A 66848-nucleotide genomic window follows, 5' to 3' on the forward strand; every position below is an offset into this window, starting at 1 on the left:
CCTCCCTGGGACATCTGTGCAGTGTTCCAGCATCCTCCCTGTAACACTTGTCCAGCTCCTATCATCTGGTTTAAATCTCCTCTCTGTTAGCTGCAAGCCATCACCCCTTGCCCTGCCGCAGCATCCCCTGCCGGCAAGCCTCTTCCCGCCCCGGGCAGGCCACAAGGAGGGCTCCTGGGAGCTTTGGCTCCTCCAGGCTGAGCAGCCCCAGCGCTCTCGGCCGCTCCCTCGCAGCCCTTTCATCGCTTTCGTGCCCTCCTCTGGCCCCGCTCCAACAGTGCCACGTCCTTGCGCTGGGGCTCCGCAGCGGGACGCAGCACTGCAGGTGGGGCTGTGCCTCTCCGTCCGTCAGAGTGTCTGCCAGTCGCCGGCGGACACCCGACCGAGGGAGGGACCGAGGGAGGGACCGAGGGAGGGGACCGAGGGAGGGACCGAGGGAGGGACCGCGACAGCCACCCGCTCCGCGCCGCGGCCGGGCGGTCCGGCCCCGCCCCTGCCCTGCCCTCACCAAAGATGGCGGCCGAGGGCAGGGCAGGGGCGGCGCCGAGCTGCGGCTGAAGCCACTTCCGCCCGGCAGCGCCCGTCACATGACGGCCGCGGGCTGCCGCTGCCCGGCGCCGGCGGGGCCGAGCAGAGCCGAGCGGAGCAGCGCGGAACGGAGCGGGGGGCACCGCGGAGGGCTCCGCTGCCGTCCTCTCAGCGCTGACGGGCGGCGCTCTAGGCCTGGGCGCGCTGCGCAGTCCGGGGCGGCAGCGAGATGGAGACCGAGGAGGGAGAGGACCGCACCCCGCTGCTGAAGGAGTCCGAGCCCGGCACCGGTGAGAGCAGCGAGGGGGCTTCCGCCTCGCCGCGGTCCTGCCGGCCCCGGAGTCGTGCTGGGGGTGGCCGGGACGGGCTGCGGAGCATCCCCGGCGCCGCGTTGCCATGGAGCAGCGATGCCCTGCAGCGGCGGGGTCCGGGGCGCAGCGCCCGCGTCGGGCAATCGGGGGCCAGCCGCTCGCCTGCCGCTGCCGTCGGGGTAACCGGCTGCCCGGGGCTGCTGAATCCCCCGGGGGGGACCTGCCCTTGGCGGGGTGTCTGCTCAGGGAGGACAGGCGGCGGAGCCCGGGTGACGTGCTGGCGTGGCCGGTGCGTGCTGTGAGTGGCTGCTGGGCGCCCCGAGGTGAGGGCAGCCCTGCCTCCTAAGGTAGAACTGAAGCCGGACGCATTCCTGCCGGTGCAAGTGCAGAGAGCAAGGAAGGGGGCAGAAGGCATGAAGGTAATTAATTATTGGAGGGGAGCATCGTTATGAGGTCAGAACTTGACGGCTGCACTGCTGAGACCTCCCCTGCAGGGCTGGGTGCAGCTCTGCAGCCCTCAGCACAGCAAGGACCTGGAGCTGATGGAGAGGCTGCAGAGGAGGCCAGGAGAATGCTGAGGGGCTTGGAGCAGCTCTGCTGCCAGGCCAGGCTGAGGGAGCTGGGGGTGTGCAGCCTGGAGAAGAGAAGGCTGCAGGGATAATGGCCTTGCAGTAGCTGAAGGGCAAGCAGCACTAGGACAAGGGGCAGTGGTTTCACACTGGAGCAGGGCAGATTTAGACTGGAGAGCAGCAAAAAGCTCTTTACTGTGGAGATATTGGAAGCCTGGCCCAGGTTGCCCAGGGAGGTGGTTGAGGCTCCCTGCCTGGAGCTGTTGAAGGGGAGGCTGGAGAGGGCTGTCGGCAAGCTGCTGGAGTTGGGGCTGTCCCTGCTGGGTGCAGAGGCCTTGGGCTGGGTGTCTTTCAAAGGTCCCTCGACCCAGTGCATCCTATGAGTCTATTCTGTGGACAAGTTTAGGGGTGTGTGCTGGTTTGCCCCCCAGAAGATACCAAGCACAAGCAAGCATGTGAGATTGTTGCCTTCCTTCAGCATGCCCTGCAAAACACAAAGTCCTCCACCTGACTTGGGCAAGCATCTTATTGGAGCACTTTGCTTTGCTACCAAATGCTGCAGCACAGAGGAGCCTGCTCCAGAGCTGGGGCAGCAGCCTGGGTGGGGAGGGGGATGTCCCTCTCCCCTAGCCCTGCCAGGTGGTGGGAGTGCAGCTGCCTCCAGAGGGGTCCTTGTGTGCCAGGAGGACTGCAGGGTGGGCAAGCTGCTTGAGACACAGTGAGCAGCAAACAAATCATCAGCCTGCAGCAGGAGGAGCCACCAGCAGTACCACTCAGAAGTGCCAGAGAGGGGAAATCCAAGCTCAGGGGGGTGATGGTAGCAACAGAGTCTCAGGTTTGCACAAGACATCACTCCCCAGCAGTTCACCTCACCCAGAAGGGTAAATACAGCAGGGACTTCCTTTAGCCACCATGCAAGGTGCAGCACAGACCTCTGCTTGCACTTGGCAACTGCAGGTGAGGAATCTTCCTCACTTACAGCTGCAGTAGTCTAAAACATGTCCCTGAAACCAGAACTCTCTGTAGATGCAGGACCCAGGACTGCCTGTCAAGGTAAGACCTTCAACACCCTGGCCTTAACCTTTAGGGGGGTGTGAGTGTCTGTGTCTCTGGTGATGGCAATCTCCTGGAGGGGTGGGGGACTGAAATGTGTCTGGAACCTTCTCCAGTCCTCTGCTCCCTTAACCTGATCTAATATTCTGAGGCACTGCAAATGAGCTTAGTGGAAGGAGGCCAAGAAAGCCGAAGGCATCCTGGCTGGCATCAGCAATGCTGAGTCCAGCAGCAGCAGGGAGGGCTGTGAGGTGTCCCTGCCCATGGCAGGGGGGTTGGAACTAGATGATCCTTGTGGTCCCTTCCAACCCTGACTGATTCTGTGATTGTCCCCTGGCACTCAGCTCTGGGCAGCCCACACCTGGAGCCTTGTGTCCAGCTCTGGGCAGCTGAGTGCCAGAGAGCTGTGGAGGTGCTGGAGCCAGGGCAGAGGAGGGCAAGGAAGCTGGGAAGGGCCTGGAGAAGCAATGTGCTGGAGAGAGGCTGAAGGAGCTGGGGATGGTTAGTGGGCAAGAGAGGAGGCTGAGGGGAGAGCTCCTGGCTGCCTGCAGCTCCCTGCAAGGAGGCTGTGCAGAGGCTGCTGCTGCTCTCTGCTCCCAGGGCATTAGTGAGAGAAGAAGAGGGCAGAGCCTCAAGCTGCCCCTGGGGAGGTTGAGAGTGGAGCTTAGGCACAAGAGTGCTCAGGGCTTGGGATGTGCTGGGCAGGGAGGTGGTGGAGTGCCCAGGGCTGGCTGTGTTTGAAGGTGGTTTGGCTGTGGGGCTTGGGGCTGTGGTTTAGGGCTGAGCCTTGCAGAGCAGGGCTGATGGTTGGCCTTGGGGACCCTGGGGCTCTCTCCCAGCCTGGCTGCTGTGACCCTGTGAGCTGGTGGGAGCCATAAACAGCAGCCAGCATTTGAGACTTGCAGCTCTACATGGTTTAGGTTGTTTTATGCTGAACTCTTTGCAGCTTACAACAAAAACTCACCAAAAACCAACCCCCAGCACCAGTTGGTGACCTCCAGCTCCTGCACATCTGTGCCATGGAGCTTGCTCTCCAGACCAGCTGTGCAGCAGCAAGAGGCTCCCAGAGGAGGAGTGGTGAATGTTCTGTAGTGAATCTGCATTGATTGGGTCCTCTGGCAGCTTCCTGCTGCTGCTGTTGAGCTCCTGCAGATGCAGGCAGCAGAAAGCTTTCCCTGCAGGGATCATTCCTGGTCATGAAGAGTGTGGCTGCACGCTGCCTGCCAAAGGCAAATTGCTCTTCAGCCAACAGGGAAGGGAGACTGGAGCTGCCTGACCAGTTTCTGTGCACTGAGCACTTCCTGCTCTTGCTCTGCCTCTGCCTTGTTAAAGTAAACAACAGGAACACATCTTGGCTGCCCTTCAGGTCCTCCCAAAACCAGAGCAGCCTTCTCCAAGTGCTGCTGGGACAGACCTGCAGCTGCCACAGGTCTGGAAGGCACTCTGTGTGTTTGTGGAGTAGCCCTCACTTAGTGCTCCCTTGAGTCCTGTGTCCAGTTCTGGGCTCCTCAGTTCAAGAAGGACATTGAGAGACTTGAAGGTGTCCAGAGAAGGGCAACACAGCTGGGGAGGGGTCTGGAGCACAGCCCTGTGAGGAGAGGCTGAGGGAGCTGGGGTTGCTTAGCCTGGAGAGGAGGAGGCTCAGGGGAGACCTTCTTGCTCTCTCCAACTCCCTGAAGGGAGGCTGTAGCCAGGTGGGGGTTGGTCTCTTCTCCCAGGCACCCAGCAGCAGAACAAGAGGACACAGTCTCAGGCTGTGCCAGGGGAGGTTTAGACTCGAGGTGAGGAGAAAGTTCTTCACTGAGAGAGTTGTTAGCCACTGGGATGTGCTGCCCAGGGAGGTGGTGGAGTCCCCATCCCTGGAGCTGTTCCAGAGGGGATTGGATGTGGCCCTTGGTGCCATGGTCTAGCCATGAGGTCTGTGGTGCCAGGTTGGACTTGGTGATCTCTGAGGTCTCCTCCAACCTTGGTGACTCTGTGAGACTGAGACTGTGAGGCTGTGATTCTCAGTATCCAGTCCCCTGCTTCATTTACCTGTTGACTCACAGATGCCCAGGCAGTTCCTGCTCCTGTTCCCAAGAGAGAGACCAGGCTGAGGCACCAGCCCCAGGCCCACTGCCAGCTCCCCCAGGGTCTGCAGAGCTGTGAGCTGTGTCCTGCACAGAGACAGCAGCTCTTGCCCCTGGGGAGGTGGCAGCCAGGCTGCAGCTCAGCTCAGGACCTCCTGCTGCTGGGGGAACAACCTCTGGCAGGTGCTGCTGTGGAAGGGAGCCCCCTGGCTGTGCCACAGGGCCAAGGCTGATGTCTGGAGGGCAGCAGCTGACACTCAGCTTAATGCCACAGTGCAGATTTCACCCTGACTCTGAGGCTCCTTTTCCTGTGTCAGCTTCACTGCTGGACAGCTGCAGATGGGGAGAGGAAAGGGGGAACTGGGGAAGCTCTCTGCCATGCCCCTTCCTGCTGGGTCTCACTCTTGGGCAGCAAGGGCATGTTCCTTTAGAACCAAGCTGAGGGAAGGAAAACTTGTCCTAGAGAACAGCCTGGGCCCTCCATGGCTTGTTCTGCAGCACTGCTTGAAGAGCCTCTGTGCCCTGGAGCAGTGCTGGGGCTGGGTGGGTTGGGGTTTGGCAGAGTGAAGTTCCACTTGGAATAAATATTACTGTAGTTTGGAGAGGCCTTTTGAAGCCCTGTGTTAAATCTGTACCTGCAGACCACACACAACACCTCCAGCACAGCTCCTGCACTCCAGTGGGTAGCTGCCAGCTGGCTGGAGCAGAACCTGGGGAGCAGGGAAGGGGGAAAAGGACCCGGGGGTGCTGGGGGGTGGGAGGTTGACCAGGAGGCAGCAATGAGCTCTGGGGGGCAAGAAGGCCAAGGGCAGCCTGGGGGGGATCAGCAGGGCTGTGGTCAGGAGGTCAGAGAGGTTCTCCTGCCCCTCTGCTCTGCCCTGCTGAGGCCACAGCTGGAATCTGGTGTCCAGCTCTGGGCCCCTCAGGGCAGGAAGGAGCTGAGGGAAGTGCTGGAGAGAGTCCATGGCAGAGGCACAAAGATGCTGCAGGCAGTGGAAGCTCTTCCTTAGGAGCAGAGGCTGAGGGAGCTGAGGGCTCTGGAGCTTGGCTTGGAGGAGCCTGAGAGGTGAGCTCCTGGCTGGGGCTAAAGCTGTGCAGGGGCAGTGGCCAGAGGCTGGAGCCAGGCTCTGCTGGGGGCTGCCCAATGGCAGCAGAAGGGGCAGGGGTGGAAGCTGAGGCAGAGGAAGTGCCATGGGAAGAGGAGGAAGAATTTGTTGGCTGTGAGGGTGAGAGAAGCCTGGCAGAGGCTGCCCAGGGGGGCTGTGGAGTCTCCCTGTGTGGAGCTCTTGCAAGGCCAGCTGGATGTGTTGCTGTGTGAGCTGCTGTGGGTGACCCTGCTGGGGCAGGGGGCTTGGGCTGGGCCCTGGGCAGGAGGGGAATGGTTCCCCTGGGTGCACCCAGGGGGCTGTGGGGAGTTTCTGTGCTGTTTATGGATGACAAATGTCTATCTCTGTGTCATACCTCTGCTGTCTGGTTGGTACACACTGGTTGCACTTCCTGTCCCTGGCTGGTCAGTAGAGCTCCCCTTGCTCCCAGACCTGCTGAGCCAGCCTGGCAATTTGGTTCTGGGGGTGGGGGAGGGGGGGGTTTCTCCCAGTGAGCTGGGGGTTGGTTTCAAGGCAGCACAGCTCCTGTGGGCTGCTTTTTGTCCCCATTTGCTGTGCTGATCATAGGGGCAGAGAATCACAGAGCTGCCAGGGCTGGCAGGGACCCCAGGGCTCAGGGCCAGGGACTGCTCACAGCACAGCAGGCTGCTCACAGCCTCCTCCAGCCTGGCTGAGCTCTGCAGCTCCCTGCCAGCCCCTGGCACTCTCTCAGTTGCATTTTGCACCCCAGGACAGAGGTGGGCAGGGGGTTGCTGGGGTTGGTTTTGCTCCCCACCCTCAGGCTCTGCCCCCGCAGGGGGCACTCAGGACAGCAGAGCCGTTGGCTGTCTCTGGCCTCTTTCGCCTCTCGCCAGGGGTTTGGAGGTGGGTACAGCTGCTGGGCAGGAGTGTGGCTGGCTCTGCACTAACAGCAGCTCCCTTTGCTCTCCTCGCAGGGCATGCCTGCTGCTCAGCTCGCTACAGCCTGGCGCTGCTGGCCTGCCTGGGCTTCTTCCTGCTCTACGCCCTGCGCGTCAACCTCAGCGTGGCCCTGGTGGCCATGGTGGAGCCCAGCGGCAGCCCGGCCCCCAACAGCACTGCCGACCTCTGCCCTGAGCGCTCCCCCGCCAGGGGCACTGCCCACAACGCCACGGTGAGGCCTGCAGCCCCTCGGACCCCCTGCCCCACCGCCAGGCTCTGCCGCTGCCAGCCAGCTGCCAGGCCCTGCCCCCCGCAGCCACCGCGGGCACAGCCCCAGGGGGGACAGAGCATCCAGGAGGGACAGAGCCCCCAGGAGGGACAGAGCCCCCAGGAGGGGGACAGAGCCCCCAGGAGGGGGGACAGAGCCCCCAGGAGGGGGACAGAGCCCCCAGGAGGGACAGAGCCCCCAGGAGGGGGACAGAGCCCCCAGGAGGGGAGCAGAGCCCCCAGGAGGGGGGACAGAGCCCCCAGGAGGGGAGGCAGAGCCCCCAGGAGGGGGGACAGAGCCCCCAGGAGGGACAGAGCCCCCAGGAGGGGGACAGAGCCCCCAGGAGGGGGGACAGAGCCCCCAGGGGGGACAGAGCATCCAGGAGGGACAGAGCCCCCAGGAGGGGGACAGAGCATCCAGGAGGGACAGAGCCCCCAGGAGGGGGACAGAGCCCCCAGGAGGGACAGAGCATCCAGGAGGGACAGAGCCCCCAGGAGGGACAGAGCCCCCAGGAGGGGGGACAGAGCCCCCAGGAGGGGAGCAGAGCCCCCAGGAGGGGGGACAGAGCCCCCAGGGGGGACAGAGCATCCAGGAGGGGGGACAGAGCCCCCAGGAGGGACAGAGCATCCAGGAGGGGAGGCAGAGCCCCCAGGAGGGACAGAGCCCCCAGGAGGGGGGGCAGAGCCCCCAGGAGGGACAGAGCCCCCAGGAGGGACAGAGCCCCCAGGAGGGGGGACAGAGCCCCCAGGAGGGACAGAGCATCCAGGAGGGACAGAGCCCCCAGGAGGGGGGACAGCCCCCAGGAGGGGAGGCAGAGCCTCCAGGAGGGTGGCTAAGAAGGCCAATGGCAGCCTGGGGGGGATCAGCAGGGCTGTGCTCAGGAGGTCAGAGAGGTTCTCCTGCCCCTCTGCTCTGCCCTGCTGAGGCCACAGCTGGAATCTGGTGTCCAGCTCTGGGCCCCTCAGGTCAGGAAGGCTCTGCACAGGCCTGGTTTTACAGCTGCCAGTTATGACTTTGCAGTCTGGCCACCTTCCTGCCTGCCTTCTCTCTGCCTCTTTAGAGGCCATTTGTTATTGATTGGAAGCAAATCTGTAACTGAGAGCTTCATGGGAAGAAGCTCCTGTCTGCCCATCTCTGTGGGATGGCCTCTGCTGGGCTGCATGCTCAGAGATTGGGCTGCTGGAAGTGATCCCAAGCTTCAGAATCCCTTTGTTGGACAGCAGCTACTGACTGACTCCACAGCTGCAGGCTCCTTACCTCGATGCCTTTGCACTGCCTGCTGTGCCTGCTGAGCTCACCTTCCCCTCTCCTGTGCTTCTCTCATTCTCCCTCCTGCCCTTGTGAATCCTCTACTTGGCTGCTCTCTTTATACCCATTTAAGCCTCTCTGTCTCCTCTCTGTCTCAGAATTAGAGTCAGCCAGCCCAAGGCCTCTGCACCCAGCAGGGACAGCCCCAACTCCAGCAGCTTGCCCACAGCCCTCTCCAGCCTCCCCTTCAACAGCTCCAGGCAGGGAGCCTCAACCACCTCCCTGGGCAACCTGGGCCAGGCTTCCACCACCCTCCTGCTGCACAACTTCTTCCTCACCTCCAAGCTCAAGCTGCTCTGCTCTGCTCTGCAGCCCTTGGCCCTGCTGCTGGCCCTGCAGGCCTTTGCCAACAGTCTCTCTGCAGCCTTCTTGCAGCCCCTTCAGCTCCTGGCAGGCTGCTCTGAGCTCTGCCTGCAGCCTTCTCTTCTCCAGGCTGCACACCCCCAGCTCCCTCAGCCTGGCCTGGCAGCAGAGCTGCTCCAAGCCCCTCAGCATTCTCCTGGCCTCCTCTGCAGCCTCTCCCTCAGCTCCAGGTCCTTGCTGTGCTGAGGGCTGCAGAGCTGCACCCAGCCCTGCAGGGGAGGTCTCAGCAGAGCCCAGTGTCAGAGTCCCCTCTCTGGCTCTGTCTGTCCATACTCTCTGCAGGGGAAACCACCTTCAGGAGCCTGCCAGGATCTCCACTCTGTGGTGGAGAGGCAGGGCTCAGAGTCCTGCAGGCTGCCTTGTCTGTACCTGAGCCACCTCCCCCAGGCTGCTGGCAGCTCAGGAAGGGAGAGCTGCCCCCAGCACTTCCATCTCTTCCCCATTGTGGTGGTTGTCATCCTTGGGCTGGGTGTGTCTGGGACCTCCTTGAATTGGCTTCCAACACCTCTTGGGTTGCAGCAGATGTGTGCAGCAGGAGGAGGCTCCAGAGAAGAGGTCAGGACTTGATGATGGAACCAGAGTTGTGTCAAGTGTGGCCTGAGGAATCCCTGCTTGGAGCTCACTGCTTTTTTTGTGTGGCCTTTTTTTGTCTCTTTCTAGGGGGAGAAGTATCCTTGGGATGCTGACACTCAGGGGTGGATCCTGGGCTCCTTTTTCTATGGCTACATCCTCACTCAGATCCCTGGAGGCTACCTGGCAAGCAAGGTCGGGGGCAAGGCACTGCTGGGCTTCGGCATCTTCGGCACCTCTGTGTTCACCTTGCTGACTCCCCTGGCTGCACACCTGGGAGTTGGCTACCTCATAGCTGTCAGAGCCTTGGAGGGGCTGGGAGAGGTAAACCTTGTCTCTGTGTAGGGAGCTTGGAAACACAGCTGAACAGTTCATGAATGACCACCAGGGAGTGGAGCCTGGGGGGCAGCGTGCTGGAGGGGTGAAGAGTTGGTTCACTTTGAGTGGCTTAGAGCTGCTTAGCTTTGGGGAGGGGATCAGGGAAACCTTTGCCATGTGTTGTAGTCTAAGCCTCTCCTGCTTCAGCCTAAGCTTTTCTATGAGCACAGGCTGAGGGAGTTGGGGTTGTGCAGGCTGGAGAGGAGAAGGCTCCCAGGAGACCTCATTGTGGCCTTCCAGGAGCTGCAGGGGGCTGCAAGAAAGCTGGGGAGGGACTTGTGAGGGTGTCAGGGAGGGATAGGACTGGAGGGGATGGAGCAGAACTAGAAGTGGGGAGATGGAGATTGGCTGTGAGGAAGAAGTTGTTGGCCAGGAGGGTGGTGAGAGCCTGGCGCAGGCTGCCCAGGGAGGTGGTGGAAGCCTCCTGCCTGGAGGTGTTTGCAGCCAGGCTGGAGGTGGCTGTGAGCAACCTGCTGTGGTGTGAGGTGTCCCTGCCCATGGCAGGGGGTTGGAGCTGGCTGAGCCTTGAGGCCCCTTCCAGCCCTGGCAGCTCTGTGATAAGGACTCCTGAGGCAGCACTGGAGTTCCCCCTCCTCGCTTGTCAGGGCCCAGGAGCTCAGAGCAGCACTGTGTCTGTTCTTGCAGCTTTTCCAGCAGATAAAGAACCAAAAGCAGCAGAAATGAATTCTGCCTCCTTCCTCTTGTGCCTTGCACACTATTTTGTAGTGGTTTCTTGCTGAACAAGAGAGAGATTGTGCTGCTGCTTTACAATGAGAGCTACCCTTTGCAACATGCAAAGGTGAGAGAGGCAGAGAGCTGCTGGGGAGAGGCCAAGGCAGAGGCAGGAGGATGCTTAGGGGACTTGAGCATCTCCCCTGGGGAGAGAGACTGAGAGCCCTGGGGCTGTTTAGCCTGGAGAGGAGAAGGCTGAGAGGGATCTGCTCAATGTCTCTCAAGAGCTGAGGGCTGGGGGTCAAGGGGAGGGGGCCAAGCTCTTGTGGGTGCTGCCCAGCAAGAAGCCAAGGAGCACTGGAGACAAACTTGAGCAGAGAAGGTTTCAGCTGCCCAGGAGGAGAAAGTTCTTTGGGGTGAGGGTGAGGGAGGCCTGGAGCAGGCTGCCCAGAGAGGTTGTGGAGTCTCCTGCTCTGGAGCCTTTCCAACCCCCCCTGGCTGCATTGCTGTGTGGCCTGCCCTGGGTGCTGCTGCCCTGGCAGGGGCTGCACTGGATGCTCTCTGCAGCTCCCTCCCAGCCTCTGCTGCTCTGTGGTGCTGTGAGAGTGTGAAGGGAGCTGTGGAGTGGTCACACCTCACCAGGACCCACTCTTCTTTTCCAGGGAGTCACCTTCCCAGCCATGCACTCCATGTGGTCTGCCTGGGCCCCCCCCCTGGAACGCAGCAAGCTCCTCAGCATTTCCTATGCAGGTGAGAGCTTCCCACGCTGGGGGTGGGTTAGCCACCTCTGCTGGGGAGAGGATTGACTTGAACCCAAGGGATTGCTGCTGGAAAGTTCACTCAGCCTTTGATCTGGGCAGTGTTACAGGGGATTAAAGCTGGCTGTGCATTCATTAGCTTCATTTATTCACAGCCCTTTATCCCCCTGGTTGAAGGCATTTGATCTGCAGCCAAGTACAAACTGCAAGCTGACTTTGGTGTGGAAGTGCTGCAGAGAGTTACTGTGGAGACACTGAACAGAAGGGAGGGTTAGGGACACTAAACAAAAGAGCCTGGGCAGAGCCACAGGGTTTGGGTTGGGTTTTCAGTTGTGTATTTGGAGCAACCCCAGGAAGAAAATATCCAAGGCCCAAGGTCTTGCTTGCAGGAGCTCCCTGTCAGAGTCCAGTGCTGCAGCTCCCCTGAGGTAGTGTGTGTGTGGAAGGTGGAAGGTTTGAGATCAGATTTACTTCTGTGCAGGGATTTGACATCACTCAAGGCTTAGTGATGCAAAGCACACTGAAAGCACAGCACAAATTCACTTAACACCTAGCCAAAGGCAGCAGCTGCAGCACACCCTGGCAGTGCTGGTGGTGTAGGTTGGATGTTAGAAGAAGGGGAGCCTGGGGGGCAGCAAGAGAAGTGTGGCCAACAGGGCTGGGGAGGTTCTGCTCCCCCTCTGCTCTGCTCTGCCCTGCTGAGAGCACAGCTGCAATCCTGGGTCCAGTTTGGGGCTCCCCAGCTGAAGAGAGACAGAGAGCTGCTGGGGAGAGCCCAAGGCAGAGGCAGGAGGATGCTTAGGGGACTTGAGCATCTCCCCTGGGAAGAGAGACTGAGAACCCTGGGGCTGTTTAGCCTGGAGAGGAGAAGGCTGAGAGGGATCTGCTCAATGTCTCTCAAGAGCTGAGGGCTGGGGGTCAAGGGGAGGGGGCCAAGCTCTTGTGGGTGCTGCACAGCAAGAAGCCAAGGAGCACTGGAGACAAACTTGAGCAGAGAAGGTTTCAGCTGCCCAGGAGGAGAAAGTTCTTTGGGGTGAGGGTGAGGGAGGCCTGGAGCAGGCTGCCCAGAGAGGTTGTGGAGTCTCCTGCTCTGGAGCCTTTCCAACCCCCCCTGGCTGCATTGCTGTGTGGCCTGCCCTGGGTGCTGCTGCTCTGGCAGGGGCTGCACTGGATGCTCTCTGCAGCTCCCTCCCAGCCTCTGCTGCTCTGTGGTGTTGTGAAAGGATTTCTCAAACACTGGAACAGGCTTCCAGTGAGGTTGGTCGAATTCCCATCCCTGGAGGTGTTTGAAAGAGGCAGAGAAGTGGTGCTAAGAGCCATGGTTCAGCAGCAGCCTTGGCAGAGGTAGAGGATGGTTGGACTTGATGGTTTTCAGGGTGTTTTCCACCTGAAACAATTCAGTGTTTGTGCTGAGCACCCCAGTGCTGGGCATCCCTGCAGGTTGCCTGGAGGGAATGTGTGGCTTTAAGGCAGCTCAAGACTGTTGCTCTTGTAGAGATTCTGTTGTGGGTTGCTTAGCTTTTTCCCTTCATGTTGGGCTGAGCCAGGCCCCCTCACACTGCTCGGGCCAGCTCAGGGAGACAGTCACACTTCCAATGAGCAAGGGGTGAGAGGTGAGATGTGGGTAAGAAGCTCAACAGGAGCCAGCAGTGAGCACTTGCAGCCCAGAGAGCCAAGCAGAGCCTGGGCTGCAGCAGGAGAAGTGTGGCCAGAGGGGAGGGAGGTGATCCTCCCCCTCTGCTCCAAGGGTGAGAGTCACAGGAGCAGAGGCAGTGGTCCCAGGCTGTGCCAGGGGAGGCTCAGGCTGGATGCTAGGAAATATTTCTGCACTGGAAGGGCTCTCAGCCATTGGAATGCTCTGCCCAGGGCAGTGCTGCAGTCCCCACCCTTGGGGGTGTCCAAGCAGCTGTGGAGCTGGAGCTCAGGGACATGGCTTAGTGCTGAGCCTGCAGTCACAGTCCTGGGTCAAGGGTTGGACTGGAAGAGCCTGGAGGTCTCCTCCAAGCAGATACATTCTGTGATTGTGTATTTACACCATCAGCTGATCCACTCAGCTCTGAATACCTCCCTATCTAAAGCAAAGGGCACCCCTGGGTCCCCTTTGTGCTGAGATAAAGCCTTTGGCTGGTTGCAGGCTTTATTGCTCAGTCACATTGCTCAGGGCAGCATTCCTGGGGGCAGGTGACAGATGTAGCTTGCTACAGAGAACCATAAGGGTTGGAAGGGACCTCAAGGTTCAGCCAGTTCACACTAGAGCAGGTTGCTCACAGCCACCTCCAGCCTGGCTGCAAACACCTCCAGGCAGGAGGCTTCCACCACCTCCCTGGGCAGCCTGGGCCAGGCTCTCACCACCCTCCTGGCCAACAACTTCTTCCTCACAGCCAATCTCAATCTCCCCACTTCTAGTTCTGCTCCATCCCCCCCAGTCCTATCCCTCCCTCACACCCTCACAAGTCCCTCCCCAGCTTTCTTGCAGCCCCCTTCAGATCCTGGAAGGCCACAATGAGGTCTCCTGGGAGCCTTCTCCTCTCCAGCCTGCACAACCCCAACTCCCTCAGCCTGTCCTCACAGCAGAGCAGCTCCAGCCCTCTGCTCCTCCTCCTGGCCCTGCTCTGGACACCTTCCAGACCCTCCAGAGCCTTCCTGGCACAGAGGCTCCAGAACTGGCCCCAGAGCTCCAGCTGTGGTCTCAGCAGAGTGGAGCAGAGGGGCAGAATCCCCTCCCTGCCCTGCTGGCCACACTTCTCCTGCTGCAGCCCAGGCTCTGCTTGGCTCTCTGGGCTGCAAGTGCTCCCTGCTGGCTCCTGCTGAGCTTCTCCTCCACCATCCCTAGTCAAACTTGGTGTTGCTTCTATGAGGATGACAAATGTGTTCACATAAGGAAATAATGGTTTGGTTTACTCACTGTAGTTAATACTGATTCTGTCTGAGTGTTCTTAATTGACCTGGGCTTCATCAAGAAGACCTCAGAAACCACAGCTGCAGTGTCTCAAGCAGCTAGCTCAGTCTAATGGCTCACTTATGCCAACAGCAATGAAGCCTTCAGATTTTCTTCCTCCCATTTCCTCACTTCCCTCCCAGTCAAGTGTCTCATTCCTCCCATCGTGCTCGTTCAGGCACTCATCAGCCCTTCCAGGAGCCTGCAACCAACCTAATGCAGCAGAAAGCTTTCTCTCTCCTTTTAAAACCACAGACCCACAGAGCTGCCAGGGCTGGAAGGGAGCTCAAGGCTCAGCCAGCTCCAACCCCCTGCCATGGGCAGGGACACCTCACACCACAGCAGGTTGCTCACAGCCACCTCCAGCCTGGCTGCAAACACCTCCAGGCAGGAGGCTTCCACCACCTCCCTGGGCAGCCTGGGCCAGGCTCTCACCACCCTCCTGGGCAGCAACTTCTTCCTCACAGCCAATCTCAATCTCCCCACTTCTAGTTCTGCTCCATCCCCCCCAGTCCTGTCCCTCCCTGACACCCTCACAAGTCCCTCCCCAGCTTTCCTGCAGCCCCCTGCAGCTCCTGGAAGGCCACAATGAGGTCTCCTGGGAGCCTTCTCCTCTCCAGCCTGCACAACCCCAACTCCCTCAGCCTGTCCCCATGGCAGAGCAGCTCCAGCCCTCTGCTCCTCTTGTGAGTGAACTCAAGCTGCTTTAGAGGAAGTCTTGGAGCGTGGCAGCCAGCACCCAGGCTGAACAAGCAGCACAGGGCTGGGATTGACTTCTGCAGTCAGCAGCTGGGAGCTGTGCTTCTGTGTCTGTGGAGCTCTCTGCTGTTGCCCTCCTGAGCAGAGGCTGTGGCCTCGAGTGGCCGTAGCCATGGGTGGATAAGGCTGAGGAGATAAGGCTGGGGAGATAAGGCTGGCTAAAGTGAGGAGAGTGTTTCCTCTGCCCCTCCTCGTCCTGGCTGGCAGCCACGGGGCTGTGGGTCAGTTAATCATGGTCATGTTGATTGGGAACAGGGTGAAGGAAAGGAGTCAGGGAGCTGTGGTCAATGGGATGGAGCCCAGATGGAAGCCTGAGGCCAGTGGAGTCCCTCAGGGGTCAGGGCTGGGACCAGAGCTGCTCAATAGATTGATCAAGGGCCTGGATGAGGGCAGAGAGAGCAAGTGGTGGTGACAAGGATGTTCTGCAGGAGCCAGGGCAGGAAAAGGAAATCAAATAGAAATGAATTATTCTTTGGATTTGTTTTTTTAAATCAAAATTAGAAGTGAAGTCAGATTAGAAGTGAAGTCAGATTAGAAGTGAAGTTAAAAGCAAATCAAAAATTGAAATCAAACCAAAATGAAAATCAAATCTAAAATCAATTAAAATGGTTTAAAATTAAAATTTAATAATGAAAATAAAAATTAAATTAAATTCTGAAATTAAATTGAAGTCGAATTAAAATGAAAATAAACATAAAATCACTTAAAATGGTTTAAAATTAAAATCTTTTAATTCAAATTAAAATAAAATGAAAATAATTGTCAAATAAAAATAATAACAATATAAATAAATAATTAGCCATAAATAAATGTAAATAATTAAAGGTAAATAATTAAAAATAAATAAATAATTATAAATAATAAAAATCTAATAGTAATAATTTTTCAACCCTAAATTTGAGGTAGAATCAAAATTTAAATCTAATCAAAATTAAATAAAACTGAAAATCAGATATAAAGTCAATTTAAATGTTTTAAAATTTAAAACTTAAATTAAAATTCAATAAAAATAATTTTAGAAAATAAAATTCACCTCGAACAGAAATTAAAATCCAAGCCAAATGAAATCGAAATCCAAAGGGAAATCAAATGGAAAATCAAAATGGTTTAAAATTAGCATTTAAAAAATAAAATTAAAATTAAAATAGAAATAATTTTATGAAATAAAATTGACTCGAAATTAAAATCTAATCCAAATTAAATCCAAAGGAAAAATCAACTCTAAAATCCATTAAAACGTTTTAAAATTGAAATTTCAAACTAAAACGAAAATGACATCAAAATCGTTGTAAAAAAATTAGCATTAAAACGGAACAGGAATTGAAATCCACTCAAAACGAAATGCAAATCCAAGCTACAATCAAGTATAAAACCAAAACGTTTTAAAAATTGACATTTAAAAACGAAAATGGAATAAAAAATGATGTTTAAAAAGCTGAAACTGAAATCGGCTCAAAATGAAAGTCCGCTCACCCTGCAAGTCGAAGCCAGAGGAGATCAGCAGGGAAAGCAAATTTCACATCAATTAAAATGTTTTCAGATAAAAAACATAAACAAGAGTGGAATCGAATCAGAAGTGGAATCGAATCACCAAGGGGAATCGACACTGTCCTGCCCCACAGCCTGGGCTCCAGGCTGCTGACACAGGGCTGTGAGGGGTGACCACTGGATGGATAAGGAGCTGGCTTGATGGCTGCACCCAGAGAGTGGCTGTCCATGGCTCCATGGCCCAGGGGAGGCCAGGGACAAGCAGAGTCCCTCAGGGATCAGTCCTGGGACCAGGCTTGTTCAACATCTCTGTGGGTGCCATGGACAGTGGCACTGAGTGCACCCTCAGCAGGTTTGCTGATGACACCAAGCTGTGTGGTGCAGCAGACAGCTGGAGGGAAGGGATCCATCCAGAGGGACCTGGGCAGGCTGGAGAGGTGGGCACAAGCCAACCTCAGGAGGTTCAACAAGAGCAAGGGCAGGGTCCCGCAGCTGGGTGGAGGCAATCCCAGGCACAAATCCAGGCTGGGCAGGGACTGGCTGGAAAGCAGCCCTGAGGACAGAGCCTTGGGGGTGCTGGGGGAGGAGAAGCTCACCAGGAGCTCTCAGTCTGCACTTGCAGCCCAGAAAGCCAACCAGAGCCTGGGCTGCATCAGGAGAAGTGTGGCCAGCAGGGCAAGGGAGGTGATCCTCCCCCTCTGCTCAGCTCTGGGGAGACCCCACCTGGAGTACTGCCTCCAGTTCTGGAGCCTCTATTGCAAGAGGGATGTGGAGGTGCTGGAAGGTGTCCAGAGCAGGGCCAGGAGGATGAGCAGAGGGCTGGAGCTGCTCTGCTGTGAGGACAGACTGAAGGAGTTGGGGCTGTTCAGTCTGCAGAAGAGAAGGCTCTGAGGTGACCTAATTGTGGCCTTCCAGGATCTGCAGGGGGCTCCAGGAAGGCTGGGGAGGGACTGCTCAGGATCTCAGGCAGTGATAGGACTAGGGGGAATGGAATGAAGCTGGAGGTGGGGAGATTGAGGCTGGAGGGGAGGAGGAAGTTCTTCCCCATGAGAGTGGTGAAGCCCTGGAATGGGTTGTGCAGGGAGGTGGTTGGGGCCCTGTCCCTGGAGGTGTTTAAGCCCAGGCTGGCTGAGGCTCTGGCCAGGCTGATCTAGTGTGGGGTGTCCCTGCCCATGGCAGGGGGTTGGAGCTGGCTGATCCATGTGGTCCCTTCCAGCCCTGACTGATACTATGACTCTGGTACTGTGAATCACCAAGTGGAATCAGATCAAATATGAAAATCGACTCAAAAATGCAAATCGAACCAGAACACAATAAGAACCAGGGGTGAAATGGAGCTACCTCTCAATGGAATTGGAAATGAATTCCAGTGGCATTAGGAATAACTTCAAACCCAGACTCAGGCTCCAATAACACCAGACAGAAATGAGCCGAAGCAGAGTGTGGAGTGTGCTGCCCGTCAGCCTGAGGGCTCTGCGAGGTCACTGATGGCTTTGCCCCCTCTGCTCTGTCTCTGGCAGGTGCTCAGCTGGGGACTGTGGTCTCCCTGCCGCTCTCTGGTCTGATCTGCTACTACCTGAGCTGGGTTTATGTGTTCTACATATTTGGTAAGTGCTTTGGCTCTGGGCTCGCTCTCAGAACTTTGTGCCCTCTACAACTGCTGCAAAGGTGTTTCAGCCCAGGCTGGAGGAGGCTCTGGGCAGCCTGATCTAGTGTGGGGTGTCCCTGCCCATGGCAGGGGGGCTGGAACTGGCTGATCCTTGTGGTCCCCTCCACCTCTGACTGATACTGTGATACTAAAGCGTCTTCAGAAGCTTAACTCTAAGCCTTCCAAGTGCGTTTGGCACCGCGAGGTTGCTGCTTCCCTAATCCCGGGAGGTGAGAGGGGTTTAGAGCTCAGCAGATTCCTCTGCCCGCGGCTCTGCTTCCAGGGAGCCACTGCTCTGAGTGGCACCGAAGCTGGGACAAGTCAAATGCTCTTAAGTGCCTTGTTTGAAGTGTGAAATGCAGTTAATCACCTTAATCCCAGCGCTAAGCTTCCACTCGGAGTGAAAGGAGATGTGGGAAGCCACTGCTGCCACATGGAAGCTGTGTGGAGACTTCTCCCTAGCAGGCACAGGAACCCTGACAGGGTGCCCAAAACGCAAGGCAGAGCACAGTGGCTGCCAGTTGGGCTCTGGAGGAGGCTCAGGCACAGAGATTCTTTTCCAAGAGCATGTCTGAGGTCTGACTTTGAGAGGTGCTTCCTGCAGGGCTGTTCAGTGAGGCTGCACCTGGAACACTGCATCCAGCTCTGGGCTCCCCAGCTCAGGAGAGAGACAGAGAGCTGCTGGGGAGAGCCCAAGGCAGAGGCAGGAGGATGCTTAGGGGACTTGAGCATCTCCCCTGGGAAGAGAGCCTGAGAGCCCTGGGGCTGTGCAGTCTGCAGAGGAGAAGGCTGAGAGGGATCTGCTCAATGTCTCTCAAGAGCTGAGGGCTGGGGGGCAGGAGGCAGGGGACAGGCTCTGCTCAGCTGCACCCTGGGATGGGACAAGGAGCAGTGGATGGAAACTGCAGCCCAGGAGGTTGCAGCTCAGCAGGAGGAGGAACTTCTGCCCTGGGAGGCTCCCAGAGCCCTGGAGCAGGCTGCCCAGAGAGGTTGTGGAGTCTCCTGCTCTGGAGCCTTCCCAGCCCTGTCTGGATGTGTTCTGTGTGCCCTGTGCTGGATTCTCTGCTCCTGCTCTGGCAGGGGGTGGTTGGACCCAAAGAGCTCCTGAAGATGTCCCTTCCAACCCCTAACATCCTCTGATCCTGTTTACCTCTCTGAGCTGTTCCATCTTCTGCATGGGGAAGGGAGAAGCTGAATCAAAGACAGGGCTTGGGCTCTTCTCAACAAAGCCTCTCCAAGTTCTGTATGACCCAAAAGGGCTCCAAGCAGAGAGTTCAGATTCCAAGCTGCAGTGTTCTCTGGAGGCAGAGTTGCTTTGGACTCTGATTCTTGAGAAGTTGCTGCTTTCCAGGGAGTGTTCTGGGCTCTGGCTTAAAGAATCATAGAATCCCAGAGCTGCCAGGGCTGGGAGGGAGCTCAAGGCTCAGCCAGCTCCAACCCCCTGCCATGGGCAGGGACACCTCACACCACAGCAGGTTGCTCACAGCCACCTCCAGCCTGGCTGCAAACACCTCCAGGCAGGAGGCTTCCACCACCTCCCTGGGCAGCCTGTGCCAGGCTCTCACCACCCTCATGGGGAACAACTTCTTCCTCACAGCCAATCTCAATCTCCCCACTTCTAGTTCTGCTCCATCCCCCCCAGTCCTATCCCTCCCTCACACCCTCACAAGTCCCTCCCCAGCTTTCCTGCAGCCCCCTGCAGCTCCTGGAAGGCCACAATGAGGTCTCCTGGGAGCCTTCTCCTCTCCAGCCTGCACAACCCCAACTCTCAGCCTGTGCACACAGCAGGGCAGCTCCCCTGCCTCACCCCACCTGGGTCAGGCTGCTCTCAGTCCCAAGCACCTCAGCAGAGGGCTGGCTCCCCAGCTGAGCTGTGTGTGGAGGCATTCCCTCTGTGCACACCAAGTGTCCTCTGTGGTCACACTGGGTGTGGGTTTGTCTTCCCCCTGGATGTTCCTCATCCTTTGTGACTGCTCCATGTGACTGATAAAAACACAGCCCCCATCTGTGTGTGCAGCTTTCTGCCTGTGGCAGGCAAGAGGAGGAACTGAAAGCAACCCCAAAGAAGCCCTCCCAGCACTTCCCTGCTTGCTCATCCTTTGTGTTTGTGATCTCCAAATGTGCTTTGCTCAGCTGCCTGGGGGAACTCTGTGTGTTAGCAGGAGGGAGAATAATATCCAGCACAAATAATATTCATTCAGATTACATTGAGAGTATTTGGAATGAGCTTCTAAAGCACCTGAGAGAGTTGTTCACTTGATGCTTAATGGTTTTGTTGCTCCCTCTCTCCACCTCCCCCAGGTGCCCTTGGTGTGTTGTGGTTCATCTTCTGGATGTGCTTGGTCAGTGATACACCAGAGAGGCACAGGAGCATTGCACATGCTGAAAGAGAATACATCCTCTCTTCCCTGAAAGATCAGGTACATCCCCTGTGACCATAGAACAAGTAGAGCTTGGTAGTCATAGAGCCACAGAAGGGTCTGGGCTGGAAGGGAGCTGCAGAGCTCAGCCCAAGGCCTCTGCACCCAGCAGGGACAGCCCCAACTCCAGCAGCTTGCCCACAGCCCTCCAAGCTCAAGCTGCTCTGCTCTGCTCTGCAGCCCTTGGCCCTGCTGCTGGCCCTGCAGGCCTTTGCCAACAGTCTCTCTGCAGCCTTCTTGCAGCCCCTTCAGCTCCTGGCAGGCTGCTCTGAGCTCTGCCTGCAGCCTTCTCTTCTCCAGGCTGCACACCCCCAGCTCCCTCAGCCTGGCCTGGCAGCAGAGCTGCTCCAAGCCCCTCAGCATTCTCCTGGCCTCCTCTGCAGCCTCTCCATCAGCTCCAGGTCCTTGCTGTGCTGAGGGCTCCAGAGGGTGTCCAGAGGTCCCTTCCCACCCCTCACACCCTGTGAGGACACTGCTATGGACTCTTTCTCTTCCCTTTTTCTAGCTTTCCACACAGAAGTCCGTTCCCTGGTGCCCCATCCTGCAGTCCCTGCCTCTCTGGGCTATAGTTGTGGCACACTTCTCTTACAACTGGACCTTCTACACCCTCCTTACACTCTTGCCCACGTACATGAAGGAGATCCTGAGGTTTGATGCACAGGAGGTGAGCACAATCCTTTTTCTTCTGAGATGAAGAGGTCAAGTAACTGTTACATGGTTTGTGTGATTGATTCAGGGTTTACAGCTTGTTTGCTGGCTCCTGAAATACTGCTTGGCCCTCCTGGCTTTACCCTCTTGCCTTTGCCCTCCTGGTTTTTGCCCTCCTGGTTTTTGCCCTCCTGGCTTTTGCCCTTCTGATTTTACCCTCCTGGCTTTGCCCTCTTGGCTTTGACCTCTTGAGTTTTGCAGAGGAGAAGGCTGAGAGGGATCTGATCAATGTCTCTCAAGAGCTGAGGGCTGGGGGGCAGGAGGCAGGGGACAGGCTCTGCTCAGCTGCACCCTGGGACAGGACAAGGAGCAGTGGATGGAAACTGCAGCCCAGGAGGTTGCAGCTCAGCAGGAGGAGGAACTTCTGCCCTGGGAGGCTCCCAGAGCCCTGGAGCAGGCTGCCCAGAGAGGTTGTGGAGTCTCCTGCTCTGGAGCCTTCCCAGCCCTGTCTGGATGTGTTCTGTGTGCCCTGTGCTGGATTCTCTGCTCCTGCTCTGGCAGGGGCTTGGACTGGATGCTCTCCAGAGGTCACTTCCACCCCTGACATCCTGTGAGCCTGTGCAAAGCTTCTCCAGCTGAAGTGAAAAGGTGCTCATGAATTCCAGGAAGCTGAATGTAGTCTCCTGGTTTAACACATGAGGCTGACTCTGCACACTGTGCAGGAAAGAGGAGATGCTAGCAGCCTGGGGAGGAAAAGATGAGGAAGCTCAAGTGTTAGAGGAGAGGGAGGCAGTAGGGGAGGCTGCAGAATGGCTGGAAAAAAAACCCCAAAGTAGATGGAGCTGCTGGTTGGGCTCCTTCCTGTGCCTCCTGAGGGGATGTCTGCATCAACTCATTTGCTCCCACAGCCCCCAGCTCCTCTCCTCTGTACAACACCTTTGCATGAAGTGCTAACAGGCTCTGCTGTGAAGTGGTTTCCCAGGACTCTGGGTGATGTTAGAGTGACTTAGGAGCTGTGGCTGCTGAGAGCACTCAGAGCCTTGCATAATGCTGTTGGGCTAACTCTGTTGCCACACAGGGAGGTGCAGATTGCATTACTCATTACAGTATTACACAGTTGCTACTGTTAGGGGCTCAGAGGCTGTCAGGGGTTGGAAGGGACCTCTGGAGAGCTGCCAGCCCAAGCCCCTGCCAGAGCAGGAGCAGAGAATCCAGCACAGGGCACACAGAACACATCCAGACAGGGCTGGGAAGGCTCCAGAGCAGGAGACTCCACAACCTCTCTGGGCAGCCTGCTCCAGGGCTCTGGGAGCCTCCCAGGGCAGAAGTTCCTCCTCCTGCTGAGCTGCAACCTCCTGGGCTGCAGTTTCCATCCATTGCTCCTTGTCCTACCCCAGGGTGCAGCTGAGCAGAGCCTGTCCCTGTCCCCTCCCTCCTGACACTTTACTGTAGCCCACCAGTTTCCCTCCCATAATAAAGAGTGTGGATAAGAACAGTCAGAGAATCACAGGATGCAGCCCAGGAGGCCATTGGCCTTCTTGGCCCCAAGGGCACTTTGCTGGTTCATGGTGAGCTTGTTGCCCATCAGCACTCCCAGCTCCTCCTCCATGGAGCTGCTCTCCAGCAGCTCAACCTCTCACCTGTCCTGCTGCAGGAAGTTATTCACAGAGGCACAGCAGCACTCAGGCTGGGAGAGACCCCCAGGGTCCCCAGGGCCAACCATCAGCCCTGCTCTGCAAGGCTCAGCCCTAAACCACAGCCCCAAGCCCCACAGCCAAACCACCTTCAAACACAGCCAGCCCTGGGCACTCCACCACCTCCCTGCCCAGCACATCCCAAGCCCTGAGCACTCTTGTGCCTAAGCTCCACTCTCAACCTCCCCAGGGGCAGCTTGAGGCTCTGCCCTCTTCTTCTCTCACTAATGCCCTGGGAGCAGAGAGCAGCAGCAGCCTCTGCACAGCCTCCTTGCAGGGAGCTGCAGGCAGCCAGGAGCTCTCCCCTCAGCCTCCTCTCTTGCCCACTAACCATCCCCAGCTCCTTCAGCCTCTCCCCAGCACATTGCTTCTCCAATGATTTCTTCCTCCCCCCTGCAAGCCTCCACATTTGCCCTTGCTGAGCTTCATGAACCTCTCCCCAACTCTCCAGCCCACCCAGTGCTGTGCCTCCTCTCCCTGGGTGTCTCTCTCCTGATGATTACAACCACATCTATTTGGATGGGTCATTTTCACACCCCTGCCTCACTGCCTCTTAATGCTGCAGCACAAATGACTTCTGTTTGGGGTTGGGCTTGGTTGTTTGGACTGGGTTTGGTTTGGATTGGTTTGGGTTTGGTTTCATTTGGTTTGGTGCTGGGTTGGGTTGAGTTTGGATTTGGTTTGGTTTGATTTGGGTTTGGTTGCATTTGAGTTTCATTTGGTTTTAGTTTGGTTTGCTTTTGGGTTGGGTTGGATTGGATTTGGGTTGGGTTTGGATAGGGTTTGATTTGAGTTTGGTTTAGTTTTGGGATGAGTTTGGATTGGCTTTGGTTTTGGTTGGTGCTGGGTTGGTCTTGATTTGGGTTTGGGGTTGGTTTGGGTTTTGTTTGGTTTTGGCTTTGGTTTTGGTTTGTATTTGGGTTGGTTTAGGGTTGGCTTGGGTTTGGTTTGGAGTTGGGTTTGGGTTGGTTTTGGTTTGGGTTTGGTTTTGGCTTTGGTTTTGGGTTGGGTTTGGGTTGGTTTTGGTTTGGGTTTGGTTTTGGGTTGGTTTTGGTTTGGCTTTGTGTTGGGGTTTTGGGTTGGGTTTGGGTTTGGGTTGGCTTTGGAGTTTGGGTTGGCTTTGGGTTGGGCTTTGTGTTGGGGGTTGGGTTGGGTTTGGTTTGGTTTGGGTTTGCTTTGTGTTGGGGTTTGGTTTTGGGTTGGCTTTGGTTGGGTTTGATTTGGTTTGGGTTGGCTTTGGTTGGGTTTGATTTGGTTTGGGTTGGCTTTGGTTGGCTTTGGGGGTTTGGGTGGTTGTTTGTTTCTTTTCCTTGCTCTTTGAGTTCCTCTCTCAATGTTTACCTGTGGGTTGTTTGTTCTGTTGTTCTGGTTTGGGTTTTTCCCTCTGCAGAACGGTTTTCTCTCTGCCCTGCCCTACTTTGGGTGCTGGCTGTGCATAATTCTCTCTGGGCAAGCTGCTGACTACCTCAGGGAGAAGCAGAACCTCTCAACTGTTTGTGTTCGGAAGTGCTTCACCCTGATAGGTAAGGCCAAGGCTCAGCTCCCTTGGGAGCAGCTCTCAGGTCCCATGTGGGGCAAAGGAAGGGCTTGGGGGAGCAGTGTGACCTTCTGCTGGGGGTAAGCAGGATGGTGCCTGGCTTGAGAGCAGCTGGAGCTCCTCTCCTACGAGGACAGGCTGAGGGAGTTGGGGCTGTGCAGGCTGGAGAGGAGAAGGCTCCCAGGAGACCTCATTGTGGCCTTCCAGGAGCTGCAGGGGGCTGCAGGAAAGCTGGGGAGGGACTTGTGAGGGTGTCAGGGAGGGACAGGACTGGGGGGGATGGAGCAGAACTAGAAGTGGGGAGATGGAGATTGGCTGTGAGGAAGAAGTTGTTGCCCAGGAGGGTGGTGAGAGCTTGCACAGGCTGCCCAGGGAGGTGGTGGAAGCCTCCTGCCTGGAGGTGTTTGCAGCCAGGCTGGAGGTGGCTGTGAGCAACCTGGTGTGGTGTGAGGTGTCCCTGCCCATGGCAGGGGGTTGGAGCTGGCTGAGCCTTGAGCTCCCTCCCAGCCCTGGCAGCTCTGGGATGATTTGTATGTTAATTGGCCAAGGGGAAATCTCTTTTCCCATTAAGAAATAAAACTCCAGAGGCTTCCTGGCTAAGAGAATGATAAGGGGTTGCCAAAAGCTTTGTTTTGAGGTCAAGATGCATCATTCTTACAGGCAGGCTGATAGAGGCTCAGGTAGCATCACCATCACAGTGTGGGTAACTGCTGGGCAGCAGGATCCATGCCAGTGACCTTCCCCAGCAGAGCTGGGATCTTGTTCTGCAGGAGCCTGTGCACAGCACCACAGAGCATCAGAGGCTGGGAGGGAGCTGCAGAGAGCATCCAGTGCAGCCCCTGCCAGAGCAGCAGCACCCAGGGCAGGCCACACAGCAATGCAGCCAGGGGGGGTTGGAAAGGCTCCAGAGCAGGAGACTCCACAACCTCTCTGGGCAGCCTGCTCCAGGGCTCTGGGAGCCTCACAGGGCAGAAGTTCCTCCTCCTGTTGATGTGGAGCCTCCTGGGTTCCAGTTTGTGCTCAGTGCTCCCTGTCCTGTCCCAGGACACCTCTGCCCAGAGACTGTTTCCATCTTCTTGCCCCCCAGCCCCTGGCTGTTTATGAGCATCCATAAGGCAGCTCTGGGCTCCCAGCTCAGGGGGAGGGGAATACACCAGAGAGTGTTCAGCAGAGGCTTATGAGGATGCTGAGGGGACTGCAACCTCTGTCTGGGGAGGAGAGGCTGAGAGCCCTGGGGCTGTTTGGTCTGGCAAGGAGAAGGCTGAGAGGGATCTGATCAATGGTTGTAAGGGTTGGTGCCAAGAGGAAGGGGCCAGGCTCTTTGCAGTGGTGTGCTGTGACAGGACAAGGAGCAGTGGATGGAAACTGCAGCCCAGGAGGTTGCAGCTCAGCAGGAGGAGGAACTTCTGCCCTGGGAGGCTCCCAGAGCCCTGGAGCAGGCTGCCCAGAGAGGTTGTGGAGTCTCCTGCTCTGGAGCCTCCCCAGCCCTGGCTGGATGTGTTCCTGGGTGAGCTGCCCTGGGTGATGCTGCTCTGGCTGCCTGGATCTCTGTGCTTTCCTGGGGCAGGATCCCCTGGCTTGCACCCCTCTGGTGCTCCTCCCAGGCCCAGTGTGGTGCCTGCAGTGCAGTGCTGGCTGCCCTGCACTAGGTGGTGGTGGTGGAAGTCCTGTAGGAGATGTGTGCACAGCTCAGAGCCCCTGGGAGCCCGCTGGGAGGGTTCCCCTGACTGTGAGCTTTCTGTCCCCAAGGCATGCTTGGCCCTGCAGCGTTCCTGGTGGCAGCAGGCTTCACAGGCTGCAACTATCAGCTGGCTGTTGTCTTTGTGACCATTTCAACCACCCTGGGAGGATTCTGCACCTCTGGCTACAGCATCAACCACCTGGACATAGCCCCCTCGTGAGTCCTGCTGGGGCTGTGGGAGGGGGGAGGCTGGCTGCGTGCTGCTGGCTGCCTGGGGGTTGTGCAATGGAGCTTGTGCTGCCCAGGCCTGGAGGGGAGGCATGGCAGTGACTCAGCTCTGCAGGCTGGGGGCACTTGCAGGCAGGGCAGGCTTGGCAGAGGCCATGAGGGGAAGGGCACTTGGGCACAGTCCCAGCTCTGATCCTGGGCCATGGGATTCCTGTACCTCTCTGCTGGGGCTTTGTCCTGCTGCATTCATGGCAGTAGCAGGGCACTGGGCTTTGGAATGCACTGGGATGGAAGGGACCTCCAAAGGTCACCCAGCCCAAGCCCCTGCCAGAGCAGGAGCAGAGAACCCAGCACAGGGCACACAGAACACATCCAGACAGGGCTGGGAAGGCTCCAGAGCAGGAGACTCCACAACCTCTCTGGGCAGCCTGCCCCAGGGCTCTGGGAGCCTCCCAGGGCAGAAGTTCCTCCTCCTGCTGAGCTGCAACCTCCTGGGCTGCAGTTTCCATCCACTGCTCCTTGTCCTGTCCCAGGGTGCAGCTGAGCAGAGCCTGTCCCCTGCCTCCTGCCCCCCAGCCCTCAGCTCTTGAGAGACATTGATCAGATCCCTCTCAGCCTCATCCCAGGGGAGATGCTCAAGTCCCCTAAGCATCCTCCTGCCTCTGCCTTGGCCTCTCCCCAGCAGCTCTCTGTCTCTCTTCACCTGGGGAGCCTCAAACTGGACCCAGGATTGCAGCTGTGCTCTCAGCAGGGCAGAGCAGAGCAGAGGGGGAGCAGAACCTCCCCAGCCCTGCTGGCCACACTTCTCTTGCTGCCCCCCCAGGCTCCCCTTGGCTCTCTTGGCCCCCAGGGCACATTGCTGTCCCCTGCAGAACTTGCTGCCCCCCAGCACTCCAAGGTCTTTCTCCATGGAGCTGCTCTCCAGCAGCCTCTACCCTGTCCTGGTGCCTGCTGCTGTTCCTCCCCAGCTCAGGACCCTGCTCTGGTCCCTGTTGAACTCCAGGAGGTTGCTGTTCCCCTGCACAGGACCTTGTCTTCACTCAGTGCACAGGATGGATCCTGCACTAGGAAGAGGGAGGCTGCCATCCACTCCTGACCCCTCTGCCTCCTGGCTGCAGCAGCTGGGGGCACAGAGGGAGGCAGGAGGTGGCAGGAGAGAGGGAGGGTTGTGTTTAAGGGAGCTGAGTGTGGGGCTGAGTCCTTTCAGTGCTGTGTCAGAGGCTGTGACAGGTCAGGTGCATCACCTGCACAACCCCAACTCCCTCAGGCTGTGCTCACAGCAGAGCAGCTCCAGCCCTCTGCTCCTCCTCCTGGCCCTGCTCTGGACACCTTCCAGCACCTCCAGAGCCTTCCTGGCACAGAGGCTCCAGAGCTGGCCCCAGAGCTGCAGGGGAGGTCTCAGCAGAGTGGAGCAGAGGGGCAGAATCCCCTCCCTGCCCTGCTGGCCACACTTCTGCTGCTGCAGCCCAGGAGATGCTGCCCAGCAGCTCATTTCCAGCCCTGCTCTGCAGACCTGCCACTGCTTGCTGCCCCATTTCAGCTGGGAGGCTCCACTGGGCCCAGGGAGTGGCAGAGGCATCTATCTGCAGCAAGCAGGGAGCCTTATCAGGGCTGCAGCTCATTTCAGAGCCACTGGGCCATGCCCAGAGGCATTTGCCCAGCAGCTGCCTGCCAGAGGTCTCTGGAGAGCAGGGAGGCTGTTGGCTGGTGTTTAGGTTTGGCAGTGTCAGCTGGCTTGGTGCTGAGTGTGGTCTGCTCTGCTCTCAGGCTGTGGCTGGAGCCTTGCTCTGGGTGTGCTGATGTGCCTGAGGGAAGCTTCCACACTTCCACATTCACTTCCTAAAGCCTAATCAGCTCAGAGTCCCTTGTGAGATAAGGAGGCTCTGTGCTCCCTTCCTGAGCAGGGCAGGATTGGTGTCACTGGGGTGCTGGAGCTCAGTCTGCAAGGCACTGCTGGGCTTCCAAGGGCTGTGGAGTGACTCCCAAGAGCAAGAGGCAGCTGCAGGCTGGGGAAGGGATGCTCCTGCTCAGGACAAAGCTGTGCCTCTCCTGCCTGGGGCTCTCCTCACCCTCTGCTCTCTGCTGCACTGCTGGCTCCAGCTCTGGGCAGCTCAGGAAGGACAAAGAGCTGCTGGGGAGAGTCCAGTGCAGGAGCACCGAGGTGATTAGAGGACTTGGAACCTCTGCCATATGAGGGAGGGCTGAGAGAGATCTGTTGAGCCTGGAGAAGCTGAGAGTCATTGCAGCTGGGAGAGACCTTCCAGGTCACTGAGTCCAACCCTAAGCCAACCCTCACAGCCAGAGCTGGATCCTGGATTGCCACATCCACAGCCTCTGGGGCACCTCCAGGGATGGAGCCCTCAGCACAGCAAGGACCTGGAGCTGATGGAGAGGCTGCAGAGGAGGCCAGGAGAATGCTGAGGGGCTTGGAGCAGCTCTGCTGCCAGGCCAGGCTGAGGGAGCTGGGGGTGTGCAGCCTGGAGAAGAGAAGGCTGCAGGCAGAGCTCAGAGCAGCCTGCCAGGAGCTGAAGGGGCTGCAAGAAGGCTGCAGAGAGACTGTTGGCAAAGGCCTGCAGGGCCAGCAGCAGGGACAAACACCTGAGGGGTGGGAGTCAGGGGGATGGGGCCTGGCACTTGTCAGTGGTGCCCAGTGACAGGCAAGAGGTATTGGGCATGAGCTTGGCATAGGAAGTTCTACCTCCAGAGGAGAAGGAGCTGCTTCACTGTGAGGCTCCCAGAGCCCTGGAGCAGGCTGCCCAGAGGGGCAGTGGAGTCTCCTGCTCTGGGGACTTCCAAGGCCCCCCTGGATGTGTCCCTGTGTGAGCTGCCCTGGGTGATGCTGCTGGGGCAGGGGGCTTGGGCTCAGTGGTCTTCAGGGGTCACTTCCAAGCCCAAGCATTCTGTGCTGGGTGCACAGAGCACAGCCTCTGGGTCAGAGCTGTGTGCTGGAACTCCTCTTCAGGGGATGAAATGGCAAACCCATGCCTCTCCCTCTGGGGAGGAGATTCTCTCTCTGCTCCTTTAGAAGTGCTGAGGCCATGGTCTCATCCTGCTAACCAGCACTGAGACACAGCTCCTTCCTGCTCTGGTGAGGTGCAACCAGTGAGAGTATTCTCTGTGATCCTTCAGCCAGGGAACCACAGAGTGCCAGGGCTGGAAGGGAGCTCCAGGCTCCAGGCCATGGGCAGGGACACCTCACACCACAGCAGGTTGCTCACAGCCACCTCCAGCCTGGCTGCAAACACCTCCAGGCAGGAGGCTTCCACCACCTCCCTGGGCAGCCTGTGCCAGGCTCTCACCACCCTCCTGGCCAACAACTTCTTCCTCACAGCCAATCTCAATCTCCCCACTTCTAGTGCTGCTCCATCCCCCCCAGTCCTGTCCCTCCCTCACAAGTCCCTCCCCAGCTTTCCTGCAGCCCCCTGCAGCTCCTGGAAGGCCACAATGAGGTCTCCTGGGAGCCTTCTCCTGCCATCCAGTCTGAATCCCCCCCACTTCTCTTTGGCTGCATCCCCCCAGCCCTCTCACTCCCTCAACATCTGAGCTGCAGGGCTCTGTGCTCAGCTGGTTGGAAGGTTGAGTTCTTCAGGCTCTCCTCTCCCTTCAGTGTCTCTCACAAGTCTGCTCCTGTGGCACAGCTTCAAACATGACTCTGTGGCACTGCTGGGAGGGAGCTCTGCAGCTGCCTGGGGCTGAGCTGCTGCCACTGAGGTGCTGAGCAAGCTGCCAGCTTCTCCCAGGCAGTTTTTGTGGCCTGTGGTGCAGAGCCATGCTCCTGTGGCTGCTGAGGCACAGGGCAGCCAGCCTCAGAGTGCTGCTGCAGCAAGGGCAACCTGCAGAACTGGTTCAGTCAGACACCTTCCCCATCAGCCTGGCCCCACAGGGAGCTGAGGGCAAGGGCAGCCTGCAGCACTCGCAGCTCAGGTCTCTGGAGCCTCTGCTTTGGGATCACAGAACTGTTTCAGTTGGCAAAGACCTCTGAGGTCAGAGTCCAGGCATCAGCCTCAGACCACCATGGAGAGACCTCTGAGGTCAGAGTCCAGCCCTGCCCAACTCCCCCATGGCCACTAAACCCTGTCCCCCAGTTGCCACATCCCCAGGTTGTCTCCAGGCATGGGGACTTCCACACCTCCCTGGGCAGTCCCTGACCACTCTGCCAGCAAAGAGCTTCTTCCTCCTGTCCAACCCAAGCCTCCCTGGAGCACTTTCAGACCATTCCATCTTGCTCCACTGCCTGACCCTGGGCAGACCAAGCCCCAGCTCACTCCAGCCTCATTCCAGGGAGCTGTAGAGTGCAGTGAGGTCTCCCTTCAGCCTCCTCCAGGCTGAACAATCCCAGCTGCTCCTCAGCAGACAGCTGCTCTGCAGCTCTCAGTGGGGGGATGTGCATCCACACTGCTGCCACTGCCTTCCTGCCAGGGGTCCTTCACCTGACTCTGTCCCCAAACAGCAGCCTCTCCTGCTCCTGCTCACCCTCTGTTAGTCTTTGCTGACCCTCTCACCCTCCTTCCTTACCCCCTCACCCTCCTTCTGACACTCTCATCCTCCTTGACCACCTCCTCACCCTCCTTCCTCACCCTCCTTCCTCACCCTCCTTCCTCACCCTCCTTCCTCACCCTCCTTCCTCACCCTCCTTCCTCACCCTCCTTCCTCACCCTCCTTCCTCACCCTCCTTCCTCACCCTCCTTCCTCACCCTCCTTCCTCACCCTCCTTCCTCACCCTCCTTCCTCACCCTCCTTCCTCACCCTCCTTCCTCACCCTCCTTCCTCACCCTCCTTCCTCACCCTCCTTCCTCACCCTCCTTCCTCACCCTCCTTGCTGTCTTCCTCCCTCAAGGCATCTGCTGCTCCTTCTCTGCCTTCCCCAGTGGGTGGCTCCATGCCTCAGTGTCTGCCTGTGGCCCAGCAGAGGAGCTGTGGGTTTGGATGATGGATCCTGGGTTGTGCAGGCTGGAGAGGAGAAGGCTCCCAGGAGACCTCATTGTGGCCTTCCAGGATCTGCAGGGGGGCTGCAAGAAAGCTGGGGAGGGACTTGTGAGGGTGTCAGGGAGGGACAGGACTGGGGGGATGGAGCAGAACTAGAAGTGGGGAGATTCAGATTAGACATTAAGTAGAAATCATTTCCCAGGAGGGTGGTGAGAGCCTGGCACAGGCTGCCCAGGGAGGGTGGTGGAAGCCTCCTGCCTGGAGGTGTTTGCAGCCAGGCTGGAGGTGGCTGTGAGCAACCTGCTGTGGTGTGAGGTGTCCCTGCCCATGGCAGGGGGTTGGGGCTGGCTGAGCCTTGAGCTCCCTTCCAGCCCTGGCAGCTCTGTGAGTCTATGACCTTTAAGGTCATTGTTTGGCTACCAGAGCCAAGCCCAGTGCTGGAGCATGGCTCAGTGAGCTGAGCTGGTAGCAGAACAAGCCCCCAGCCATTCCCAGTGGAATGTTTGTGTTTTTAATCTCTCTGTGTGGCCCAAGTGAGGCCTGTGTGTGACCAGCAGAGCTGCTCCCAGGGCTGATCAGAGGATTTGTTCCTGGCACAGCATTCACAATTTCTCTTGCAGGTATGCAGGGATTCTGCTGGGGATCACCAACTCCTTTGCTACCATCCCAGGCATGGTGGGGCCAGTCATTGCCAAGAACCTCACTCACAATGTAAGTGCCCTTACAGCTCCTGCCTTTGAGCTCCTCTGAAGGGAAACTGGCTCTCCAGGTGTGCAGTCAGGAAATGAGGTCTGGCTGCAGGTCCATGGCTGTGGATGACTCCATTCCCAGCCTGCAGTAGAGAACCACAGCCTGGGCTGGGCTGGGAGGGAGCTGCAGAGCTCAGCCCAAGGCCTCTGCACCCAGCAGGGACAGCCCCAACTCCAGCAGCTTGCCCACAGCCCTCTCCAGCCTCCCCTTCAACAGCTCCAGGCAGGGAGCCTCAACCACCTCCCTGGGCAACCTGGGCCAGGCTTCCACCACCCTCCTGCTGCACAACTTCTTCCTCACCTCCAAGCTCAAGCTGCTCTGCTGTGCAGCCCTTGGCCCTGCTGCTGGCCCTGCAGGCCTTTGCCAACAGTCTCTCTGCAGCCTTCTTGCAGCCCCTTCAGCTCCTGGCAGGCTGCTCTGAGCTCTGCCTGCAGCCTTCTCTTCTGCAGGCTGCACACCCCCAGCTCCCTCAGCCTGGCCTGGCAGCAGAGCTGCTCCAAGCCCCTCAGCATTCTCCTGGCCTCCTCTGCAGCCTCTCCATCAGCTCCAGGTCCTTCCCAATTCAGGAGCCAGATGTCAAGAGGAAGCTGCTGGGTTCTGGTGTTTAACAGGGGCCCTAAGGCATGGGGGGCACAGAGCTGTGGTGGTGTTGGTTTGGAGGGAGGCTGTTTGCAAAGGCCTGCAGGGACAGGACCAGGGGCAGTGGATTCACAGGAGGGAAGGGCAGCCCAGGGAGGTTGTGGACTCTCCTCTGGAGCCTTTCCAACCCCCCCTGGCTGCATTGCTGTGTGGCCTGCCCTGGATGCTGCTGCCCTGGCAGGGGCTTGCACTGGATGCTCTCTGCAGCTCCCTCCCAGCCTCTGCTGCTCTGTGGTGCTGTGGGATGAATGTTCTGCATCTCAGGTGAGGCTCTGCTGCAGCTGCTCTGGGGCAGTCCTGCTGGGACTGCCTGTGCCAGCTCTGCCATCACACTGAGCTGACTCCAGGCATGCTTCCATCTCCAGTCTGTGCTGCTGGGAAGCCTCCCTGCAGAGCACTTAGCTGGAGACTGCCAGAGGTGGCATGGGCTGGGAGCTCTCTCCCTCTCGAGGGGGCACTCTGTCAATCACTTGCCCTTCAGCCTGGGGTTTGGAGTCACTTTCTCTTGAGTCTTTGAGTCACTTTCCCTTGAGTGTGGAGGTTTGGAATCCCTTTGGAGAGTGGAGGTTGGGAATCCCTTTGGAGGGTGGAGGTTTGGAATCCCTTTGGAGTGTGGAGGTTGGGAATCCCTTTCCCTTGAGTGTGGAGGCTGTGAATCCCTTTGGAGAGTGGAGGTTTGGAATCCCTTTGGAGTGTGGAGGTTGGGAATCCCTTTCCCTTGAGTGTGGAGGTTTGGAGTCACTTTGGAATGTGGTGGTTTGGAATCACTTTCCCTTGAGTGTGGAGGTTTGAAATCCCTTTGGAGGGGGAAGGTTTGGATCCCTTTCTCTGGAGGGGGGAGGTTTGGGTCCCTTTCTCTGGAGGAGGGAGGTTTGGATCCCTTTGGAGGGGGGAGGTTTGGGTCCCTTTCTCTGGAGGAGGGAGGTTTGGATCCCTTTGGAGGGGGGAGGTTTGGATCCCTTTCTCTGGAGGAGGGAGGTTTGGATCCCTTTGGAGGGGGGAGGTTTGGATCCCTTTGGAGGGGGGAGGTTTGGATCCCTGTCTCTGGAGGGGGAGCTGCAGGCTGCCTGCTGGGCTGGGCTGTGTCTGTGCTCACCTCTCCTTTCTGTGTCCCTCTCCCCACAGAACACCGTGGCAGAGTGGCAGACCGTGTTCTGCATCGCTGCTTCCATCAATGCCTTTGGAGCCCTTTTCTTTGCTCTCTTTGCAAGTGGAGAGGTTCAGGACTGGGCAGTCAGTGGCTACCACTTGCACAGGAACTGAGGGAGCTGTGATGAAAGCCCAAAGCTCTGCTGGAGCCCCGTGGGCTGGGACTGTCTGACCAGAAAAGTGCCTTCCCTACTGCTGCCTGGGAGCCTCCAGAGCCTCTCAGTCCCAAGTGCTTCATCTGCATCTCTCTTGTGCTGGAGGGAATCTGGCAGCACATCTCTGCTGGTTCCTACCAAGAAGCTACTTGGATCCAGTGGAACAGTTTCCTGCTAGGACTTGGTATCAAATACATGATCAGAGAGAAGGTTTTAAGCTGCTGTGCTAGGCTCCAGTGCTTTCCAGTGTTCCATGGCTCTGCTCTGCAGGCAGAGGGTTGTTGGTGCTGAGAGGAGAGGGGAGGGGGGGGGGAGGCAGCCAAGTGGTTATGTAGCACTGCAAAGGAGCAATGGCATGCAAAGAGCTGGACCCAAAATAGGCTTTTGATTTCCATAATGAGGTGAAGAGGCTTGGGTTGGGTTGGGGTTTTTAGCTATTAAAAAACAACCCAGAAGAGCTCTAGTTGGCTCTCATCTCCTCTAATGCTTTTCCTTCTGTCACTGTCCTAAGGGATGCCTAAGAAAGTTGTGCAGCAGGAGGGTGGTGGAAGCCTGGCCCAGGTTGCCCAGGGAGGTGGTTGAGGCTCCCTGCCTGGAGCTGTTGAAGGGGAGGCTGGAGAGGGCTGTGGGCAAGCTGCTGGAGTTGGGGCTGTCCCTGCTGGGGGCAGAGGCCTTGGGCTGGCTGAGCTCTGCAGCTCCCTTCCAGCCCAGCCCAGTCTGTGACTGTAGGAAATGCACTCCTGATTTCACTCTGCTTCATGCACAAAGTTTAAATGCCTAAAAACCATTCCCTGCTTGCTGAGTCCAGCTGCACAGCTGCTGCACAGCCACCAGGAACTCAGATGTGCCCTGGTGACTGCCAGAACAGCATCATAGAATGGTCCAGGCTGGAAGGGACCAGTTTGGGGCTGCCCAGCTGAAGAGAGACAGAGAGCTGCTGGGGAGAGCCCAAGGCAGAGGCAGGAGGATGCTTAGGGGACTTGAGCATCTCCCCTGGGAAGAGAGCCTGAGAGCCCTGGGGCTGTTTAGCCTGGAGAGGAGAAGGCTGAGAGGGATCTGCTCAATGTCTCTCAAGAGCTGAGGGCTGGGGGTCAAGGGGAGGGGGCCAAGCTCTTGTGGGTGCTGCACAGCAAGAAGCCAAGGAGCACTGGAGACAAACTTGAGCAGAGAAGGTTTCAGCTGCCCAGGAGGAGAAAGTTCTTTGTTGTGAGGGTGAGGGAGGCCTGGAGCAGGCTGCCCAGAGAGGTTGTGGAGTCTCCTGCTCTGGAGCCTTTCCAACCCCCCCTGGCTGCATTGCTGTGTGGCCTGCCCTGGGTGCTGCTGCTCTGGCAGGGGCTGCACTGGATGCTCTCTGCAGCTCCCTCCCAGCCTCTGCTGCTCTGTGGTGCTGTGAAGTGCCACACAGTTGGATCAAATGTTGAGAGCAGATGGCTGGGTAATGTAGTCCCAAAGCAAAGGAAAGTTCCTGTGCCAGAGATTCCTGAACTGGATCCCTTAGGTAAGACACCCAAGAAGGCAAGTCCCTGGGCTCTGGGGTTTCCCACTTCCCACCAGCCCCAAGGCCAAGCTAAGCTCCTGCAGTGCAGCTCCCTGCCTTCATTCCTGGGGCATGGAGCTGCCTCTCTCTTCCTGGCTGCAGGAGCCATGGTTCCATTTGACCTTCCCTGAAGTCTCTCTTCCCTGGTGCTGGGACTGTGTTCCCAGCCTGTGTTTGTCCTGCAGTGTGTCCACAGCAGCCAAGAGTGAGGATGAGCTCTGTAGGAGTCCAGTGGCAGTGTTCAGTGGAAGCTGTGCTGCCTCTCCAGTGTGTCCACAACAAATGGGTTCAGTGCTGGCAGCTGCACTCCCTGCTGGAAATTGCTCTCTGCCTGAGCCAGAGCATCCCTTGGCAGGGCTGGAAGGGAACTCCAGGCTCAGCCAGCCCCAACCCCCTGCCATGGGCAGGGACACCTCACACCACAGCAGGTTGCTCACAGCCACCTCCAGCCTGGCTGCAAACACCTCCAGGCAGGAGGCTTCCACCACCTCCCTGCAGTCAGAGCACCATTCCCCAGGCATGCTGAGCAAGGCTGGGTGGTTCATGCTCCTCTGGAAGACCTTTCTCCTTCAGGAGTTTCTCATCTGGCTGCAGAGGTGAGTAACCTCTTCCTCCTGAGCCTGTGCTGAGAGGAACCCTTCCTGCTGTGTGCTCAGGGAAGGGCAGACTCCTGCAGTGGCCTTGGTTGAAAGGGAGGAGGAAAAAGGTTCCCAACAACAGGAAAAGGATGCTTAGGGCACCTGAGCATCTCCCCTGGGGAGAGAGCCTGAGAGCCCTGGGGCTGTTTAGCCTGGAGAGGAGAAGGCTGAGAGGGATCTGCTCAATGTCTCTCAAGAGCTGAGGGCTGGGGGGCAGGAGGCAGGGGACAGGCTCTGCTCAGCTGCACCCTGGGATAGGACAAGGAGCAGTGGATGGAAACTGCAGCCCAGGAGGTTGCAGCTCAGCAGGAGGAGGAACTTCTGCCCTGGGAGGCTCCCAGAGCCCTGGGGCAGGCTGCCCAGAGAGGTTGTGGAGTCTCCTGCTCTGGAGCCTTTCCAACCCCCCCTGGCTGCATTGCTGTGTGGCCTGCCCTGGGTGCTGCTGCTCTGGCAGGGGCTGCACTGGATGCTCTCTGCAGCTCCCTCCCAGCCTCTGCTGCTCTGTGGTGCTGAGATACAACAAACAAAGGAGGAAATCCCCAACTCCACCCAAGTTTTACCTCTCTGCATCATGCTCACAGAAGGAAGCCTGGGAAGCAGCAGCCAAAGCATTCCCTGCTGCTGCTGCTGCTGCTGTGTGTTCCTGCCTGCACAGCTCTCAGGCCCATCTGTCCAGGAGCACTTCTCCTAGCCCCTAGTTGCAGCATGAAGAAGGGCTTTGAGTGCCTCTTGTCTCAGGTTCCCTTGGGTGACCCTGGCCAGCCCTGGGCAGGTTCTGGGTGCTGACTCTGCCTGCAGCAATATTTGGCTGCTGGTTTGGTTTTGTCTTGCTGCATTTCCCTCACAGGTAGCCCTGGAGTGCTCTGTGCTCCAGCAGGAGCCCTCTCACCCTGCTGCCCACCTGGCCTGAGGGAGCTCAGCTCGGAGCCAGGCTTCACCATTGCAGAGCAGGAGCTGCAGCACAGCTCTGGGAGCGTGGCTGAGTGTTGCCAGGTATTGTGAGCTGCCTCCTCCTCAACCTCTGCTTCTGCTTGCTCACAGCCACCTCCAGCCTGGCTGCAAACACCTCCAGGCAGGAGGCTTCCACCACCTCCCTGGGCAGCCTGTGCCAGGCTCTCACCACCCTCATGGGGAGCAACATCTTCCTGATGTCTAAGCTCAATCTTCCCTCCTCTAGCTTGGATCCATCCCCCCCAGTCCTATCCCTCCCTCACACCCTCACAAGTCCCTCCCCAGCTTTCTTGCAGCCCCCTGCAGATCCTGGAAGGCCACAATGAGGTCTCCTGGGAGCCTTCTCCTCTCCAGCCTGCACAACCCCAACTCCCTCAGGCTGTCCTCACAGCAGAGCAGCTCCAGCCCTCTGCTCCTCCTCCTGGCCCTGCTCTGGACACCTTCCAGCAAATCACAGAAATGGTTTTAGTAATGGGGGATAAAAATCATAGAATCCTTGTCAGGGCTGGAAGGGAGCTCAAGGCTCAGCCAGCCCCAACCCCCTGCCATGGGCAGGGACACCTCACACCACAGCAGGTTGCTCACAGCCACCTCCAGCCTGGCTGCAAACACCTCCAGGCAGGAGGCTTCCACCACCTCCCTGCAGTCAGAGCACCATTCCCAAAGCTTGCTGAGCAAGGCTGGAGGCTGGGTGTGAGGGGTGGTTGATATTCCCCTGGGAAATGATCTGCCACACCATCAGTCAAGCATTTATTTACTTATTTAACCTTTTCTCCTCTCCTGCTTTCTGGGAATGTTGGATTCCATGAGGAATTAACTAACCTTCAAGTCTGGCAGTCAGGAAAGGCAGCTGTGGAAGAGGAAGCCTCCACATGAGGAGGTAAGTGAGACAAAGGTGGTGTGGGGAGGTAGTGTCCTCTGCTGGATCCCTTAGAGCCTGTGGGGCAGACAGACCTGCTCCAAACTGCAGGAGAGTCACAGAATTGTAGAGGCTGGAAGGGAGCTGCAGAGAGCATCCAGTGCAGCCCCTGCCAGAGCAGCAGCACCCAGGGCAGGCCACACAGCAATGCAGCCAGGGGGGGTTGGAAAGGCTCCAGAGCAGGAGACTCCACAACCTCTCTGGGCAGCCTGCTCCAGGCCTCCCTCACCCTCACCCCAAAGAACTTTCTCCTCCTGGGCAGCTGAAACCTTCTCTGCTCAAGTTTGTCTCCAGTGCTCCTTGGCTTCTTGCTGGGCAGCACCCACAAGAGCTTGGCCCCCTCCCCTTGACCCCCAGCCCTCAGCTCTTGAGAGACATTGAGCAGATCCCTCTCAGCCTTCTCCTCTCCAGGCTAAACAGCCCCAGGGCTCTCAGGCTCTCTTCCCAGGGGAGATGCTCAAGTCCCCTAAGCATCCTCCTGCCTCTGCCTTGGCCTCTCCCCAGCAGCTCTCTGTCTCTCTTCACCTGGGGAGCCCCAGACTGGACCCAGGATTGCAGCTGTGCTCTCAGCAGGGCAGAGCAGAGCAGAGGGGGAGCAGAACCTCCCCAGCCCTGCTGGCCACACTTCTCTTGCTGCCCCCCAGGCTCCCCTTGGCTCTCTTGGCCCCCAGGGCACATTGCTGTCCCCTGCAGAACTTGCTGCCCCCCAGCACTCCAAGGTCTTTCTCCATGGAGCTGCCCTCCAGCAGCCTCTACCCTGTCCTGGTGCCTGCTGCTGTTCCTCCCCAGCTCAGGACCCTGCTCTTGTGCACAACAGCTCCTGATGTTGCTGCAGTTCTCTAATGCCCTGTGTGGTTGTCATGATGGAAACAGCTCCAGAAGGCCTCACTTGTGTGCATTCCATGTGATGGTCAGGTGCAGAACTCATTCCTGCTGTGTTTAGTGCAAGAGGGAGCTGGGGCTGTTCAGCCTGGAAGCAGAGGAGGCTGAGGGAGACCTCATTGCTCTCTGCAGCTCCCTGAGAGGAGGCTGCAGGGGGCTGGGGGTTGCTCTCTTCTCTCTGCTGTGAGGTGATAGAATGAGAGGAAGTGACCTGAAGTTGTGCTGGGCAGGGTTTGGGGTGGGAATCAGGACAGCTTCCTTTGCTGCAGGAGTGGTCAGGCACTGGCAGAGGCTGCCCAGGGAGCTGGTGCAGTCCCCACCCCTGGAGGGGTTCAAGGAACCTGTGGCCATGGCACCTGGGGAGAAGGTTTGGTGGCCATGGTGGGGGTGGGTTGAGGTTGGACTGGGGGAGCTCAGAGATCAGTTCTGTGATTCCTGAACCCACTGAGTCATCCTTACTGGAGAAGAGAGGAGGGGAAATGGCCTCCAGCTGCAGCAGGGGAAGGCTTAGGCTGGAGAGTAGGAGAAATTTCTCTGCTGAAAGGGTTGTCAGGAGCTGGAGCTGGCTGCCCAGGGGGGCTGTGGAGTTCCCTTCTCTACAGCCCTTCAAGACCCACCTGGATGTGTTCCTGGGTGGCCTGCCCTGGGTGCTGCTGCTCTGGCAGGGGGCTTGGGCTGGATGATCTCTGCAGGTCCTTTCCTTCCCTCCCATTCCATGTTTCAGATGGAGAGATGTGCATAGTTTGGAGCCTGCTTCCCACTGCAGGTACTTCTGGTACTGTGGGAGCAGCTTCTGCTGGAGCTCAAATGCCCTTCTGTGGGGAGCACTGGCAATGGAGCTCTCTGGACTGTGAACACACAGCTTGCAGAGTTGCTAAGCCTCCCTGCCTGGCAGTGCAAGCAGAGGGAGCTGGCAGGGTGTCCACAGCCCCAGAGCAGGATCCTGCTGGGGAAGAGCCTTCCCCCAGGGGCAGCAGGGTTCACCTCACAGCTCTCTGGGGGCCATGGGGATGCCAGGGGCACTCCAAGAAGCTGTGGAGAGCTGTTGAGAGGCTTTTGCTGTGATATGCCCTCAAGCCAGCTCTGCAGAGGAGGTGGCAAAGCTGTGGCACCTCTCCTGTGCAAAGCACAGAGTGCCAGCAGCAGCACCCACACTGCTCTGCCACCAGAGAGCCACAGAGCTGCCAGGGCTGGGGGGGAGCTCAAGGCTCAGCCAGTCCCAGCCCCCTGCCATGGGCAGGGACACCTCACACCACAGCAGGTTGCTCACAGCCACATCCAGCCTGGCTGCAAACACCTCCAGGCAGGAGGCTTCCACCACCTCCCTGGGCAGCCTGTGCCAGGCTCTCACCACCCTCCTGGCCAACAACTTCTTCCTCACAGCCAGTCTTAACCTGCCCCCTTCTAGCAGCCTCAGCTCCCCCTCCCCTGGCAGGAGAGGGCTTGAGTTCCTGCAGGCAGAGGGTGGAAATCAGCCTCCTTCCCCCCTTCTGCCACAGATGGGGCTGAGGGATTCAGCTCTCAGTCTCAGTTTGAAGAGGCAGCAGGCAGCTGCCTTCTCTTCTCTTCATTCTGTGGCCAGCCCACCTCCTCACCCCTCTCATCCTCAAGAGCTGAGGGCTGCAGGGGGCTGTGGAAGGCTGAGCCAGAGAATCATAGAAGGCTTTGGGTTGGAAGGGGCCTCCCCAGGCCATCCAGTGCAGCCCCCCTGCACCCAGCAGGGGCAGACCCCTGCCTCCCTGTGGCAAAGGGATGGGTGATCTGGCTTGGGGTGCAGGCAATCTTCTCCCATCTCCATCCTGCAGGGCCAGGGTCAGGCCAAGAAGCAGCACCTGGTTCCCTTGGGAAGGCTTTGCTGCTGTTGGGCTTGCTCAGCCCAGGCAGACCTTCTGGGGGGCTTTCAGAGAGCTGGGGACAGACTTTGGAGCTGGGCCTGCTGGGACAGGACAAGGGGGGATGGCCTCAAAAGGGCAGAAAAGGAGGGAGAAAAGTTTGACCCTGAGGGTGGTGAGAGCCTGGCCCAGGCTGCCCAGAGGAAGTGGGAGCTGCCCCATGCCTGGCACCATTCCATGGGAGGCTGCCTGGCACTCTGAGCAGCCTGCTCTGGCTCAGATGTCCCTGCTGGCTGCAGGAGGGCTGGACTGGGTGACCTTGGAAGGTCCCTTCCCATCCAAAGCAGTCAGATTCTGTGCTGAACCAGGAGGAACATCTAGGAAAGGCACCCAGACACACTTCTGGTCCCTTGGTGTGCTCCTCTGCTTCTCCCCCTGTGCCCAGCTCCTGGAGCTGTCCTGGTGGCCAGCCCTGGCAGCAGCAGGCAGAGCAGGGGACACCAAGGAGCTATGCATCAAAGCTGTGTGCAAGCTGCCAGCCCCTGGAGTGTAAGGGATGGAGAGGTGTGGGCAGAGCTGCCTGTGGGGCTGGGCAGCAGCTGAGGCTGTGCCTTCCTCAGAGCAAGTGCCAAATGTGTTCACTCAGGCTGAGGTGCAGCAGACAGCCCCAGCTGGGCAGGGCTGCCCCCCTGGGATGCACATCCTCCTCCCCCCTGAAAGGGGCTGGGGCAAAAATCAGGTCACAGAGGTTCCTCCAGCAGGCTAAGGACACACTAAGATCACTCAAGCTCTCCTCTGGAGATGGATCAGGATCACTTGGTGATCCTGGGCTGCAGCAGAAGTGTGGCCAGCAGGGCAGGGAGGGGATTCTGCCCCTCTGCTCCACTCTGCTGAGACCACAGCTGCAGCTCTGGGGCCAGCTCTGGAGCCTCTGTGCCAGGAAGGGTCTGGAGGGGCTGGAAGGTGTCCAGAGCAGGGCCAGGAGGAGGAGCAGAGGGCTGGAGCTGCTCTGCTGTGAGGACAGACTGAGGGAGTTGGGGTTGTGCAGGCTGGAGAGGAGAAGGCTCCCAGGAGACCTCATTGTGGCCTTCCAGGATCTGCAGGGGGCTGCAGGAAAGCTGGGGAGGGACTTGTGAGGGTGTCAGGGAGGGACAGGACTGGGGGGGATGGAGCAGAACTAGAAGTGGGGAGATTGAGATTGGCTGTGAGGAAGAAGTTGTTGGCCAGGAGGGTGGTGAGAGCCTGGCCCAGGCTGCCCAGGGAGGTGGTGGAAGCCTCCTGCCTGGAGGTGTTTGCAGCCAGGCTGGAGGTGGCTGTGAGCAACCTGCTGTGGTGTGAGGTGTCCCTGCCCATGGCAGGGGGTTGGGGCTGGCTGAGCCTGGAGCTCCCTCCCAGCCCTGGCAGCTCTGTGTTCTCTCTGAGGTCTTTTCCAGCCTGAATCATTCTGTGACTCTCTTCAAAGGTTGCTTTTGAGCACTGAAATGCCAACTGTGCTGCACAGAAGCCAGCAGCCTGGATTGCTGGGCTTGGGCTGTAAGCAGCTGGCTTTGGCTTCCAACTCAGGATCTAATGGTTCAGAAAAAGAGAGAGAGGAGAGGGGAAAACAAAACCAACAAAAAGGGAACAGACCAAAACAAAATTCCACACTAAATCCCTCTGTCTGCCTCTGCTCCATGAGAGCTGGCTCCCAAGGGTGTCCCTCTGAGGCCCAGAGGAAAGGTTCCCCTGCCCAGAGGTGGTGCAGGCTGTGCAGAGCTGTGCAAGGGCAGAGCCTCCCCGGGGCAGTTAAACCTCGCTGCGAGCCTTCCTCCCCTGCCCCTCGCCCCGCCGGGGGGGCAGGCAGCGGGGCAGCTCCTGCCGGGCTCTGGCTCCTTCCGGCTGAGTCACGCAGCGCAGCGCTCTGCTTCTGCCTTCCCTTTGTCTGGCGGCGCCGGGCGAGGGGGCGGCGATGGGGGTCACGATGGGGGCCGCGATGGGAGCCGTGAATGGCAGTCGCGATGGGGGTCGCGATGGGAGCCGTGAATGGCAGTCGCCATGGCAGTCGCGATGGGGGCCGTGAATGGCAGTCGCGATGGGGGGTCGCGATGGGAGCCGTGAATGGCAGTCGCGATGGGGGTCGCGATGGGAGCCGCAATGGGAGCCGCAAGGGGGATCGCGATGGGAGCCGCAATGGGAGCCGTGAATGGCAGTCGCGATGGGGGTCGCGATGGGAGCCGTGAATGGCAGTCGCGATGGGGGTCGCGATGGGAGCCGTGAATGGCAGTCGCGATGGGGGTCGCGATGGGAGCCGTGAATGGCAGTCGCGATGGGGGTCGCGATGGGAGCCGTGAATGGCAGTCGCGATGGGGGGTCGCGATGGGAGCCGTGAATGGCAGTCGCGATGGGGGTCGCGATGGGAGCCGCAATGGGAGCCGCAAGGGGGATCGCGATGGGAGCCGCAATGGGAGCCGCAAGGGGGATCGCGATGGGAGCCGCAATGGGAGCCGCAAGGGGGATCGCGATGGGAGCCGCAATGGGAGCCGCAAGGGGGATCGCGATGGGAGCCGCAATGGGAGCCGCAAGGGGGATCGCGATGGGAGCCGCAATGGGAGCCGCAAGGGGGATCGCGATGGGAGCCGCAATGGGAGCCGCAAGGGGGATCGCGATGGGAGCCGCAATGGGAGCCGCAAGGGGGATCGCGATGGGAGCCGCAATGGGAGCCGCAAGGGGGATCGCGATGGGAGCCGCAATGGGAGCCGCAAGGGGGATCGCGATGGGAGCCGCGGCCGCGGCAGCCCGCGGACAAAAGCAGGGATTTGGCTGCGCGGCAGAGCGCTGCTGAGCTGGGGAATGCTCTGCGGCCCTGCCGAGCCGGCCTGGGGCTCTGTCCAGCCTGCATGGCCTCAGACAGCCCCCCCGCCCCGCGGCCAGCCCTCCACTGCTGCCAGCCCCCCTGGCTGCCAGCTAGGGAGGTTCTGCTCCCCCTCTGCTCTGCTCTGCCCTGCTGAGAGCACAGCTGCAAGCCTGGGTCCAGTTTGGGGCTCCCCAGCTGAAGAGAGACAGAGAGCTGCTGGGGAGAGGCCAAGGCAGAGGCAGGAGGATGCTTAGGGGACTTGAGCATCTCCCCTGGGAAGAGAGCCTGAGAGCCCTGGGGCTGTTTAGCCTGGAGAGGAGAAGGCTGAGAGGGATCTGCTCAATGTCTCTCAAGAGCTGAGGGCTGGGGGGCAGGGGGAGGGGGCCAAGCTCTTGTGGGTGCTGCACAGTTGCTGGGGCTGTGTGCATGAACTTTTCACCAGCACCCAGCCCCCAGCCCTGCACTTTCTGCCCTGTTCTCAGCAGCTGCAGCACTGCACCAGGAGCTGTGTGCTCCAAAGCAAGGGGAAGCAGCCTGTGCTCGGGCTGCCAGATGTGATGATGCTTGCAGCTCCAGCTGCAGGAGTGTGAGACCTGCTCCAAAACTCACCCAGTGGGGGTCTGGTCTCTGTTGGGACCCTCCTGACCCTCAGTGCCTGTTAGGAGGGGACTGAGGGCTGGGCACTGCCACCCTGCAGAGCAGTGTTGGCAGAGCATTGCTTCACACCTGCTGGGTACCTCTGGGCTGAGGCTTGCCCAGGATGCCACAGCAATGGCAGGAGTATAAATCATGACTTAATCACCCTGCCTTACCTTAACAGCCCTTGGGAGCCAGTCCCACTGCTGCTTGGGTGGGGGCAGAAGCAGTTTTTGTTCTGTTGAGAGCAGCCAGCTGGGGAGAAGCAGCTCAAACCATCCTCCAGAATCACAGAAGAGTCTGGCCTGGAAGGGAGCTGCAGAGCTCAGCCCAAGGCCTCTGCACCCAGCAGGGACAGCCCCAACTCCAGCAGCTTGCCCACAGCCCTCTCCAGCCTCCCCTTCAACAGCTCCAGGCAGGGAGCCTCAACCACCTCCCTGGGCAACCTGGGCCAGGCTTCCACCACCCTCCTGCTGCACAACTTCTTCCTCACCTCCAAGCTCAAGCTGCTCTGCTCTGCTCTGCAGCCCTTGGCCCTGCTGCTGGCCCTGCAGGCCTTTGCCAACAGTCTCTCTGCAGCCTTCTTGCAGCCCCCCTCAGGTCCCCATTCCCATGGGTCCCCATTGCTCCAGCACCCTCATGGTGCAGTCCCTCTGCTGAGGTGAGCTGAGCTGTGTGTGGTGCTGCATCTCTCTGCTCATCTGCATGGTGAAAAGCAGATTTGGGATGGGTTGTTGGTTGTTTTGCACAGGGTTGTGGTTTCTCTTTCCTCTTGAACTCTTAACCTTTCTGTATTTAAAACAGGATTGCTCTGGCCTCATTCACAAATGGGTAGCTCTGGGGAGATGCTCCAATATCCAGGGCTGGAGCTCTCAGCACAGCAAGGACCTGGAGCTGATGGAGAGGCTGCAGAGGAGGCCAGGAGAATGCTGAGGGGCTTGGAGCAGCTCTGCTGCCAGGCCAGGCTGAGGGAGCTGGGGGTGTGCAGCCTGGAGAAGAGAAGGCTGCAGGCAGAGCTCAGAGCAGCCTGCCAGGAGCTGAAGGGGCTGCAAGAAGGCTGCAGAGAGACTGTTGGCAAAGGCCTGCAGGGCCAGCAGCAGGGCCAATGGCTTCAGAGCAGAGCAGCTTGAGCTTGGAGGTGAGGAAGAAGTTGTGCAGCAGGAGGGTGGTGGAAGCCTGGCCCAGGTTGCCCAGGGAGGTGGTTGAGGCTCCCTGCCTGGAGCTGTTGAAGGGGAGGCTGGAGAGGGCTGTGGGCAAGCTGCTGGACTTGGGGCTGTCGCTGCTGGGTGCAGAGGCCTTGGGCTGAGCTCTGCAGCTCCCTTCTAGCCCAGCCCATTCCTAAGGACAGTGGAGGGGCTCTCTGGTAAATGTGACCTGGCTGTTGCCTCTGTTCCTGCTGTACCTCACTGTAGAGAACTTCCTCATCTCCAGTCTAAATCTGCCCTACTGTAGAATTTTTGCCCTGTGAGGGTGAGAGAAGCCTGGCAGAGGCTGCCCAAGGGGGCTGTGGAGTCTCCCTGTGTGGAGCTCTCCCAAGCCCACCTGGATGTGTTCCTGTGTGAGCTGCTCCGGCAGGGGTTTGGACCGGATGAGCTCTGGAGGTCCCTTCCCCCCCTGGCATTCATAGAATGAGTTGGGTTGGAAGGGACCTCCAAGATCCTCTCGTTCCCCGCCTGCCGTTGTGTGGCTCTGTGGTTCTGTGGCTGGATCTGGGAGCTGTTGCTGGTGGCTGCCGTTGCTCAGGAGCATCCCAGGAGGAAAAGGGAAAGCGAGCGAGCCGGGGGCGCTGCTGCCGGGGCTGCCTGCGGAGCTGGCGCCGTGGGTCCCCGGCCCGGCCCGGCGCAGGCAGTGGGGCTGCGGCAGCCTGCAGCCACAGCATCTCCTGCTGCCCACAAACAGCGGTGCTGCTCCCGGCCCTGCTGACTCCACGCCGCTAAATTTAGAGGAGGAGATAAGCTTTGCTCCCTCACGGGCAGCCTTTCTGCAGGGCTGGCTCACAGGCACCTGCAGCCCTGCCCTTAGGTGGTGATGGCTGTGGGGTGGGGAGGACCCCACTGAGGTGTGGGAGGGAAGGGAGAGAGTCCCTGGCTGTCTGCACTGACACCTGGAGCTCTGGGTCCAGTGCTGGAGCCTCTGTGCCAGGAAGGATCTGGAGGTGCTGGAAGGTGTCCAGAGCAGGGCCAGGAGGAGGAGCAGAGGGCTGGAGCTGCTCTGCTGTGAGCACAGACTGAGGGAGTTGGGGTTGTGCAGGCTGGAGAGGAGAAGGCTCCCAGGAGACCTCATTGTGGCCTTCCAGGATCTGAAGGGGGCTGCAAGAAAGCTGGGGAGGGACTTGTGAGGGTGTGAGGGAGGGATAGGACTGGGGGGGATGGAGCAGAACTAGAAGTAGGGAGATGGAGATTGGCTGTGAGGAAGAAGTTGTTGGCCAGGAGGGTGGTGAGAGCCTGGCACAGGCTGCCCAGGGAGGTGGTGGAAGCCTCCTGCCTGGAGGTGTTTGCAGCCAGGCTGGAGGTGGCTGTGAGCAACCTGCTGTGGTGTGAGGTGTCCCTGCCCATGGCAGGGGGCTGGAGCTGGCCGAGCCTTGAGCTCCCTTCCAGCCCCGGCAGATCCCTGATGCCAGGATTCCCTGCCGGGTGCTGCTGGGACTCGTACCTGCGTGCAGGGTGTGCCGCACGCCGGGGAGGGACTCCGTGAAGCTCTCTGGAGGCAGCCGGGAGGGGATGTGACGTCCTCGGTGCTGAACCGGAGCCAGCGCACGGATGGGAAGCTCGGAGCCTGCTTTCCGCTTCAGGTCACCGCAGGAATTGCACAGGCTGCGAGCTGCAGGCTGCCTGCTGACTGAGAGAGAGCTTCCAGGCCTTCCTGCCTGGCACAAAGGGGATGCCTCATTGCTATGCGCAGTTGGAGCGGCACAGTGCGAGCTGCCTCCCGCTGCGCCTTAGGGAAGTTCCTGCTGCAGGCAGCTGAGGACAGGAGCGCATGGCTGGCTCCCCTGAGCCGCCCTGAAGGCTTTCTCCAACCTCTTCCTGCCTGTCCCAAGTGCTCTGCTGCTGCTCTCACCCGCATCTCAGCAGTGCTTTACTCTTTGTATTCCCCCCCTGCCCTCCCTCCCATCCTCACAGCCTGCTTGGGCAGCCTCTCAGCCTTGGTTCCCCTTCCTCCTGAGCTCTGGCCAGGGTGCAGAGAGCTGGCTCAAGACCTGCCCCGAGTTTAAAGTCTGCTTTGTACAGGGTGAGGTCTCAGTCTTTAACCTCTGCAGTGCCACTGCTCTCTGGGCTGCTCTGCAAGAGCACAGCTCCTGCTTGTCACAAGTCCTGGGCAAGGAGGAGAGGAGGAGCAGCCTGTGTGGCCTGAGACCACCCCTCCCCCAGGGTCACTTCATTATAGAACCACAGAGCTGCCAGGGCTGGAAGGGAGCTCAAGGCTCAGCCAGCTCCAACCCCCTGCCATGGGCAGGGACACCTCACACCACAGCAGGTTGCTCACAGCCACCTCCAGCCTGGCTGCAAACACCTCCAGGCAGGAGGCTTCCACCACCTCCCTGGGCAGCCTGTGCCAGCTGATAGTTCCCCTCGAGGTGCTGCTGCCCGTGGGAAAGTCATGGACACTGCAGGGGGTTTAGTTTTCTCCTGCTTCTTGATTAGGAACTGCTGGAGAAGCCAAACATGCTCTGCAGCCTCTCTGTTTGATAAGAACCCAGAGCTGAATGAGTGCCTCAGAGCAGCATGCCAGGAATCTGCTCAGCTCCAACTCCAACCTGCCGTGGGAGAGGGGCAGGAGGAGTTTGTGGCATGAAGTTTCTTCTTCTCTCTTTCAGTTTGAGCCTGACTCATGGAATCAGAGTCCCAGAGTGCCAGGGGCTGGCAGGGAGCTGCAGAGCTCAGCCAGCCCAAGCCCCCTGCCCCAGCAGGGTCACCCACAGCAGCTCACACAGCAACACATCCAGCTGGCCTTGCAAGAGCTCCACACAGGGAGACTCCACAGCCCCCCTGGGCAGCCTCTGCCAGGCTCCTCTCACCCTCACAGCCAACAAATTCTTCCTCCTCTTCCCATGGCACTTCCTCTGCCTCAGCTTCCACCCCTGCCCCTTCTGCTGGCATTGGGCAGCCCCCAGCAGAGCCTGGCTCCAGCCTCTGGCCACTGCCCCTGCACAGCTTTAGCCCCAGCCAGGAGCTCACCTCTCAGGCTCCTCCAAGCCAAGCTCCAGAGCCCTCAGCTCCCTCAGGCTCTTCCTTGGTTAGAGTTCAGGAGTGACTCTTCCATTGCTGTCAGCTACCCCAGGCTGCCTCCTTGGCTCTCAGTAGAAGGCAGCTGATCACCCAGGGTGGCAGGAGGAATTTCCAGAGCCACAGAACAGATTTGGTTGGAAGAGACCTCCAAGATCACCCAAGCCAACCTTTCCCCACGCAGCACACAGCCAGGGGCACGGATCAGTGGGGGGACCAGCAGTGGAGTTGCAGTCAGATGTGACTGCTGGAGCTAGAAAGCTTGACCTTCAGCTTCTGCAAACACACTGCAGGCCTGGGGAGATGTCCTCCTTGCCAAGCTAAACAGCGTGGGCTGGAGTGATAAGCAATTAATTTGTGATCACAGAGGTCATCCAAGTAAGGTAAACCCAGGGGAGGGGGGACCTGAGGGGGGCTGCAAGAAGGCTGCAGAGAGACTGTTGGCAAAGGCCTGCAGGGCCAGCAGCAGGGCCAAGGGCTGCAGAGCAGAGCAGAGCAGCTTGAGCTTGGAGGTGAGGAAGAAGTTGTGCAGCAGAAGGGTGGTGGAAGCCTGGCCCAGGTTGCCCAGGGAGGTGGTTGAGGCTCCCTGCCTGGAGCTGTTGAAGGGGAGGCTGGAGAGGGCTGTGGGCAAGCTGCTGGAGTTGGGGCTGTCCCTGCTGGGGGCAGAGGCCTTGGGCTGAGCTCTGCAGCTCCCTCCCAGCCCAGCCCAGGCTGTGGCTCTATGAGTGTGCTAAATGAAGGCTTGCAGAGATGTTTGGCTGTCTACAGACAAGGATTAGTGCTCCTGGACCCATTCTGGACAGGTGTTGAGGTGCTTGGGTGCCCATGGGGGTGCCACCAGCTGCCCACAGGATCTCTTCCAGTGTTTTTGCTTTCTCAAGGTTCCATCTCGAGGCACAGCTCCTAAGGTGGGCAGAGTGGCCAGGCAGAGGCTCTCCTGGGTGCCAGGCAGGTTTGTTTCACCTCCCTTCCAGCACTTCTGTTTATCCACCTCTGTGTGTTTGCTTTTTTCACAAGAGCATGGCACTGCTGACTGCTGCCCAGCTTCTGATCCACTCTAACCCCAGGTCCTCCCTGCAGCTGCTGCTTCTCCTCTGTTTGTGCAGTGAACTCTTCCTTCCAAAGGACAAATATTAACCCTGATTTCTTTCCTAATCATTTAGATCACTTCTCTAACTTGCCCAACGTTACTCTGAGTTCCCTTCTTGACCTCTGAAGTACTTAGCCCCCTCCCTTTGCCCTGAATGTCCTCTGCTCTGCCCTGCTGAGGCCACAGCTGGAATCTTGTGTCCAGCTCTGGGCCCCTCAGGTCAGGAAGGAGCTGAGGGAAGTGCTGGAGAGAGTCAATGGCAGAGTCACAAAGATGCTGCAGGCAGTGGAAGCTCTTCCTCAGGAGCAGAGGCTGAGGGAGCTGAGGGCTCTGGAGCTTGGCTTGGAGGAGCCTGAGAGGTGAGCTCCTGGATGGGGCTGAAGCTGTGCAGGGGCAGTGGCCAGAGGCTGGAGCCAGGCTCTGCTGGGGGCTGCCCAATGCCAGCACAAGGGGCAGGGGTGGAAGCTGAGGCAGAGGAAGTGCCATGGGAAGAGGAGGAAGAATTTGTTGGCTGTGAGGGTGAGAGGAGCCTGGCAGAGGCTGCCCAGGGGGGCTGTGGAGTCTCCCTGTGTGGAGCTCTTGCAAGGCCAGCTGGATGTGTTGCTGTGTGAGCTGCTGTGGGTGACCCTGCTGGGGCAGGGGGCTTGGGCTGGCTGAGCTCTGCAGCTCCCTGCCAGCCCCTGGCACTCTGGGATGCTGTGATTCTCTGTGCTTGTCTGGGCAAGTATTGCCTGTGCCCACAGAGGCTGCTTCCATATCCCCTTTCATGGTGAGGCTGCTCCTCAGCTCATCCCCTGCACAGCCAAAGTTTGCTGCACTTCCTCCTGGGCCCTGGCTGCGAGCAGGAGCAGCTCTTCCCTTGCGCTGAGTGCAGCCAGCCCTGCAGGCAAGGCTCTGCCGCAGGCTGCTCCCCGCAGCGCTGGGGCTGCCTCTTGCTGACTGCTCCAAACGCTGCAGCTGGGCCGGAGAGATTTGCCCGGAGCTGAAGCTGGATGTGGGCTGCTGCAGCCCTGCCCAGCACAGGCAGGAGCCTTCTGCTCCCCTGGGGGGGCCTTTTTATTGCCTTTTTCCTTCTTTTTCCCTTTTTTCCTCTTTTTCCCTTTTTTCTCCTTTTTCCCTTTTTTCTCCTTTTCCTTTTTTCCTTTTTCTTTATTTCTTTTCCTTTTTTCTCCTTTTCCCTTTTTTCTCTTTTTTCCTTTTTTCTCCTTTTTCCCTTTTTTCTCCTTTTCCTTTTTTCTCCTTTTTTCCTTTTTTCTCCTTTTTCCTTTTTTCTCCTTTTCCTTTTTTCTCCTTTTCCTTTTTTCTCCTTTTCCTTTTTTCTCCTTTTCCTTTTTTCCTTTTTCTTTATTTCTTTCCCTTTTTTCTCCTTTTTCCCTTTTTTCTCCTTTTCCTTTTTTCTCCTTTTCCCTTTTTTCTCCTTTTCCCTTTCTTCTCCTTTTCCTTTTTTCTCCTTTTTCCTTTTTTCCCCTTTTCCTTTTTTCCCCTTTTCCTTTTTTCCCCTTTTCCTTTTTTCCCCTTTTCCTTTTTTCCCCTTTTCCTTTTTTTCCCTTTTTTTCCCTTTTTCCTTTTCTTATTTTTCTTTTCATTTTTTCCTTTTCTTTTTTCTTTTTTTCCTTTTTATCTTTCCCTTTTTTCCTTCTTTTTTTTCTTTTTGATTTTCTTGTTCCTTTTCCCCCCTTTTTTTCTTTTTCTCTTTTTTTCCTCCAGTTTAGAGATTTTTTTTTTCCCCCCCTGCTTTTCCAGCATTCAGCCTTCACTTTCCTTAACTTTCAAGGCTGATCAGTAGTGGCTCTGAGATGGCTTCATCTGCCCAAGTCCTTAAGAGAGAGTGGATTAGAGTCAGGTGACTAAAACCAAAGGCATGGCCTGGGGTCAGTGTCCCCTCCTGCTCCCCCCTTCCCCACCCTCCCAGCCAACTTCTTTCTCCTTGATTGTGTTTGGGGATTTTTTCTAACTAGCAGGACAAGGGAGGGGATTCTGCCCCTGAGGGCACTGTGCCCCTCTGCTCTGCTCTGCTGAGACCCCCCCTGGAGTTCTGCATCCAGTTCTGGTGCCCCTGGCATAAGAAGGACCTGGAACTGCTGGAGAGAGTCCAGAGGAAGGCCAGGAAGATGATGAGAGGGATGGAGAACCTCCCCTGTGGGGACAGGCTGAGGGAGTTGGGGTTGTTAAGCTTGGAGAAAAGAAGGCTGCAGGGAGACCTCAGAGCAGCCTGCCAGTACCTGAAGAGGACTGCAAGAAAGCCAGGAAGGGACTTTGTACAAGGGCTTGGAGTGAGGTGACAGAAGGGAAGGGATTGAAGCTTGAGGAGGGCAGACTGAGACTGGAGAGGAGGAAGAAATTCTTCCCAGTGAGGGTGGGGAGACTCTGGCACAGGCTGCCCAGGGAGGCTGTGGCTGCCTCCTCCCTGGAGGTGCTCAAGGCCAGGCTGGATGAGGCCCTGAGCAGCCTGTGCTGGTGGGAGGTGTCCCTGCCCATGGCAGGGGGCTGGAACTGGATGACCTTGCAGGACCCTTCCAGCCCATGCTGTGAACCTGTTGGCTTACTGCTGTAAGTGGCAAACAGTTGGCCTCTGTTCCCATCTCAGCTACCAAGCATCTTGACTCTTGTGCCCAGCTCCTGGTCCTTCCTTTTCAGGATCCTCCTGTCCTGTGGAATCCTGCACACTGAGCCAAACTACCTGTCAGCAGAGTCAGTGCAGATTGCACAGGTCAGATGGAAGCACTTTCCAGACCTAGATCTACTCCTCCCTTCTCTGAAGGCTTTCCAGCTGTCATCACCTCAGCTCTCAGGGCACTGGGTAAATGTCAAGCACATGCTACGTGCAGCAGAGCTGAGCAAGGCTCCTAAGGCACTTGACCTGCCCCACTCCTGGCTGCTGAGGTTCCCACATGGTAGGAATGATGTCCATGTGGGCAGTGGAAACAGATCCTATGGCCTGAGCGATGCCAAGGTCTGAAACCACAGCAGTGTGGGCAATGGATGGCACCTGAGCTGACAGCTGGATGTGGCCTTGGAATCACAGCCTGGGCTGGGCTGGGAGGGAGCTGCAGAGCTCAGCCCAAGGCCTCTGCCCCCAGCAGGGACAGCCCCAACTCCAGCAGCTTGCCCACAGCCCTCTCCAGCCTCCCCTTCAACAGCTCCAGGCAGGGAGCCTCAGCCACCTCCCTGGGCAACCTGGGCCAGGCTTCCACCACCCTCCTGCTGCACAACTTCTTCCTCACCTCCAAGCTCAAGCTGCTCTGCTCTGCTCTGAAGCCCTTGGCCCTGCTGCTGGCCCTGCAGGCCTTTGCCAACAGTCTCTCTGCAGCCTTCTTGCAGCCCCTTCAGCTCCTGGCAGGCTGCTCTGAGCTCTGCCTGCAGCCTTCTCTTCTCCAGGCTGCACACCCCCAGCTCCCTCAGCCTGGCCTGGCAGCAGAGCTGCTCCAAGCCCCTCAGCATTCTCCTGGCCTCCTCTGCAGCCTCTCCATCAGCTCCAGGTCCTTGCTGTGCTGAGGGCTGCAGAGCTGCACCCAGCCCTGCAGGGGAGGTCTCAGCAGGGCAGGGTACAAGACAGCTTTCTGTTGATGCACAAAGCTGCTCCAGACCTGCCATGGCAAGAGGCAGCAGCATAAACCTTGTGAGTGTGCAGCTCAGCAAAGCTATCAGAGCATAGCTCAGCTGCTGGGAGGGCTCAGAGGAGAGCTCTCCACTGCATGGTGAGCAGCTGAGGGCTCACCTAAAGCTTTTGTCACAACATGTTGCTTTGGGATTATTAGAACCACAGAGCTGCCAGGGCTGGGAGGGACCCCAAGGCTCAGCCAGCTCCAACCCCCTGCCATGGGCAGGGACACCTCACACCACAGCAGGTTGCTCACAGCCACCTCCAGCCTGGCTGCAAACACCTCCAGGCAGGAGGCTTCCACCACCTCCCTGGGCAGCCTGTGCCAGAAGGAGCCAGGGCTTTGGAATGGAATTCTGGCAGCTCATGACTGAGAGCAAAGGCCAGGGCAGGTCTGGAGCAGATGCTGTGTCCTGTTTGCAGTTGGAAAACACTGATGTGAGACCAGAGGGCAGCCAAGCAAACACCACAGTGGTGGCTGCTTTGTCAGCCTTTCACCTCCACTCTGCTCTGGTGTCCAGGAGCTCAGCTCTTTGCCTGGAGCTGGGTCCTCAGCTGGCCTCAGGCAGCTTGGCTGACTGCTGACCAAGTACAGGAAGCTTTGCTGGGTGCCTGCAAGAGAAGGCTTTGGTAAAATAAAGGAGGAATTACTGCTTGGGGCTGGAGTCCTCTTAGTCTGTATCTATCTTCTCATTCACCCTCCAGGTCCAGATCAGTCTTCCTGAAGCAGCCACCTCTGAAGTTCTTTCCTTCTCTCTTCACAGAACCACAGGGTTTGCAGTGACCTCTGGGGCTCACCTAATCCAACCTCCTCTTCCAGGGAAGGATCACCTAGAGGAGGTTGCACAGCACAGCATCCAGGTGGGTTTTGAGTGACTCCAGAGATGGAGGCTCCAGCACCACTCTGGGCAGCCTGCCCCAGGGCTCTGTCACTCTCAGAGTAAAGAATTTCACAGTCTCACAGTATCACCAAGGTTGGAAGAGACCTCAAAGGTCATCCACCTGTCACCACAGACCTCATGACTAAACCATGGCACCAAGTGCCACATCCAGTCCCCTCTGGAACACCATCTTGAATTTCCTTCTCATGTTCAACCAGACCAAGGGCAAGGTCCTGCAGCTGGGGCAGGGCAATCCCAGGCACTGACACAGGCTGGGCAGGGACTGGCTGGAGAGCAGCCCTGGAGAAAAGGACCTGGGGGTGCTGGGGGAGGAGAAGCTCAGCAGGAGCCAGCAGTGAGCACTTGCAGCCCAGAGAGCCAAGCAGAGCCTGGGCTGCAGCAAGAGAAGTGTGGCCAGCAGGGCAGGGAGGGGATTCTGCCCCTCTGCTCCACTCTGCTCAGACCACAGCTGCAGCTCTGGGGCCAGCTCTGGAGCCTCTGTGCCAGGAAGGATCTGGAGGGGCTGGAAGGTGTCCAGAGCAGGGCCAGGAGGAGGAGCAGAGGGCTGGAGCTGCTCTGCTGTGAGCACAGACTGAGGGAGTTGGGGTTGTGCAGGCTGGAGAGGAGAAGGCTCCCAGGAGACCTCATTGTGGCCTTCCAGGATCTGCAGGGGGCTGCAGGAAAGCTGGGGAGGGACTTGTGAGGGTGTCAGGGAGGGATAGGACTGGGGGGGATGGAGCAGAACTAGAAGTGGGGAGATGGAGATTGGCTGTGAGGAAGAAGTTGTTGCCCATGAGGGTGGTGAGAGCCTGGCACAGGCTGCCCAGGGAGGTGGTGGAAGCCTCCTGCCTGGAGGTGTTTGCAGCCAGGCTGGAGGTGGCTGTGAGCAACCTGCTGTGGTGTGAGGTGTCCCTGCCCATGGCAGGGGGTTGGGGCTGGCTGAGCCTGGAGCTCCCTCCCAGCCCTGGCAGCTCTGTGACTCTGGTTGTCAGAGGTGTGTTTCAGGAGGGATGTTCTCAGTGGATGTCAGAGCATCCATCCTCCTGAACACAACAGCAGCAGTGTGACCCTTCCCCAGTGCAGCCAGGAGGGCAGAGGAGAGAGGAAATGTGGGGTTGCTTTCTCCCCCACACTGAACTGCACAGTGCTTTGGTTTTGAAGGCACTTTGCTGTTCTGTTGTTCTCAGGAAGCCTGTTCCATAAGGACATCCATGCATGTCCCAAGGAGGCAACTCCTGTGGGCTGCACCTAGCTGAGAGCCACATTTGTGGCACACATTTTTAACCAGGCTCCTAACTCAACCCTGTAACCACTGTCCTTTGCTCTTGGTTAGTTGTCTTTCCCCCTCCCCTTCATTCAATTAATTGAGTTTCCAAGATGATTTTATTCTCTCCTCTCCAATCTGCCCAAGGATTTTGTTCTCTCCTCTTTATTCTGCCCAAGGATTTTGTTCTCTCCTCTTTATTCTGCCCAAGGATTTTATTCTCTCCCCTCCAATCTGCCCAAGGATTTTGTTCTCTCCTCTTTATTCTGCCCAAGGATTCTGTTCTCTCCCCTCCAATCTGCCCAATCCATGCTTTTATTTCTTCCTCAGCACCCAGGATCCCTCTCACTGTCCATTCTGTCAGTGGAACATTGCTGCTCTCAATGGCACAAGTGTTTATTCAGCTGGGGAGCTGCAGGTCTGTGAGGAGCTTCAGCCTCTCAGTGCCTTTCATCCAGAGACACTAAATAAACCCTGGAGGAAAAGGGCCTCTTAAAAGTGCCACATTTGGTCCCTTGGGCAAAAGGAGTCCCCTTGGGAAGAAACTGCAGGAGGAGCTTGAAGAAGCCAAGGGTTTGGGGATAGCATTCCTTAAATCCAGACTGACTTTGGGGATAGGAGGACTTGGGGGGGAGTGGAAATTACTCCTTCTCCCTAGGCCACTGGTGGATATGTGTTGAAGACTGGACTGGCCCATGTCCACTTGTGCCTCCAGTGCAAGAACAGGTGGAAGGGGTCCAGAGCACTGGAATTGCAGGGACCTACAGAACAGCCCTCAGTCTGAAAGGCTTTTGACCCTCAGGTCAAACCACAGGGTCACTAAGGCTGCAAAAGACCTCTAAGAACATTGAGCCCAACCATAACCCAACTACCCTGACCACTGAAAGACCTCTAAGGTCATGGAGTCCAAGCATCAGCCTCAGACCACCATGGAGAGACCTCTAAGGTCAGAGTCCAGGCATCAACCTAAGGCCACCATGGAGAGACCTCTAAGGTCAGAGTCCAAGCATCAGCCTCAGACCACCATGGAGAGACCTCTAAGGTCAGAGCCCAAGCATCAACCTAAGGCCACCATGGAAAGACCTCTAAGGTCAGAGTCCAGCCCTGCCCAGTACCCCCTGCCCAGCTTACACTGGTGCTTGGGATTGCCCTTCAGTCCATCCTTACAGCCAGAAAGCTTTTTAGCTCTGCCTCCAAACAGGCTTTGCCTTCTGGGAGAGGCCAGAAGTGCTGCTTAGACTCAGAGACTCATTAAGGTTGGTGAGCAGGCAGCCCCTCTGTGTCACCCCAGGCAGCCCCAGGCTCCCTCCTGACAGAGGAAAGCCTGCAGGGCCCTGCAGCTTGAAGGCAGAAAGGTGCTGAGAGCTGGGAAACTCCTCACAGTGGGGAGAGAGCTGAGGACCAAGCATGCCCTGAGGGTCAGGGTCTGTGATGAGAGGACCTTGGCCAAGAAGGGTTGCACCAGGTGACCCTTGTGGTCCCTCCCAGCCTGGGATTCTATGATTCCATGAGAAGACCTCTCAGACTGAGCCCAAATGTATCCCAACTACCCTGACCAGCAAATGCTAATCACCCTTTGATCCTCAGCCTGAGCCACTGCAGCACTTGATGAGAATGCTTTGGAAAGCTGCTGGCAGAAAGGGACCTGGGGGTGCTGCTGGGCAAGCAGCTGAAGAGGAGGCAGCAGTGTGCCCAGGGGGCCAAGAGAGCCAAAGGCCTCCTGGCTGGGCTCAGCAATGCTGTGTCCAGCAGCAGCAGGGAGGGGATTGTCCCCTGGCACTCAGCTCTGGGCAGCCCACACCTGGAGCCTTGTGTCCAGCTCTGGGCAGCTGAGTGCCAGAGAGCTGTGGAGGTGCTGGAGCCAGGGCAGAGGAGGGCAAGGAAGCTGGGAAGGGCCTGGAGAAGCAATGTGCTGGAGAGAGGCTGAAGGAGCTGGGGATGGTTAGTGGGCAAGAGAGGAGGCTGAGGGGAGAGCTCCTGGCTGCCTGCAGCTCCCTGCAAGGAGGCTGTGCAGAGGCTGCTGCTGCTCTCTGCTCCCAGGGCATTAGTGAGAGAAGAAGAGGGCAGAGCCTCAAGCTGCCCCTGGGGAGGTTGAGAGTGGAGCTTAGGCACAAGAGTGCTCAGGGCTTGGGATGTGCTGGGCAGGGAGGTGGTGGAGTGCCCAGGGCTGGCTGTGTTTGAAGGTGGTTTGGCTGTGGGGCTTGGGGCTGTGGTTTAGGGCTGAGCCTTGCAGAGCAGGGCTGATGGTTGGGCCTGGGGACCCTGAGGCTCTCTCCCAGCCTGGCTGCTGCTGTGGCTCTGTGATTCCCATCCCCAGAATGTGCTCCCCCTCCCCTCTCCTGCCCTGCTCTCACTCTGCCTTCACATGCAAGCTCTTCACTGCTGACTGCTCCTAAAGGCAGAGTTTCAAGGGGAGCTGAAACTAACTTCCTGCTACCCCACAACTAATTTCTGCCTAAAGATATAGGGGGGAGGGGGGGCTGGGGAGAAAGAACTTGGATCTGACCCTGCTTCAGGTGTTTCTCTGTCACTGTTAGCTTGTGCAGTAGATAAACTCTGAGCTGCCTGAATGTGGCAGCTCTCAAATCTCCTTTCTGGGGGTTTGTTTTCCCCACAAATTGAAACCTTTGTCTGCTGTTTGTTTCTTTATTTGGCCTGTGGAGAAATGCCAAATATTGTGGCAAGACTTCAGTTCCAGCACAGTCCAGGGAATAATGAGGTTGGAGCTTTTGCTGCAGTGAATCCTCCACAGTGAGGGCAGTGAGACACTGGGAGAGGTTGCCCTGGAGGCTCAGGATGCCCCTTCCCTGGAGCTGTGCAGGGCCAGGCTGGATGAGGCCTGAAGCATTCTCATGGAGTGGGAGGTGTCCCTGCCCACGGCATGGGTGAGGGAAGCAGATCACAGCACCACAGAGCAGCAGAGGCTGGGAGGGAGCTGCAGAGAGCATCCAGTGCAGCCCCTGCCAGGGCAGCAGCACCCAGGGCAGGCCACACAGCAATGCAGCCAGGGGGGGTTGGAAAGGCTCCAGAGCAGGAGACTCCACAACCTCTCTGGGCAGCCTGCTCCAGGCCTCCCTCACCCTCACCCCAAAGAACTTTCTCCTCCTGGGCAGCTGAAACCTTCTCTGCTCAAGTTTGTCTCCAGTGCTCCTTGGCTTCTTGCTGGGCAGCACCCACAAGAGCTTGGCCCCCTCCCCTTGACCCCCAGCCCTCAGCTCTTGAGAGACATTGAGCAGATCCCTCTCAGCCTTCTCCTCTCCAGGCTAAACAGCCCCAGGGCTCTCAGGCTCTCTTCCCAGGGGAGATGCTCAAGTCCCCTAAGCATCCTCCTGCCTCTGCCTTGGGCTCTCCCCAGCAGCTCTCTGTCTCTCTTCAGCTGGGCAGCCCCAGACTGGACCCAGGATTGCAGCTGTGCTCTCAGCAGGGCAGAGCAGAGCAGAGGGGGAGCAGAACCTCCCCAGCCCTGCTGGCCACACTTCTCTTGCTGCCCCCCAGGCTCCCCTTGGCTCCCTTGGGCCCCCTCCAGCCTGAGCCATTCTCTGAGCTTGGCACTGGTCGAGCCTGGCATCAGGTCCCAGTGCAGGTGGCTGAGGGAAGCTTTCTGTGCTGTTGCCTTTCTTCTCCACTCTGGATCCTGAAGGTGTTTCCCTGCTTTGCAGCTGCAGTCTGGAGTGCAGAGCAGCTGAGGGCTCTGGCTGCACATGGACCTGCAGCTAGCACAGGCAGATGAAGTGCTTGGGGAAGGCAGCAGAGCCAGCAGCTTGGCCTCCCCTGCTGACCATCTCAGCCACACAAACAGGGTCAGCTGCTCAGTTTCACTTCGGTGAGAGTGCATGGGGGGATGTGAAGTGAGTTTCCTCAGCTCAGCTGAAGCAGTGAAAGCCTCAGCAGAACCCCAGGGGCTCTCATTCCTGAGGCTGGGAGCTGGGCTGTGGCTCCCCACTGCCATCACTCCAAGCAGCACTTGCCAGTCCTGTGTGGGCACACAGCCTGGGGACACATCTTGCCCTTCAGCTGCCTCACACAGAGGTGCAGCCTCAGCAGGGCTGTGAGGAGAGCAAGTGTGTGGTGCAGCAGGCAGCTGGAGGGAAGGATCCATCCAGAGGGACCTGGGCAGGCTGCAGAGCTGAGCCCAGGACAACCTCAGGAGGTTCAACCAGACCAAGGGCAAGGTCCTGCAGCTGGGGCAGGGCAATCCCAGGCACTGACACAGGCTGGGCAGGGACTGGCTGGAGAGCAGCCCTGGAGAAAAGGACCTGGGGGTGCTGGGGGAGGAGAAGCTCAGCAGGAGCCAGCAGGGAGCACTTGCAGCCCAGAGAGCCAAGCAGAGCCTGGGCTGCAGCAAGAGAAGTGTGGCCAGCAGGGCAGGGAGGGGATTCTGCCCCTCTGCTCCACTCTGCTGGGACCACAGCTGGAGCTCTGGGGCCAGCTCTGGAGCCTCTGTGCCAGGAAGGGTCTGGAGGGGCTGGAAGGTGTCCAGAGCAGGGCCAGGAGGAGGAGCAGAGGGCTGGAGCTGCTCTGCTGTGAGCACAGACTGAGGGAGTTGGGGTTGTGCAGGCTGGAGAGGAGAAGGCTCCCAGGAGACCTCATTGTGGCCTTCCAGGAGCTGCAGGGGACTGCAGGAAAGCTGGGGAGGGACTTGTGAGGGTGTCAGGGAGGGATAGGACTGGGGGGGATGGAGCAGAACTAGAAGTGGGGAGATGGAGATTGGCTGTGAGGAAGAAGTTGTTGGCCAGGAGGGTGGTGAGAGCCTGGCCCAGGCTGCCCAGGGAGGTGGTGGAAGCCTCCTGCCTGGAGGTGTTTGCAGCCAGGCTGGAGGTGGCTGTGAGCAACCTGCTGTGGTGTGAGGTGTCCCTGCCCATGGCAGGGGCTTGGAGCTGGCTGAGCCTGGAGCTCCCTCCCAGCCCTGGCAGCTCTGTGTCACACAGCCTCCATCCTGCAGGTCAATCCCTGTGCACCTCAGCAGTGGTTTTGCTGTCTCCACTTCCATTTGGCTTTTAGGGCCAAACTATTCTGAGCCCAGGCAGGTTTTGCCCTGCAGCAGCACGAGGCAGGGAAGCTTTGTTGTGTTGTTTGCTGTTCCTTTACAGCCCGGTGGTGCTGCTTCCTGTGCTGGTGCAGTGCTGCTCCTGCACTTGCTGCCTCCTTCGCCCTGTGGGAGGCTGGCAGCCTGCATCCCATCATGGTAAGCAAGTCACAGACCGACACTGGCTGCCTGGCTGATGGAGCTCCTTTGTGTCCCTAACAGGAGGCCTTCCTTAACTTGCCTGGGGCCACAGCTCAGGGAGGCTTCCCTCAGCTGCTGCATCCCCTGGTGCCGCTGGGAAGCTTTCTGCTGCCCTCGGGAGGGCCCCGGGGCTGCCTCTGAGGCTGAGCAGCAGGGACCCTCTTCCCTCGGGGGGGGAACCTGGCTGCTGCCTACAACTACCTGTAGGGAGTGGGGGTCGGTCTGCTCTCCCCAGGAGCAGGTGATGGCACAAAAACGTCCTGAAACTGCAGCGGGGGAGGCTTGGGTTGGAGATCAGCATCCAGTCCTTTAGGACCACAGAGCCAACCAGGTTGGAAAAGACCTCAGGGATCAGCCAGGCCAAGCTCCTGCCCCACAGCTCCTGGCAGCCAAGCCCTGGCTCCAAGGGCAGCATCCAATCCCCCCTGAACCCTGCAGGGATGGGGACTCCACCACCTCCCTGGGCAGCACATCCCCAGGGCCAATCTCTCTTGATGGGAAGAGTTTCTTCCTCACCTCCAGCCTAAACCTCCCCTGGCACAGCTTGAGACTGTGTCCTCTTGTTCTGGTGCTGGGTGCCTGGGAGAAGAGCCCAACCCCCAGCTGGCTCCAACCTCCCTGCAGGGAGTTGCAGAGAGCAATGAGGTCTCCCCTGAGCCTCCTCTCCTCCAGGCTAAGCAACCCCAGCTCCCTCAGCCTCTCCTCCCAGGGCTGTGCTCCAGACCCCTCCCCAGCCCTGCTGCCCTTCCCTGGACACCTTCCAGCAGCTCGGTGTCCTTCTGAGGGGCCCGGGCCGGCGGCAGGCCCCGAGGCGCTGTGCCGCAGGAGCGGCCCGGGGCTGGCAGAGGCTGCCCAGGGCGGTGCTGCAGCCCCCAGCCCCGGAGGGTCGGAGGCACCTGGGGGGCTTCGGGGGTGGCTCGGGAGCTACCCTGGCGCCAGCCCGGCGGCAGGGCTCGGCGGTGCGGGAGGCGTTTTCCAACCGAGACGAGGCTACGGCATCGCCTCCGCTCCGCCTCGCGGGAGGGAGCTGCTCCCACCGCCGGGACCCCACCGCCGGGACCCCACCGCCGGCCCCGGCCCCCACCGCCGGCCCCGGACCCCACCACCGCCCCCCACCGCCAGAGCTCCTCCCGCGCCTCGCCTCGCCGCGGCCTGCCACAGAAGCAGCGGCGCAGGCGGCAGCGCGGGCAGGCCACAAAGCCCCCCGGGCCCGGCGGAACCGGAGCGCGGCGGGGGGCGGGAAAGGCCTGGGCGGGGGAGGGGGAGGGGCAAGGCCTGGGCGGGGCCCGCGCCCGGCACTGAGGCGGCGGCAAGCGCGGGCCCGGGCTGGGGGGCCGCCCTTTGACCGCGCGGGCGGGGCGCGAGGGCGGCGCCGCGGGGGCCGCTGGGAGACGTGACGTGTTGCCTGCCGGCCCCGCCCCCGCAGGGTATATAAGGGGCGGCGCTCACGCCGTCGGTCTTTTTCGCTCCGGGTTTGCCGACGCTGAGCAGGTGAGGCGCGGCGGGGCGGGGCAGGCCGCGCTCGGCGGAGGGGCAGGGCAGGGGGTATTGCGTGCCTGAGAAGGCCTAGCAGTCACCGCGGAGCGGCCGTGCTGCCGGGTGTGGGGGCGTCGCGAAAGTAGGGGTGAGGGCTGTGGGGAGCGGGACGAGCGGGAAGGCGCACGTCGGGCGAGCGGCGATGTGCCGTGCGCCTCGAGTTTGGCACCCGGGGAGCGCCCGGGCTGTGCCGGCGTGGCACCGCAGGCGCCCGACCGCCGCCCCCTCGGCCCGCGGCGTGGGTACCGGTGGGGCCGCGGCGCCGGAATGCGCGGTGCGCGGCGGCGCGGTCGGACGGGGCCCGCGGGCCGGGCCCGGCGGGGGGGGTGCCGGGCAGGGCCGGGCCCGGCGGGGGGGTGCAGGGCCGGGCCGGGCAGGGCAGGGCCGGGGCACGAGTGCAAAGATGGCCGCTCGGCTCCTGCCTGCTGGCGCCTCCACAAAATGGAGGACGCGGCGGCCCGGGCGGGGTGAGTCACACAAAGGAGCGGGGCCGGCCCCGCCCTCCGCGCCGCCCGCCGGCCCCGCCGCGCCCCGGCCGCCGCCCCGCCGCCGCCCGGCCGCCCGCGGGTAACTCGAGCCCGGCGGCAGCGCGGGGCGGGGGCGACGCGAGGGGCGCTCGGCGGGGGCCCCGGGCCGGGGCCTGGTCTGCGTCGCTCCGCCCTCCCCCGACGGGGCGGGGCCGGGGCCTCCATCGCGGCCGGGCCTGCCCGGGCCGCCCCGCACGTCGCGTGGCCATCGCCGCACGCGGCCGCCCCCCGGCCGCCTCCCCCCCGCTCCGGCGCCTCCCCCCCGGCGCCGCCCGCAGGCCGTGGCGCAGGGCGAGGCTAACCCGGGGCGGCTCCGCAGGTGTCCATCCTCTGTCGCCGAAAGGAAGGCCCAGCCTTAGCCGCCGTCCGCCATGGGGAAGGAGAAGACTCACATCAACATCGTCGTCATCGGCCACGTCGACTCCGGCAAGTCCACCACCACCGGCCACCTCATCTACAAGTGCGGCGGCATCGACAAGAGGACCATCGAGAAGTTCGAGAAGGAAGCCGCTGAGGTGCGGGGGGGGGGCCCTGGGGGGGCTTCGGGAAGGAGTAGGAAAGAGGACGGCCACAGGGAGCTGGTGGCCGCGGGGGGGGGGTCGCGGCTGTCCCGCGGGGGGCGGGGGCGGGTCGCAGGGTGGCCGCGGGGGGAGGGGGGCGGGGGCGGGTCGCGGCTGTCCCGCGCAGCGCTGCAGCAGTGCGGTGCCGCCACAGGGCGGCAGCTGGGCTGCAGTTGGCCCCGGACCTGAGCCAAGCGCCCGAGCGCTGCAGCCGCCGTGGTGTGGCTGCTGTAAAGCTCCAGTGGAGGGCAGAAGGGAGCGGGGGTGGGGAAAAAAAACTGCCTTTGTCTAAGGCTGCCTCTGCCTGGAGTCAGCCTCTGAGTGGAGCTTCCAGGCTCACTCTTTGCCCCCAGGAGCTGAGGATGCAAGCCAACCGAGTTGCTTTTGGTGAGGTTTGCTCGTGAAAACAAGGAAGATTAGGGTTTGGCGTTTGAACCTTGTTACAAGAAGGCTTTGTGGTAATTTTCTGGTCCCCTCTGAAACATCAGGCAGTAAAACCCAGCCGCTGTGGGGCTGAGGGGCAGTGTAAAGCGGTGGTTCGCACTGGGGTTGCATTAGGAGCAGGTCTGTGGGGATGAGCACTGGGGCTGCATTAGCAAGGTGAGTAGAGGATGCTTGGTAGGGGTTAGGAGCAGATTGATCAGAGAACTGTTGGGCTTGGAAGGGAGCTCAAGGCTCAGGCAGTGCTTCCAACCCCCTGCCATGGGCAGGGACACCTCACACCACAGTAGGTTGCTCACAGCCACCTCCAGCCTGGCTGCAAACACCTCCAGGGATGAGGCCTGTAGAGGATGCTGGGCAGGGCTCATCATGGGATGGCATCAGGGAGGAGTTGCAGAGGACACCTGGCAGCGATGATCCCTGGGCTGGCATCAGTCACAGATTTCTAGAGCTCCCTCGATAAGTCAGGCTTGAGCACAAGAGGACTGTCCTAAAGAGGTGTTAGTGCAATTAACAAGTTGTCAAGAGGGCTGAGAGCTGTCAGCAGGTTAGATGCCAGCCCAGTTGGCACCTCTCACTGGCACTGCTCCTGCCAGCAGCAGCGCTCTCCGGTCCTGAGCCCTGGGGCTATTCTCAGGCCTGTGGTCTGCAGCCAGCAAGGGGATCCTGCTGGAGTGACAGCACACAGGTGCATGTTCTTCAGCTGAGGAGGAGCAGAGAGGCTTTGTTAATGCTGCCCTGTGCCCCCCCAGATGGGCAAAGGCTCCTTCAAGTACGCCTGGGTGCTGGACAAGCTGAAGGCCGAGCGCGAGCGCGGCATCACCATCGACATCTCCCTCTGGAAGTTCGAGACCAGCAAGTACTACGTCACCATCATCGACGCTCCTGGGCACAGGGACTTCATCAAGAACATGATCACTGGCACCTCTCAGGTATGGCAGACTGCTCAGCCACACCTTGCTTCCAGTAGGTGTTCACAGGGGGCTGGGGCGCAGGAGGGAGGGGGCAGCCCCTGCTCACTTGCACCCTGGGGTAGGGCAGGGGGCACAGGATGCTGCAGGGACTGCGGCACTGCCTGGGCAGCAGAGCCCTGGGGCTGTGCAGTCTGCAGAGCAGAAGGCCTTAACGTGAGGAGGAGCTTAGAATTGCAGAATCGGCCAGGTTGGAAGAGACCTCTGAGATCCTGCAGTCCAAACTATCCCCCAGCCCTACCCAATCAACTAGGCCATGGCACTAAGTGCCTCATCCAGGCTTCTGCCCTGGGAGGCTCCCAGAGCCCTGGAGCAGGCTGCCCAGAGAGGTTGTGGAGTCTCCTGCTCTGGAGCCTTCCCAGCCCTGTCTGGATGTGTTCTGTGTGCCCTGTGCTGGGTTCTCTGCTCCTGCTCTGGCAGGGGCTTGGATTGACATCCAAGCCCTTGACAGGCTGTGAGCCTGTGAACTAAGGATCTGCTGGGGTTGGGAAGGTTCCCCATAGCCCTTGGTTAGAGGTACAGAGTGTGATGAGAGGTCTGGTTTGGTTTCCCCCCCCCAAGGCCAGCTGTGCTGTCCCAGCCACTGCTGCAGACGTGCAGACACTGAGCTTTGCTTTTCCCCTCCCCGAAGGCCGACGGCGGTGCCCTGCTCAGGGCTGCACGTGGACAGCCGCTGAGCCTTGGTTTGCTCTGTGTCCCCAGAGGCAGCCTGTGCTGTGCTGGTGGTGGCTGCAGCTGTGCAGGGCCTGTGCTGAGCGCTGTGCTGTGCTCTCCCTCCCTCCCCCAGGCGGACTGCGCCGTGCTGATCGTGGCTGCCGGCGTCGGCGAGTTCGAGGCCGGCATCTCCAAGAACGGGCAGACCCGGGAGCACGCCCTGCTGGCCTACACCCTGGGGGTCAAGCAGCTGATTGTGGGGGTCAACAAGATGGACTCCACCGAGCCCACTTACAGCCAGAAGAGGTATGAAGAGATTGTGAAGGAGGTCAGCACCTACATCAAGAAGATTGGCTACAACCCGGACACCGTCGCCTTCGTGCCCATTTCTGGCTGGAACGGAGACAACATGCTGGAGCCCAGCTCTAACGTAAGCCTCGCCTGCCCTGCTGGGGGCGCTGCTGGGCCCCCATGGCCCCGTGTCGACATCATCCTTTATAGTTAATGCATGAAACTGTTGGTAGGGAAGCAAAGCACAGAGTCAGCCAGGTTGGGAAATACCTCAGAGATCAGCAAGTCCAACCTGTTACCTAACCCCTCCTGAAACCATGGCACCAAGTGCCACATCCAAGCCATTTTTGAGCACCTCCAGTGATGGTGACTCCCACCACCTCCCTGGGCAGCACATCCCCATGGCCAATCTCTCTGTCTGTGAAGAACTTTCTCCTCACTTCCAGCCTGAACCTCCCCTGGCACAGCTTGAGACTGTGTTCTCTTGTTCTGGTGCTGGTTGCCTGGGAGAAGAGACCAACCCCCACCTGGCTACAACCTCCCTTCAGGGAGTTGGGGAGAGCAAGAAGGTCTCCCCTGAGCCTCCTCTGTTCCAGGCAGAGTTCTATAGAGGTTGAGAAACCATTCCTGCTTCAGTCTGCCAAGGCTGTGTGCAGCTGCTGCTGTGCTTCCAGCACAAGGCCTTAGCCTGGAGCATGCAAAGCATCTGGGATGTGGTTTAATGGCCAGGGAGGCCTTAGGTCGGTGGTTGGACTCTGGCTAAGTCTGTGCTAGCACTTCTCAAGGCCTTGCTCTGCAGTGGTGCTGCCAAGTTAGAGCTCAGCTCTGTCCTGGCCCCGTGACTGGGGGCAGAGTTCACAGCTGGGCTTGCCTGTGTTGCAGATGCCCTGGTTCAAGGGGTGGAAGGTCACCCGCAAGGATGGCAGCGCCAGCGGCACCACCCTGCTGGAGGCTCTGGACTGCATCCTGCCACCCACGCGCCCCACCGACAAACCTCTGCGCCTGCCCCTGCAGGACGTCTACAAGATCGGCGGTGAGTGGCCTGCACAGCGCCCCCTGGCTGCCGAGCCAGATCCTCCCCCGGCTGCACAGCGCCCCCTGGCTGCCGAGCCAGATCCTCCCCCGGCTGCACAGCGCCCCCTGGCTGCCGAGCCAGAGCCCCTCCCCAGCTGCATAACGCCCTCTGGCTGCTGAGCCAGAGCCCCTCCCCAGCTGCACAGCGCCCCCTGGCTGCTGAGCCAGAGCCCCTCCCCAGCTGCACAATGCCCTCTGGCTGCTGAGCCAGAGCCCCTCCCCAGCTGCACAACGCCATCTGGCTGCTGAGCCAGAGCCCCCCCTCCCTCGGCTGCACAGTGCCCCCTGGCTGCCGAGCCAGAGACACACACACACCCCGGCTGCACAGCGCCCCCTGGCGGCCGAGCCAGAGCCCCCCCCCTCCCCCGGCTGCACAGCGCCCCCTGGCTGCACAGCCTCCCTGCTGCAGGCCCTGCCTGTACCAGGCCCCCGGGGCGCACACACACTCCCAGGGCCTGCAGAGGCCTTTGTGCCTCAGCCAGCTCGTATTCGGGTTCTCCTGCTGCCTGTCTGCCCATGAGTTGTTAATGCTTTCAGGGGAAGAGCTTGCTAGGCAGCTGCCTGCCTTTGAGGGGGTGATGCAAGAGCTAAACTCTGGAGCTAAACCACAGCACAGGCTGCTGAAGGGACTGCAGCACTGCCTGGGGAGGAGAGGCTGAGAGCCCTGGGGCTGTGCAGTCTGCAGAGAAGGCTGAGAGGGATCTGATCAATGGCTATCAAGAGCTGAGGGCTGGGGGGCAGGAAGCAGGGGACAGGCTCTGCTC

General features: G+C 59.1%; 2 protein-coding genes across 5 annotated transcripts in view; both read left to right on the plus strand.

Annotated features, from left to right (window-relative positions):
- Window positions 1-595: 595 nt before the first annotated feature.
- Window positions 596-33976, plus strand: SLC17A5 (solute carrier family 17 member 5). 4 transcript variants are annotated; one of them, XM_068170912.1, is made up of 11 exons: window positions 598-818; window positions 6572-6768; window positions 9136-9369; window positions 10758-10845; window positions 17559-17645; window positions 19988-20106; window positions 20612-20770; window positions 23839-23971; window positions 25735-25882; window positions 31441-31531; window positions 33335-33976. In XM_068170912.1, exons 1-11 carry the CDS (start codon window positions 758-760, stop codon window positions 33470-33472), a joined length of 1455 nt encoding a protein of 484 aa, XP_068027013.1. In that variant the 5' UTR covers window positions 598-757; the 3' UTR covers window positions 33473-33976. The 4 variants fall into 4 exon arrangements, with proteins under 4 accessions (XP_068027015.1, XP_068027016.1, XP_068027013.1 ...); XM_068170913.1 differs by lacking the exon at window positions 598-818 and adding an exon at window positions 2406-2461; XM_068170914.1 differs by lacking the exon at window positions 31441-31531 and having other exon boundaries at window positions 596-818.
- A 27445-nt stretch (window positions 33977-61421) lies between these two features.
- The window catches only part of LOC137460834 (elongation factor 1-alpha 1), a 7762-nt gene continuing 2335 nt past the window's right edge, over window positions 61422-66848 (plus strand). The window contains exons 1-5 of the mRNA XM_068170916.1: window positions 61422-61521; window positions 62413-62608; window positions 63847-64026; window positions 64853-65149; window positions 65893-66043. Of these exons, the coding sequence (XP_068027017.1) occupies window positions 62465-62608; window positions 63847-64026; window positions 64853-65149; window positions 65893-66043 (772 nt within the window). The 5' untranslated portion in view covers window positions 61422-61521; window positions 62413-62464. The remainder of the gene's footprint in view (window positions 61522-62412; window positions 62609-63846; window positions 64027-64852; window positions 65150-65892; window positions 66044-66848) is intronic.

This window comes from Melanerpes formicivorus, unplaced genomic scaffold, assembly GCF_026170545.1.
Source record: "Melanerpes formicivorus ecotype bairdi unplaced genomic scaffold, bMelFor1.0.p_v2 SCAF_795, whole genome shotgun sequence".
NCBI classification, from domain to species: Eukaryota; Metazoa; Chordata; class Aves; order Piciformes; family Picidae; genus Melanerpes; species Melanerpes formicivorus.

Bases quoted from the DNA above. Each gene is read 5' to 3' on its own strand.
- SLC17A5 (XM_068170912.1), top strand. From the start codon at position 758: ATGGAGACCGAGGAGGGAGAGGACCGCACCCCGCTGCTGAAGGAGTCC. The intron at 17,646-19,987 runs GTAAGTGCTTTG...CACCTCCCCCAG, and splicing joins TTATGTGTTCTACATATTTG to GTGCCCTTGGTGTGTTGTGG. The intron at 20,107-20,611 runs GTACATCCCCTG...CCCTTTTTCTAG, and splicing joins TCTCTTCCCTGAAAGATCAG to CTTTCCACACAGAAGTCCGT.